The sequence below is a fragment of the Cryptomeria japonica genome, chromosome 9 (assembly GCF_030272615.1).
Source record: "Cryptomeria japonica chromosome 9, Sugi_1.0, whole genome shotgun sequence".
Classification (NCBI taxonomy): Eukaryota; Viridiplantae; Streptophyta; class Pinopsida; order Cupressales; family Cupressaceae; genus Cryptomeria; species Cryptomeria japonica.
Window position 1 is genome coordinate 13,388,285 of NC_081413.1, and position 72,089 is coordinate 13,460,373.

At 35.8% G+C, this 72,089-nt stretch overlaps 1 protein-coding gene across 2 annotated transcripts; it reads left to right on the plus strand.

The window, feature by feature from the left end:
• The first annotated feature begins 12,586 nt into the window (after positions 1-12,586).
• LOC131077157 (serine/threonine-protein phosphatase BSL1) lies at positions 12,587-59,085 on the plus strand. 2 transcript variants are annotated; one of them, XM_058014592.2, is made up of 23 exons: positions 12,587-12,790; positions 12,929-13,229; positions 16,559-16,619; positions 28,882-28,960; positions 29,073-29,152; positions 29,251-29,345; positions 29,498-29,597; positions 29,818-29,887; positions 31,081-31,182; positions 31,482-31,563; positions 31,686-31,856; positions 48,071-48,269; positions 48,442-48,673; positions 48,777-48,947; positions 49,035-49,273; positions 49,967-50,051; positions 50,209-50,307; positions 50,414-50,613; positions 50,752-50,827; positions 57,650-57,785; positions 57,885-58,024; positions 58,129-58,448; positions 58,546-59,085. In XM_058014592.2, the coding sequence occupies exons 2-22, from the start codon at positions 12,956-12,958 to the stop codon at positions 58,210-58,212; spliced, it is 2,775 nt and encodes a 924-aa protein (XP_057870575.2). In that variant the 5' UTR covers positions 12,587-12,790; positions 12,929-12,955; the 3' UTR covers positions 58,213-58,448; positions 58,546-59,085. The 2 variants fall into 2 exon arrangements, with proteins under 2 accessions (XP_057870575.2, XP_057870574.2); XM_058014591.2 differs by having other exon boundaries at positions 58,630-59,085.
• The last annotated feature ends 13,004 nt before the right edge of the window (positions 59,086-72,089 follow it).

Genomic DNA, 72,089 nt, shown 5'->3' on the forward strand with positions numbered 1-72,089 from the left:
TTTGGATGAACGCTCTGCATCATCATAGGCTTTGATTGTTATCTTTTTACGGGGATCCACTTATTCAATTGCATATCCCAATGCTATGACCATTTGTAGTGTACAGATATTCAGGCCTGCTCCATTGTCGATCAAGACTCGCTTGATCCTATGTTGGTTGATAAACCCTTCAATGTGGAGTGAGGCGTTATGAGGTTGCTGGAAGGATGTATTGTCACTTTTAGAGACAGTGAGACAAGGTGACGATCTTAGATTCCCAACCATAGCTTGGAATTGATCTGTATTTAGATTTGCAGGTACTGACGCCTCTTGGAGAGCTTGATCCAAGATTGTTTTATGAGATGGGGATAGGCACAATAGCTCTAAGATAGATATCAGTGCAGACGTTTTATCTAACTATTCCACGAGGTTATACTGCTTTTGAAAGGAAGGTATGCCTTGTGGAGCTGCTTTAATGGTGATCTTGTCGCGACATGTAACAACATTGTAGGTGGAGCTAGGATTTTTGATGGTAATAGTTGCAATTTATTCACTGGCATCATATAGGCGATTCACAGTGTAATTATAGGTGGCTCGTGTATAATCAGTGGTACCTATGTTTCACCTTGAAGTGGAAGGACCCCTTTGATCTTGTGATGGAAGTGGATTTTTAAACATAAGATGATCATTATTTGTTGTTTTTGGGTCATGTCCTTCTATTTCAATCTCACCTCGGTCAATAAGATCCTGAATAAGATCTTTCAATCTATGATAATTGCTTGTTTTATGCCCTTTCCCTTGATGGAAATCACAATGTTCAGTATCCCTCCACCATGAAGGTTTGACCTGAGGTTTGTAATTTGATGTCTTTGGTAAGGTCACCAGATTTTGAGAAACCAATTGACGTAACACTGTTTCAATAGGTTCCCCTAAGGGAGTGTATGTTCGTTTTGGTTTAAAATTTTGCTGGCGCTGTCTGGGTTCCTCTTGAGGTACATTGCATCCTTGATTTGAGGGAGCAACTGTGTTATTCTTGAGTGGGGGATTTTGTCTCGTAAAGCGAACCACAGGTTGTGCACTTTTAATAGTCCTTGCATCCACAATCCCGTCATTGACGACGTTTTTGTTTTTGTTTTTGTTCCAGAAATTAGGCTTATCACTATTGAAGTGCGGGCGAGGGCCATCCTTTGGCTCATTGTATATCTTGATAAGCCCTTTTTTGATGAGAGACCGCTCACGTTTTAAACCTTTTGTGATCATGTCATTGAAGGATTTTGTGCCCTTCATGTCTAGGTGAAATTCCATTTCTTCGTTTAAGTTGGAAATAAATATTTCCACGAGTTTTTGTTTAGGTAACTGAAGAGAATGTCTGCTAGACATTTGACGCCATCGTTGCAGGAAAACTAAAAATAGCTCTCCTGGTTTTTGCTTAGTGTTACATAGATCAGCCATGGTGATATCACGTTCAATGTTGTGTGAGTAATGTGCTAGAAATTTTTGGACTAGTTCTTCGAATGTCTTAATGCCACCTGGTAGTCAGGAAAACCATGATGTGGTTGTTCCTCCCAAACTTTGGGGAAAGAGTCACATTAGGTATGTGTCCTCGTATGTTACTTCTAGGCAAGCTAAATGGAATTCTCTAACATGATCACGAGGGTCTCCTTTTCCTCGATACTTTTCAAACTTAGGTGTTTCAAACCCTCGTGGAAAAGGTGGCATATGTAGATTCCTATCAAAGGGATAGGGACAAATATCATTAAGTGAAAACTGGTTAGTTTTCACACCACTATGAAGTTGTTGGGCGAGATTCTCAACTTGTTGTTGCAACATGTCAATGTCATTTGGAGGAGGAGGAGGTGGGGGATTTCCTTGATGAAGGTTGTATCTGATGTGATCTCGACCTCCTTCATCCTCATTATGACTTTGGCATTCTGATGCTTGCCTTAGTTGTGCAATGTCAAAATCAGAGGGTAGTTTGGCTCCCTCTTGAGCAAGTCTTAAAAAGTGAGCATCAACATTGCTCCTGAGTATTTTGTCAAAAAGTCGATTAAAGAGAGGGTTGTGTTGTGCCCTTTCTATTGCTGCAGGAGTAGGAGTACTTGGATTTTCATCATTTGGGTTTCCTTTAAGGGCTTCTTGGAATTCATTGATATTTTCCTCCTTTTCCTCCTCTTCTTCCTCAATTTCCATTTGTCTAGATCTTGATCTGGTTTGAGACATTTTCTTTACAAGTTGTTGTTGAAGTTTGGTGAAAATGATGATGAGTTGTTGATGCAATGAGAGATTAATGTTTGGTGGAGTGTTTTGCATTTGGATCTTTAGCACTAAAGGTAGATGTGACCAAAGCCCTTTCTTGAATTGCTTAATGTGTTTGATTGACAATGTTTGATGTGATAAGGTTTAGAGAGATCTAAGATGTATTACAGACCCAACTACCTAGTAATGAGAGGATTCACTCATAAACTAGTTTTAACCTATGTAGAAATGCCTCTTAGGATGAGTTTATCCTAGATGTAGAGACACTCTAAAAAGTGATGTGATGTGTTTGATTCAAGCAATATCTAAAGATAACTTAGGACAAAAACCTCTTGATGTTTTGAGAATGGATTGATGATATGTGAATGTGAGAATGGATGAAATGTTAACTTCAATAGAAACTTTGTGTTACAAAAGGAACAAACTCTACCTCTTCTTGTTTAGGGGTTGGTGGTTCTTCCCTAGCTGAGTTATATGTGATGCAAATGTCTGGAAAGAAGGCAGGATTGATTTTGCCTCCCTTGTTCTTATGATAACTCAAAGCTCTATATTGAGTAAAAGCTCTGCGGTTTAATGACTCTTGATCAAACTCGTTTGTTTTTCCTTGAAGATATAGATGCATGTAACATAAGAAGGTTCTATGAGAGACAAAGATTTGTCTATTAAGATAGAAGAATTTCCTCCTTTTGATAAAAGTCTTTGAGCTCAATGGTCTTTTCTTCAAGTTGATATGTTGATGAAGATTCTTCTTTCTCAAGATGTGAAGAATGGTCATATAGTTTGATACTTTTTGATGTTTTGTTGGTATTTTGGAAATGTTTTGAAAATTTTGTGTTGGATGAATACTTGTTTTGGAATTTTATTTTTTATTTTTCTTTGACAAGAAAACAAAGCAAGCACACAAACACAAGAATGTTGCCTCAAAAGGCACAAATAGGCGTGGGTCTAGATCAACCCAATCATTGGACTTTTTATGACCCTTTCTTTCCAAATGTTTTTGAGTTTGTTTTTCCAAAAATCCTGAAGTCGGCTCAGTTTATCATTGGTCTTGACACAAAATGAAGATACTTCAAACACTTTTTATCCCTAAGGTCAAATGGCCAGTTGCGATAATTTCAGCCCACATCTTAATATTTCTTCAACTTTGGTACTACATACCTTATGAATCCCACTGTGGCAGGTAAGGATGTGATATACTAAGTCTTGCAGGAGCATAACAAATAGATGATCCCTATGATGGGGGAGTCACCACTTTTATCAGGCTACAAGTAACCTTCCAAAAAGCTATGTTTCTACTCAAGGAAATATGTATGGTGAGTATCTTGGGAGAAAAACCTTCTATGCTCTTGCACTGAACTTCTCACAAATATCCTCAATCAATAGAACAAGTGGGCTTCTACATAAAGGTGTTTAGTAATTTTCAATGTTTTTGGACATAAGTTCATTTTGCAGTGATTCACTTAAGAGCCTTGTAACTTGTGGTGGGGCTCATTTGTCCTTTTGGCAAGTTACAGTGTAGGAACAATTATACCCAAGGCTATAGTTTTCGCTCACACCTGATTTCTATAGCGGCTTGAAGGATTTACCGTGCGAGGTTGTTCCCAAGAGTGATGTGTCTCTTGGCAAGCCTCTCTTAAACATATAAACTTTGAGTGTTACTAACACTTTTCTCTTGCACCTAGGACCACGAAAGCCAAGAGAGAGGATAGTGTATGTTAGAAGTAGGACCACTCTACAGATTTTGCACAAGCGTGCCAAACACAAAAGACACTTGTTCTTTTTAACTCATCATTTGCAATGTGATCTAACTATTTGGAGATGTTGCTCCAACAGTCATGGTGTTATTTTTATCCTTCAATGACAAAATGTGTTGTAATCGAGGAATTGGAAATCTTGGTCAACTGAATTAAGAGCACGTTTTGCTTGAAGTAAATCGATTTGAGAACAACTTTGACAAATTGGGTATTCTTTTTAACTTGCACAAAATGAAGTGTTGATTGTGAATTTTAGTTTGATGCAAGAAATAAAATTTGCCTTGTCGATTTTAAGCACCAAAAGAATTTGTTCCTAACTTTGCAAAAAATAATTTTGTGTGTTTATTTTTGTGATTCTTTTTAACTTTGAACAAGTGTGATTCTTTTTTAGAGCTCAAAACGAAAGATGTGGTTCTTTTTAAAACTCCAAATGAAAGTGTAGTTGATTTTAACCCAAAAGGAAAATGAATTTATTTTATCCTAACTTGAAAGACAAAGTTAGCAATATGAACAAATTTATTTCCTAAGCTAAAATTGCTAAAAAAATCCTATTGTAGGGGTTAGTTAAAACCTGCACAAAAGATAATTAGTTAGAAAATCCGCATGTTTTGGTGGGCTTCTACAAGCCTAAAATTTTTGGTTTTCGGTTACAAGGAATTTTCTTACAACTCTTTGTTACAATAGCTCTACTCTATGTGAAAACAAAAGCGCTATTTAACACGAAAGAACAACAATATAGACAATAGCGCTAAAGTATCAATTTGCGAAGGCGCTAAACTGAGAACAAAAGCGCAAGAGCATGACCTGTGTGTCAATTAAAACATTCAAAAATTAGTAGTCTTCAAAATGGTTGCTCTTTGATTCACGTCGGGTTCACCAAATGATGCTCTGCATAAAGGATTCAAAAATTTGTTTGATGACAACACACACAAGAGCGCAAGAAACAAACGTTAGTGTTAGCAACAAAAGATTATCCTAAACATGCATATCAAGAGAGATATTAAACACAAAATATAAAGCATACAAACATAGAATAGATAAACTATACTCCTCCAAATGCTAATCAAGATGTTCATAGTTGCTCCTCCCTTGTTCCTCTCCTCTCCAAGTTCCACATGAGTGTAGCTCTTAGCTTTTAGCACTAGCCATGGATGTTATATGGAGATTCAAGATGGTTGAATATGATAAACAAATGCTATGCAAGTGTAGATAGTGATGCTATGAAAAAGCTCTATGCTAATACCAGTATAACAACAATACTCTAATGCTTCCTTCTTTGTTTGAGGAGAAGGGTTCCATTTATAGAAGAAATGGGGAAATGAAGGGTTAAGATTGAGAAATCTTAACAAGAGTTAGGATTGAAAGATATTCAATCCATGTGAGAATTTCAACCCAATCTCATGTTGACAAGTGTCACCATGAGGAGGCTTGAGAGGAGAGATAAGGAACATTAAATGCTTGAGGGGATATGATGGTTACCCTAGGGGGTTGGGTTAGGGTCAGGTTAATGGATATTCCTTTTATCCAAGGGATAAATGAATGTGCAAGGGTTAAATGGTTACCTTAGTCAAATAAATAAATGCTTTGAAGAGAATCACGAGTCAAAAAGATGGTTAAGTTAGAGGAAAGTCTCTAACCAAAGGTAAAAGGTGAGTTAACCATAAATGGTTATGTAAGAGCCTTTAATGGTTTGGAAGACTTTAGAGGTTAACCATTTGAAGACATAAAGCCTTTAATGGTTATTGAAGACTTTGGAGGTTTTTGAGAAGTGACTTCCTTTTATTTAGAAATGTGACAATGATTAGGATATGATTAGGCTAATTAGAAGTTAGAAGAATCTAGAAGGGATTTAGGCATGCAAGTGGATTTTGTAGGAAAATGCAAGTGGAAGGAATTTTGGGATTTTCAATTAAAATAAAATCATTTATTTCAATTAAATGGTGTAATTTGCATTTGGATAGATATTTAAATAAATATTAATTTATTTAAATGTGAATGTCAATTTTGGATTTTATTTAAATAAATCTTAATTTATTTACATGAGAAAAAGGAAGATAGAGCATTTAAATGCTTGAAGACTTTGAGAGAAACCATTAAAGGCTTAAAAAGACTCTAGAAAGAAGCCATTAAGTTTGAAGACTTTAAGGGAAACCATTAAAGGCTTAAGAAGACTCTAGAAGGAAGCCATTGAGTTTGAAGACTTTGAGGGAAACCATTAAAGGGTTGAGAAGACTCTAGAAGGAAGCCATTAAGTTTGAAGACTTTAAGGGAAGCCATTAAAGGTTTCAAGTGGGTGAGGATAAATAGAATTTTAAATAAATAATTAATTAATTTAAAATAGTTGTGCAACTTGCATTTGTAGGAAAATGCAAGTGGGTGGAGGATAAAGGTGATTTAAATAAATTTTAATTTATTTAAATGTGAGAGATGAGATTTTGGGAGATTTAAATAAATATTAATTTATTTAAATGTGAGAGAAGATTAAATTAAACAAATATGATTTATTTATTTAATTAATGGTCTGAATTTGGTTAAGTGAATTAAATCAAATAAATTGAATAATTTATTTAATTAATAAGAGAAGAGGGTTAAGATGAATTAAATAAATATTAATTTAATTAATTATTGATTGATGGTTAAATAATCAAATAAATACTAAATATCCATTTAATTAAGTGGACAGATTTATGTGACTACAATAATTTAACTATGTAATTTCAAAACTTGCGTGATATTTGATTTTATTTTTATCGATAATTTTTGTATTGTATTACTTGGAAATAAAATATTACAAATATGCAAGTATAGGTGGTATAGTAAAACTACCAAAGTTCTGCCATCGCAAAAAACACCCCCAAGGGCCAAAACCACCATTCCCAACAAAAAATAAAACCCTACTACATGCAAAAACCCCATAATTTCAATTCGGCGTACCAAAATTTGTAGCAGACATCCCCTCATACATACAAAGTCGGGGAGAAAATGGACGTGGAACAAAAAGATACAAATAGACAATACCAAACACCACCGACCATAGCAGGATTAACCCAGAAACGACCTGTACTCTGGGTCATCATAGAATTTTGAGAGCCACTTCATTGCTTGGGTAGTCTTAAGTCTCGACCGCAACTCTTGACCCACCTCTGCACATGCCACTTCATGAAAGACTATTAAAACCTCATCACACTACATCAACCTTGCAAACATTTTGAAGGCCTTCCACCTGCACCAAGAAAGAACTCTACATCTTGCCTTCAAATCATCATCAACCCATCGAATGAGTGGTAGCGGCACCACCGGACCAGCCACCCCTGCCTCAGAAACAATGCCCACCTTTGGTACCACACGAGCACACACACTATCCAGATTTAACAGGTAATGCCCATCAATTACAACTCTTAGTGCATTTTTTACCTTGTCCACCTCGTCCTCAAATTGGAAACCCCAAGCGACAATCAATGAATATGCCTCCATGTTTGTCCCGTAGTGATGACCTGCATGGACAATTTCCTCTCCCAACAACATTTTCACACTCTCTCACAACCGCTCATCCTTAAACAAGAACAAACCTTTCAGCCTCCTGTCCGTAAATCGTTCGACAAATGGGACTAATTTCTTATCACTATGGAAGGAGAAATTGGCTTCCATGTTGCTTAAGAAACCCAAGACAATGTTGCAAGTGCAAACAGTATGATACCAAGACTTCCAATCCACCCAAGATTTAAACACCTCTCACTCAATTCTAATTTTTGACATCCAAGGACGGCGACCGTCGGTATTAATCACAAACTTTGCAATCATTCCTCTGCATGCAATAGTTCAACCGCATAATTTGTCTGCATAAGTCGACATTAAAGCTACATAAAGGCTAAATGTTAACCATTCACTTCTAGTGATGTGCGTACCATAGGTCCATAAGGAAATATCATTGCATATCCATTGTCAGTTCTTGTGGGTCCCATTATACATAGGATTTATGGTACCCAAATGCCACGTCACCTGATGCTTCATCGTCCCATGGGCCATAGCCTTTATTTCGTGTTGGTGTTCAATTACACGTATTTTCAGTGTTCAATGTACATGTATCTAGTTAGTTGGACTTTTTTTATATATTGAAATTATGCAGAAAAAATGACAAGTAAGTTGGACTTTTAATTCACTTGTTTGTCACGAGATAAACATCTTTTTTATTATTATTTATAATCAACGATAATCAGTGTACAAATAATTAATGGAACGAATTGGATTTTTTTTTATATATTAAATATAGAAGAAGAAACATTACATAAAAAAGATCACAGTATTAAAATTATTTTCATTGTTTAACTAAATATTGAAATAATGTAGCTCATAAACAAAAAAACCCGTAGCTCATAGACATTGCGATCCTTATTGGATGCTATCACTTGCAGCCAATCCATGACATTATGTTTTTTCAAATACTTCTTTGTCAATCACTACAAATATCTTTTAGAAAAGGTCGTCTCAGAAGTGACACTGAGTTTGTTCTTTAACTTTAGAGAAGAAATTAGAATAGACCTGCTATTTTTTTATGGTGAAAATTAAATCTTATATCCACACAAATTAATAACTATTTAAACTATTCCAAAACATAATGATTATGCTAAGTATTCTATCATGGCATGATGGTGACAACAAATGATAAAATGAAATAGAAAGCATTTTTATATCCATAAGAGGCAAACTGAAACGAACTCAAATTTGCAAAATTATCATTAATATATATGTTTCACAAATTCACAACTTTTACATATCGGAGTCCCTCAAAAAATTTAAAGCTAAAATAAGTGAGGTTACGAGGAAATAGCCAAAAAATAAAAACTACTAGGGGGTTGGGGCTAGGGCATAGGTAGTGGACACAGTCATGGTTTACCCTAAGAATCTTTCCCTCCCTCCATGTAGAATTCTTCAGACATTATAAGCTGTGAGAATTCTTCAAGCTAATTGTAGTCTAGAAACTCATCCAAGAGGAACTATTTCCAGAGAAAGTCCCTACCAATCCGCGCCCATTTTCTATGATGCGTTAACTGCTCCGCTTTCAGGTTCAAAAGAAACGGTTGCCTGACCACTGTTTGGTCAGGGAGGAGAAGCTTGGTTAATTCATTTGCCCAAGGTTTCCCCAACCCTACTTCTGCAAATATGACAACAATAACATCATCTCCAAGGAAGTCCTTTTTAAACACCTTCCTTAACATCATCAACATATCTACCTTTTCTCCTTCGAGGTCCAAAAGAGACACCAAGAACCGAGACGTAATGTCTGTGTTAACATGGTATCTATTTTCATTATGCATAAACTCTCTGCCCAACACCATCCTTACAACCTCGTTAGTGAACATCCCAATCTCCTTACAGACTGATTGGAGGGTTGGGTCTCTAACGGAGCCCAAAAAGGCCCTATGGTCCTTCGAAAAAATGCTTCTCAAGTGGATAGGAGTGTCCATCTTGAGAAATCAAGATACCAAATTATACAGCCTAAGCCTATAGACCTAAACCAGAGGCATAATTTAAATACCGTGAGGTCCAACAATTTATCTACCAAACGCTAATTGAAGATGAAAGAAGCAGATATCGTCTATAAATAACTGAACCTCTTGATTGTAATAATTCCTTCTCTAACCGTATTAATTCCTTTATTTTTTTTAAATCTTTCGTATATCTCTGCAAATCTTTCCCATAATTGCACTAGTGTGCCAAATTGGAAACAACTATAAACCAATACCAAATACCATATTGGAAGCCGCAGGGACAGAGTGGATTGCAATTAGTGACTAGACATATATTAAATGACGAACATTATCGACCGTGACATTTGATACATGTCTATTGAATCCAATTCCATTCCGGGCACTTTCTGGAGAAGTACGTTCTCTTCAAAAATTTGGGCCAAAATAAAACTTCAGCCATTGATCTACGATCATCAAATGGTTTAAAATCATTGATGGATTTTAGGTACGTGTCACGTGTCAAAGAGGCCACGCTTATCGATACATCATGCAGAGTCCAGACTCAATGTGATGTGATGTGCCTTGTCTATTAATGGCAATGAATTCATGAAATCGCCAATAACATATATATTTTTCCATAAATAACGAAATATTAGCCAAACAAATTAAATAATTTTCAAGTGGTGGATAAAAATCGCCAATACACTTAAATAATTTTTCCTTCGGAGTAAAAAAATTCGCCCATACACTTATATATTTGTTCCTTTAAATGAAAAATATTTGCCTCCTACAATATATATTTTCCCCACTAGACACATGGTATTATTCGCCAGAATTTTATGGAATTTTCGTACCCTAGAAAAAAATTGCCAATACAAATTAATTTTTTTTCCTACTTTGAAAAAAATTTCACCATCAATATGAAAATTCCCCCCCAAAATAATGCTTGATTCGCCAGGGTTTTCCAGTTTTGCCCAGGGGGTGCTTTCTTAAAGTTATCCCTGCACGCTACACTACCAGGAAAACCACATAACACGAAAATCATCACTGGTTCATAAAAACCACCAAAAAATTGCACAATGATCAATGCGGATCATCAAAGCATATAGGACACAAATAGGAAACACCATAAATCACGTTAGAATCATCAGGAACAACTACACCAACATCACTTATCAAATCTTCATCAGTCAACGTCTGAAAGCTCAAGAACACAACCAATCGGCAACCGTCATGAAGAAAGATAACTTGCAAAGCACCAAATCATGATCCATATGAAATGAAGATACACAAGACCATCCCAAGCAATATCCCAAAAGCTCAGCACAAGATCTGATCACACCAAAATATACCAGAGGATATACCGAGCTTTGCAAAACAATGATCATCAAAACAAAACAACAAACCAGATCATAAGATCTTCCCAATATGCAATCACCAGAGCAATACACAAGAATATGTCGACATCAATGACAACAACATATCCTAGCAACAACAATGACCAACAATATCCAACATCACATTGATGTTTAATATCATCTTGTTAGAGACATGGTTGAGGATAACAAGAGTGAAACTGGTTAAGATAGAGACTTTGATGAATGTTGAAGATTCTTTAACTAAGGCTGTAAGCACAACGAAGTTCAGATGGTGTTTGGAGTCTATGAGCCTCTTGACCCCTAGCAATTAAAACATGATATTATTACCCCCTTTCATTGCTCTTGCAAGGTACTTGACAAGTTGGAGAATGTTAGGAAAATGGCATCTCAACCTTGCGATTATAAAAGGTTACTGTTGATAAATGAGTGTTGGGGGTTGCAAGGGGGTAGTCTCTTTGCAAGGTTCGGGTGGGATGACCCCCTAGTGAGGGGTCTAGGGGACGTGCTCCTCGACAAGGGGTTTGGGGGTAGTGCCCCTGAAAGTCACATTTATGTATAATTTATCATTGTAAATTTTGACTGTTTATCATTAGGTCACATATCTAACAATAGATATTATGCGGGCTTTGCTTCCCCTAGAAGACAACATATTTATGAGGGCATTATATTACGATTGTGTATTGTGAGAGTTTGATAGCTACTAAGTTGTCTCTAGATCTCTGGTTGGTAATACTCCTATAAGAAGCTTATCTTGTAAGTATATTGTAATTTGTTGTTGACTTCTGAATAATATATTGAATAACTTTTGGAGTGTGGAGTTTTTTGTTATCCCGAAAGGGTTTTCCCCATGTAAATCATTGTGTTGTGGTTAGTATAGGAAGTTGTTCTGATACCTTAACTTCCTTTCATAAAAATGTTATCATCATATTAATAAGGACCCGCTATTATTTGAGATAATGTGAAAAACATATTTTTATTCATTAAAAATAAAAATAAAAATAAAAATAACATTTAAACGAACATGTACGTGACACACATATTCAAACAAAATTATAAATAAAATTTAAACATATATGAAAATTTATAACAAACTTATATATTCAATTATTTAATTAACCTTTAATTAATCATTAAAATAAAATAAACATAAAATTCAACTTAATATTTTCTTTCACATTGAAAATGTTGTACTTTAAATATATCATATATACTGCTTCCAAATTAGATTGTGTGTAGAAGCGTTGATTACTATCACATAGATTGTAGAAACTTGATGTCTATTATATTATTTTATTTAATATAAAGATAACACAAAACTTTAAACATGTCAATTATTTTCAATTAAAAGCCATTAGATTGAAAATTTTGCCATTTAAATTTGCCAAAATTTGCCAAAATATTTTATTAAAAGCTTAAGAAATTTTGATGGAATCTCCAAAAACTTTTAGTCATTGACATTCATTTCCAAATTGAATCATTTATAAATTGGATTATTTTGTCTATTAAAAATGACTCCAACCAACTAATCTCCTTAATCAATATATTTAACTCAAATAATATAAGTCCCTGATAAAAGTCAATAAATAACTACTAAAAAATTCCACCCAAATCCTGGTCTTTTTAAAACTATGTGCCAGTTGAGCTAAGAAAGCTTCCCATAGGACTTCAAGCTAGCCGCCTTCCACGTAATAATATGGCCGTTGACCCCTCTCTTGCGTGGAGTTTTAACGTGTCATGTGACCGTGGGGCTTGGCCGAAAACTATCAGGAAAACATTAATCGAGGGAGAACTAAGATTCCGTAGCAAATTCAATCTGCTGCGGGGTCTTGATAAAATCTATCATGGCCATTTTCCATTTTCTGGTGAGGGCTTGATTTGACGTGGGCCAAATAATCCAGCGTGGATCAAGGAAAAGAGGGAATCATGCAGTCCGCCGAGGGTCCGCACGTCCAGGGTTCGAATCTCATAAACACTCAAGCTCTAGATTTCGATTAGAGAAACGAGAGCGGAGTAATTTTGCAAGACTTTAATTTGAGCTGAGGATTTGTTTTTGGTTTTATCTTTTGATTTTTGTTTGATGTTGTTGTGACAGCATCAGCAGAAACGGAAATAAATTGCAATGGTTTCTAAGCGGGAGGGCATGTCGGGGAGTTTTAACAATAATAATAAGGCATTGCCTGTTGTGGTGCCGGTTTTGCCCATGCCTTATGGACCTGTGGAAGCGAGCTGGGACACAGAGGAGGATGCGCCAGGGCCCCGTTGCGGACATAGTCTCACTGCCGTTGCAGCCATTGGCAAGCCGGATGCTGCGGATTACATAGGGCCGCGGCTTATCTTGTTCGGCGGCGCCACTGCCATTGATGATGGCAACTCTGCCTTCGGTGGCGGAATAAGTAAGTTCTTTGCTCTGTGATCCTTTGAAATTCGAATTGAGAAAGTGAAAATGATAGTAGATGTGGTTCGAAACATCGTTTTTGTAAATTGATCGCAGAGTAAGTTCGTTCTTTGAACTGCGATTCAGTGAAATTCGAGTTGAGAGAAAAGAAAACGATGGTACGTGTCGTCCGAAACATTAATTTTCTAAATCGGCACGGCTCCTCTGTTATAGGTTGGGGAGCATGTAAGATGTGAATGCAAATTTGAATTGAGAATTAGGAAAATAACATTAGGTTTGCTCCAAAATCGCTCCTTTCTTCTAGACGGTGCGACAAGTGTTCTTTGCACCGTGATTTCAAGAAATTTGATAGAGAAAAATAAAAATGATTGTAAGTTGTCTGAAAAATTGATTTTACAAATTGCTTATGGTTCTTCTACTCTAGGCAAGGGATTAACATCATTCTCTGCGCTATGATTCTATGAAATCTTGAATTGAGAAGAAGAAGAATGATGGTAAATAAGGTTAGCAATAACAATTTCGTAAATCACTATGGCTCCCCTGCTCTAAGCGAGCGAATAGATTTGTTGTCTCGAATAGCATTCTATGAACTTTGAATTGAAAAGAAGAAAAAGTAAGGATCAGCGTGGATAACATCAGTTTTGTAAGTCAATGCTTACCTTCTGTTCTTGTCAGGGGAATAAGAAAGTTTGGAGTTTTCCTTATGCAAGGATATTTATACATATACACTTACATGTACAGATTAATTAGTTGGCGAATTCTATTGGGAGCTTGCCCTTGAATTGAAATTTAGACAATACATAAATCTAGATAAGAGCTGTCACAGCAAGCCTATCTTACTATCAGATTTAAGAATTTAAGAAGTAATATTTTTTGATTTACCAAGTTTCTGGTTGGAAACTAAAGTTGAATCCCCCCTCCTGGAAATTTCAAATCCTGCACCTCCATTGACAAGGGTTTCTCATCCCCACAATGTATACTTTTCATGTTCAAAGAAATGCGAGGCTCTGTGGGAGCTGAGGGAGGCTTACTTGCATTCTTCACCGTGAGCAAAGGGGATGAAGGACAAACTTCATGTACTATTGTAGCTTTCAGATTAACCTCTCAGAAGGTAAAAAGAGGATTGAGAGGGTTTCTGCTGCATGAGCTGAAGGGGGTTAAACATCATCCACTGAAGGACCCTTCTTAATAGACCTCTCAAAAGGCCAAGCAGGAAATAAAGGAGTCCCTTTGGGGGGCTCTAAACCAGCAGAATATACCTGAGTGGGCTTTTAGGACACATGGGATTCTTTCAAACCACCTAGGATGGTAAAGTGGTAGGGAAAAGCTTCTCTCCACTATGAAGCTTGGATGACCAAAAGTAGGTAAATGGGACTCAAGAGTACAGCAGTTTACGATAGAAAGTTCAAGGAAGAGAAACCTAGACAGGCCCCACAAAGTTGTCAACAAACTAGTACAAATAGCCAAGAAGGGGGGAACAAGAACTTCCGAGAGCAAAAGTTGAGGAATACTAGAGCGATAGGAAAGTCTCATCAATTACCGTTATCTGGGCCATTAATGGTGAAGTCACTATCATCATTGTTGATCACCATGAAGGGACCGATACAAGATCTGATAATGCTAATTAGTTTGTGTAGAAGCTCAGGAGAGTTGAACAAGCTACTTCCCGTAGGATAACACCTATCATCCAAGGCCAAAGTAACTCCTATAATAGTTAAAAAGCTTATAATATGTGTATGCCCTTGTGGCTTGGAGGGTGGTTGGGGAGGAGTAGATCTATGTCGTCAAGAGGGAGCTGAACCTCACCATTGGGAAGAAGTAGGACCATGATGCTGAGGAGGAATGTGTTGGAGAAAAAGTTGTTGGAGATTCCCTCTCACAGGTCTTCATGCATCCATGTGAGAAGTGGCAGTATCCAAAGGCCATTTAGAGCTGTTGGAAGGATGTGAACAACCTGGGGGCTCTAGAATCCCCAAGAAATCCAATGTAAGGATCTGCGTCAAAAGGTTACAGCCTCCTAAAGATAAAGGGTTAAACACTGCTGGTCTGGATATCTAAAGAAAATAGAGAAAGAGAGATATTTCTTTCACAAACAACTTAAGGATATAAAGTACACAAAACACAAGAAGACATAAAACAAACTATTACATTCTGTTTTCTGACTAACATATTAACACAAGTTTTAGAAAAACATCAGATCAGTTAGTGGAGAAAACTAGAAATTAAATGAGATCAGTCAGGAGAAAAACGGTAGATGCATACCGTGCATGGATAAAGGATTTTGCTGATGGCCAGATGTTTATGCTTGGTAAATTTTATGTATGTCTCAACAGAGAGTATATTAATTTTGTTGAAGAATTGCGTAAAATCTGCTACAATTTGTGTAGATTTTGTAAATCCTCCTTAGTGAAGTGTTAATGAGATATTTGCCTTTTCTGAAAGCGAATTTATTTATTCTCTGGAAATTTCACAAAGATGTAAATAATAAAATATCTAAAAGTTTGATCTTCTCTTTAAATTTTGTTGTATGTTTTGGAGTCTGTTTGCTGAAATGTTTGCTTGAGCTTAGCAATGACAATGAAAGCTTTTGACAATATTCAAAAGTGTACATTTTGTTAAATTATTGTAAACATCAATTGAGTAAATGCACTTTTTTATGGTAAATTAATGTAGATCTTTGTTAAGTTCGTTCAAATATAGGGAATTTGGCCCTGCAATTTGAAAATTTGTAATGAAATATTTTCCTTTCCTTTAAATTGTATGTTTTATCCCAATTTTGGTAGATGCTGAAAACTGTTTTATGTTTAACCAAAATTATATTTTGAGACTTTCCAAAGCACTTTTCTCAAGCTTGTATCCTTTATTCCAAATTTATTGGTGCTGAAAAGTACTTTTCCTTAAGTTGTACTTGTGTTTTGGAATTTTGATGACGAAATTTATATTATTCTCGAACATAAATATATAAAATTTTGCATCTTTTGTGTAATTTTTGTATTCTGTTATGGAAGGTAGTCACTTACTGTTGTAGGAAAGGCTATAACTCATGTTCAAATGTGGAATTTTTTTTTAACTGTTGCATGTTGTAACCCAGTTTATGGAGGTTTTGTGGTAAGTTTAAGGAAATTTGTTGAGTTAGAATAAATGTAGAAAATCTGGCCTGGAGGATATAACGAAACATTTACTTTGCCCTAAGCACTGTTTGGAAGGGTACTTTAAGCTTTATATGTTTTATCCTAGCTGTGGTAATTGGAGCCTCAAACTGTTTTGCCTTAAATATTAATTGCATTTTGGAATGTGTTACTAACTTTTTTGTATTGCATGGTGCAGGATTGGCAGGTGTTACAAATGCGGTGCATGCTTATGACTTGCTTTCTAGGAAATGGAAAAGGTTTGTTGGGATTCTATCCAGAATTATATAAAGATTTGTTTTTGTCAAGGGTTGATTGACGCTGGTAGCTCAACAATGGTTAATTACTTAACGTTTGACATTGAGTACTGAGTTCTGTTAGTCATAACATTGTAGATCTTTTAAAACACACTTCTTAAAAGTTCTCTTACATTCTTTTCCTTAATTAGAAGATGCTTAATTGTATTATGCTCTAAACAACTACATGTGAATCAAATCCTTGCACTCAAATAGTCCAACTTAGCTCAAATTTTCTTATTGCAAATATATCCAACCTTCTAATCTCCAAACTTTTGGAAGCTACATAAAGAGAAATTGGTGCGACAAATATCAAAACATATGTTTCTGTCAAAGTTAATCTACATGGCAATGACAGCCTTGACAAAGTATCTGCTATCGAACTCTGCTTCCTGTAAAAATGCTGAATGTTAAATTCACTGAAGTAAGAGATCAACTAACTAGCTTCTGCAACCTGATTATTAATGGAAGCATGCTCAATGTAGGATTGTCTTATCCTTAAATTTAAATACTTATAAATGAAATGCTTCTCACACACCTTATTTAGTGACCTTTAAGCATTGAACAGAGCATGTGGCAGACAATTGTATATTTGAATTCCAACCCATCTGCTAGGTAGTAGAAAAAGCCATCAGCTCCAATCTCCCCTAGATAAGTGTATCTCTTTTGTTATGCAATCTACTTTCCTGAAAATGTAGGTTATGAGCCTTGCTGTTCTCCTTTTGTGCTCAATACTGTCTTAGATTGTTTAGTATTGCTTTACAATGGATGTCGGTATGGCTAAGACATCAATCTTTTTGGTCCTATCAACTGCTCATTTTCATGGAGTTCTTGAACCTTCTCTTTGAGATTCTTGTATTTGTGGAGGATTTATGTTCACAATTACATGTTTCTTAATCTCAACTGTTGTCCCTTTTGTTTAGTCTTCTGTAAGAGGACTTTCCTTGTCTGGTAGATCATTTCACGACTTTCTTTTGCATGCTAAAGTTGCAAGTTTCCAGTGTTTGTTGCTTTTGAAATTCAGTAACGATATGTAAGATATGCACAAGTATAGCATGTAAGCCAGAATGCAAGCCCTTTCCATCATAAGTTTCAACTCCGTACATTTGAGTTTTCAACTTTTCTCACCATATATCTGAAGTGTACTTGATGTTCTTTGCTTGGACCTGAAAACACTAATCCATAATTTAGAATTATAATGTAAACTTTTTGTATATAGCACAAATCATTCATTCTCCTTCTTGCCATCTATCTGAGCATATTCTGAATCACTGCTGGACATTCATTCTTTTCTTCATTTTCTTTTCTTTCTTCTGAAGTTTTTTAGGAGCAGATTTCTTTTCGTCACTGTTAATGTTGTAGCTAGGTTGGATCCCTTCTAGGGCCAACCTAGCACATTTGGATGACTAATTGGCCATTGGCCTTAGTCATCTCCTATCTTGCAATAATCATAATGTAACCTATGAAGGCTGTAACGTGTTGAAGCTGACCCATATTGGGGTCTTGTGCAGCATGTGGAATCAATTCAGTCTTGGCGCCAAAGTTAAAGAATCAAATTGTAAATTATATGTTCCTTATGTAAGCCGACTTGATGAATAAAAAAAAATGTCACCTATATATACAAGTCAGCATTCGTTGTTTAATTAACACAGCGAATTGTCTTCAATCAGCGAATTATCTCCTTCTTTCAGCAAATTTTTTTTCTGAGTCAGCGAACTATAATTTAAGGATAGCGAACTGTAATGTCCCCTCATGGTTCCAGGCATGCTTTAACCATAACTAATCAATTTCAATAGACTTATGACTCAAACTGAATATATTAGGAGACAATTCCACCTTAACATGCATCAAATCAGTGATAGTCCGCAGTTCAATCAATTAAATATTAATAAATAAATTGTTCATCTCTCAAACATCCATAGTTCTTAATGTAAGTATCAAACCAAATGTAATGTCCCCTATTAGGAACATCCCCTTTCCCAACTTCTTAAACACAGGCAGTTGTAACAGAAAAACATATTCTTCTTCCTAGTATTAACTTAAGAATTCTTCTGATTTATATTCTAATATTTATTTGTCTGACCAAACATTATTTTATATATTTATATATTATTACCATTATTATATTCCTCTGCTGAACATTTCTCAGTCAATATTATAATAATAAAAACTATTATACTATTATCAGTATTTATTTATTTATCATAATTATTATATTATTATCAGTATTTATTTATTTGTTTATTATAAATTATTAATATTTTATTTCATTGGGCTTCTTATATTAAACATACCAATTAAGTGCATCCCAGACATTGCTGAAGTGATACCCACACATATTACGGTGAGCAGGGATGTTACTGTCTGTAACTTTCTGACAGTTTCTGATTCTGTCAGCACTTTATCCTTGCTGTCCTCCCTTGTCTTATTCCCCAATTTCTGCTCCAAACTCAGAAAAATAACCCCAAGAATAAAGGTGTTATTGATTGTCCTCCTTTTATGAGCACAGACTATAATCATTTCCCATCTATTCGATGATTGCAGATGATATCTTCCTCCGATCTGGACAATCTTGTTGACTATTAATATCTTCTATCTTCCTGTCCTCTTTTCCCCCTAATGCAAATGGAGTTGAGACGTATTTTATACATCTGTGTGCCCCTTTGGAGAGACGTGGGAACCCCTCACCTAATTGTGCCTCTTCTCTTTGAAGAATTGTGTAATACAATTTGTTGGTAATAATATCGCTTATTGATTAATACAATCTTTACCAAGATCGCATCCCTCCACACACACAATTCTTGCCCTTAATAATGATTTATGTTCTAGAATCTAAATAAATGGTTCATTGAGTAACGTGAAAGTCCAATAACTTATTCATGAAGTGGACTGCCCATTAAGGAAGTCTCCAATTAAAGAAGTCGCTGCTTCCTGTCTCTTCACAAATCAAGGGAGTATAACATCAGTTATATAAATTATATATATTTGTTATTTTAAATATATATAAATTGTGTTACAATTAAAATTATGTAAATTATGTTTATAATTTATAATATATATAAATTATGTTTGTAATATAATATTAATTTACTCTCATTTGAATATTTCAAGAATATTATTAGTATTAAATATTATTAAAAACTAATATCTAATAAATAAATAAATTTCAAATAATTATTTGTTGGTAATTATATAAATTAATAATAATAATTGTTTCATTTATGCTATATATAACGATCAAGGAGGGGACATGACACGAACCATCTTGCAGTGACAGTGAACAAGGTTCTAGAGACAGCGAACTGTCCTCAAGGGCAGTGAACTTCATCTTGTGGACAGCGAACTTCATTTGAAGGCTCTGAACTATCATTCATGACAGTGATCTTCATCCTAGAGCAGCGAACACTATCTCTAGGGCAGCGAACCTCCTTAACAGCAGATATCCCATTCTTAGAGATAGGTTTATCATTTGTATATCCTAGGTTGAAGGCGTTATCCTATTGTGCATAGTTTGCTGGTTCTGATTGCTTCAAGTGTTGAAGCCATATTGTAAGATACTTCTGATTATTGCATAATAAGATTTGAGATCTATAGCTGGGTTTTTCACCTCCAAGAGGCAGGTTTTCTCAGGGTATTCTTGGTGTTCCTTGTGCACATTGATTTGCTTTCTGTTATTGCTATCTATTTGCTACAGTTTGATCCTAAAATTAACATGGTATCAGAGCTAAGGTTGATTCAGTTGTGATCAGACTTTGTGATAGCAGCGCTCCTACTTCTTCATGCCATTTCCAGCATTAAAGATGGTGACCTGTCTAAAGGTTGAAGATAGACTTGATGGAGCCTTGAACTTCACCTCGTGGAAGGTTAGAGTCCTTATTGCACTTGAAGAGAATGATCTACTTCAGTTTGTAGAAGGAAAAGATCAACCTGGACCTGAAAATCAAGAAGAGAAACTCCAATTCAAGAAGAATGCAATCAAAGCCAAAAAGATCCTGATTGACTCCATGAAGGATCACCTTGTGCCTATCATTTACAAGATGCCTTCAGCTAGAGATATGTTCAAGACATTAGAAGGGATGTATGCGATCAACAACATAAGTAGAGCACTTGCATTGAGACAACAACTTCACCAAGTCAAGATGGCAAAGGGAGAATCAGTCATATCCTTCTTCATGAAGATTGCAGAATTGAGAGATCGACTTAGAGCCATTGGAGATGAAGTTGTGGACAAGGATCTTGTCATGCTAGCGTTGAATGGCCTTCCTCACCCTTGGGAGCCATTTATCCAAGGCAGAAGTGGGAGATCCAAATTTCCCAAATTTGATCGCCTTCGTTTTGATTGTATTCAAGAAGAGTCTGTAATTTTAAACCCTAGGTATGTTAATCAGATTTATATAATTGATTATGCCCTAGGTTGTAATCAGATTTGTAGTATTTAATAAGCCAACATAAATAAAAAATAAAACAGTAGACAAACAAGCATACCCTGGGAAAACCTCCAAGGAGGAAAAACCCAGCATGAAAGACCCACAGGTCAGATTATATATTCTCCTCTAAATCATAAGTACAATACTTAGCTTGAATCTGATCTTCACATATCAGATCCGTCCCTTTGCATGCTTCAAAACTTGCATCAAAATCCACTATGTCCTCTTGGACAATTTCACACCAATCTGGATAGGTTCGCACTCTTCCTTGAAGTTAAGTTTGCACCCTTCTTGAAGAATTCGCACAGCAGAGCTAATTCGCATTTGTACGAGATTCGAACTTGATGATTATAGACTTGCAAATGTCTCTTATTTATACACATTGAAATCCTTGATTGCAAGTCTTTGGTTTTTGGCGCTAATTTAATTAGGTGGCATGTGTTTACGATTGGGCTGGGCATATATTAGAGTCATGTTACCCTAGGTTAGGGCCCGGACCTAAAGGGGGTTCGGATGTTGCCTTAAGGCAATCCGAACCCATACATAACCCTAGTTACAAACAACACTCCCTCTTAACTAGGGAGGAGGAGAATACATAATCTGAACCTTTAAGTTCCATCTAGCACACAAGCATAGAATGGATCTAGCACACAAGCATAGAATTACATCTTCCACCTAGCACACAAGCATAGGATGGTTCTAGCACACAAGCATAGAAAGTGTAATACACTAGTGGGTCTTTTCATTATTACAATTATCCATCTAGCACACAAGCATAGATTGGATGTATTTCATTCTTGCACACAAGCAAGGAATGATTCAAAGTGCTACAAATAGTCATTGAGATTGAAGCTCCCTCTCAATCAGGGTTCCGTTTTCCACAATACCAAGTCTGTCTCTGAAGTATTCGAACTTCACTCTGGATAAGGGTTCGGTAAGGATATCTACAACTTGTTCATCTGTGCTAATATACTTTAGTTGAATGGTGCCTCTTTGCTCCTCTTTGCACAATATCCCATAGTATCCATCTTGTAATGCCGGTGGAGGATGACTTCAAACTTTAACATGCACACTTGCAAGTCATGAATACATACATAATTTATTCATGCACATAATGGAGTCTTTCCATGTCATCGATCACTCATATCCATCATTCATTGTCTTTACCTCAGTCTTCTCTCAAAGAAGAATGTAACATCATAATCTTCCATCTTGCACACAAGCAAGAAATGGAATAGACATAATCAGAATATTGTAGTCTTCCATCTTGCACACAAGCATAGAAGGGAACTACATAACATAGTCTTCTAGCTCGCACACAAGCATAGACTGGATCCACCTTACATTGCCTGCAGAGGGTGGAGAGGATTTTTTCTACCATTTTACATTGCCCGCAGAGGTTGATACAACACAATGTATCACAGAGATTGAGACTCCCTCTCAACCAAGGCGGTGTTCTCCACAGCTCCAAGTCTATCTCAAGCTTCAAGAGTCTTGGTGAGGACATCTGCAACATAGGATTGTCCTGCCATAAAACACTGAATTGTCAGGCATCAATATACAACCCTGATAATAAATCAAAATAGCACAACAAGAATTTTAAGAAATCACACTGCTTCTCTTGATGCAACCTTTGCAACAATGTATTTATCTAAAGTAATACTTAATGCCACTGAGGACTGTCCCTGTAGGTCCAAGAGATCGCAGTGGGTGAATGCTTGAAGAGTTTTCCTTGTTCGTAACACTTCTTGACCAATCTGAACTTAAGCAGCTTCAGCCCATAATCAACTGTGCCTCGCAAGTATCTTATGATGTGCTTGGCTACAAAATGATAAACATGTTTGGACAAGCTCGCGAGCTAACTGAGAGCATTTACTGCAAGGCATATGTCTGGTCTAGTGTTAACTAGATACATCAGTGATACAATCGACTGCCTGTACTCTGATGGATCTGCAAAATCAGAGTTAGCTACAGAAACACTTAACTTCTTTAAGTTAGATTCCACAGGAGTAGACATGGGTTTACAATCCATCATTCTAAATCTTTTCAAAAATAACAATAGTATACTTTCCCTGACTTAGAAAAATTTCATTAGACCTTTGCCATACTTCTAGACCTAGAAAATAATGCATTAAACCTAAGTCCTTCATTTCAAATTCTGAAGCTAGTTCTTTCTTACATCTAATGATAAGTTCATCTTTACCAGTAAGAAATGAATCATCCACATATCGAACTATAATTAGCATTTCATCATTGGATGACTTAAAGTAGGTGTTAGAGTCAGCATCATTTTACAAAATTCTAAACTTAACAAGTATTCTTTCATACCAAGCATGAGAGTCCTGTTTGAGGGCATACAGAGCTTTCTTCAATCTGCACACCTGAATCTCATAACCCCTTAAGATATACCAAAATAGCTGGAACTCCTTCTCAGCAGCAACTGTGTCCAATCATAGCTTCCAAGGTACTTGAACTTCCTTTGAGTGTATGCCCATCCCAATAATTTCCCTTGAAGATTTAGTATGCCCCGTTTCAGAAGCATTCCAAGCCACTGAAAGATCCAATCAATTTCCTGTACTCCGGGATAGGAAATCATACTCTATGATGAAATTGAAAAAGGAACAAAATGCTTGACTCAAGAAAAGAATTACATGCTAATACTCACAATAAAAGGTAATCAACCGACATAGGTTAGAGTATACCAACTCAGAAGGAGACCCTCCTCCTTAACTTTTGTACAATCAATCTTTTATGTTAATCTCAAGGATCCTATCCATCTATCTTTCAATAAGGTGGACCCATAGCACAATTGTTGAGATAAGATGGGGATAACTTCCATCAAGAGATTATATAGCAAGATTGCCAATAAATGTTATTGATAGAAAAGTCCTAAGAAATCAACAATACATTCTAACTTCTACTATGTAGGAAGGAGCATTATCATAACCAATTAACTGAAAGCAATTTGTCATGCAGTTATTTTAACAGATAACTGACACATAATAAAACTGCATTTGCCACAACATTTAATGACATGAGCTCAAATGCAATAAGTATGTTAACTTGGGATAACACAAGCACAAACTTGCTTGCAGACCTACAAGAATAAACACCTGTCACAGGGAACCTCACAACATGATTGGCCCAACATGGGTTAAATCAAGGAGAATATCTTTTTCCTTTCACACAACCCAACAAGGGTTTTACAAAACTAAGTAAACACAAAAGCAAATGAAACCCTATGTAAACAAATTGACAAAGTTATTCAACTGGAATACTTAATCTTCAATTATCATAAAGTCTCTCATCACAAAGTTAATAAAGAATAAAGGAAAATACACTTGTTGATGTTTAGATAACACTGGCACTGGAACCGAAAGCTTCCCCAAAAGAAACTATCTTTGCAGTCTATCTTCAAAAGCCATAATTCACAATCTCCTCTTGATGTGCCTTAGCATAGTCAGCTAGGGTTTGAAGATTGGTGGGTATACAACTGATTTTGTTAGCAATACAAAATAGCAGTTGCATGACTAGTAGCAAATAAATCTACCATACCATCTGAGGTGGAGAACCCAGTGAGATATCCTATCACCATTTTCCCTAATCATGCCATCCTTGCCCTATGCCTCATGATTTACACATCAATTCATTATGATGAAGAGTAGGAGGGTTGTCACAGTAGGGTGCCCTGGAAGTCCATCCTTCATAGGCCCAAAGGCAGCACCCTTCGTACCCCTTTGGTCTCATGGGACTCCCCAGTCTTATACCATGAGGTGGCATGCCTAGAAGGTGACCCCATCACCGTTTTCCTCTAACTGTCACTTCTCTTCCTCTATCATAAAATTAATACTCAGAATACCAATAGTAATATCTCATAATTCAGATTTATTTTAGCAGGTATGAACATAATATACTGTTTAACAAGGATATCCAGAACGACAGTATTCAATTAAAATATACAGAATACAATATAATGAATATGCAGAAATATACAGATACCCTTATGCAGAAATGGTCTTCAATTAGATGTATGTGTATAGGAAACGATATCACTGGAGTTCAACCCAATTCTGCTGAGAGAGATGTAGAAATCTGAATCTTATTATGTCTCCTTGGGCGCTAGAATGGTGTCTTATATCCTACCTCAAATGATGAGAGGTTGTTCTTCTTCTCAAGAGTTCGTGTCATTTGTGAGAAGACACCTCTTTTTTTTTTGTTTATCACTCGAATCTCCACAATGAATTAAAGATTGACTCCTTGATGAGGACCCGATGATGCCCGCTAACTTCACCCCTGTCATTATCTTAATAAAAGACGAACAGCAACCTGAAGGTAAGAGCTTACTGAAATCTGAGGGTTAGAATAACCTTGGCTCTGATACCATGTAATTTTAAACCCTAGGTATGTTAATCAGATTTATATAATTGATTATGCCCTAGGTTGTAATCAGATTTGCAGTATTTAATAAGCCAACATAAATCAGAAATAAAACAGTAGACAAACAAGCATACCCTGGGAAAACCTCCAAGGAGGAAAAACCCAACATGAAAGACCCACAGGTCAGATTATATATTCTCCTCTAAATCATAAGTACAATACTTAGCTTGAATTTGATCTTCACATATCAGATCTGTCCCTTTGCATGCTTCAAAACTTGCATCAAAATCCACTATGTCCTCTTGGACAATTTCGCACCAATCTGGATAGGTTCGCACTCTTCCTTGAAGTTAAGTTCTCACCCTTCTTGAAGAATTCGCACAGCAGAGCTAATTCGCATTTGTATGAGATTCGAACTTGATGATTATAGACTTGCAAATGTCTCTTATTTATACACATTGAAATCCTTGATTGCAAGTCTTTGGTTTTTGGCGCTAATTTAATTAGGTGGCGTGTGTTTAGGATTGGGCTGGGCATATATTAGAGTCATGTTACCCTAGGTTAGGGCCCGGACCTAAAGGGGGTTCGGATGTTGCCTTAAGGCAATCCGAACCCATACATAACCCTAGTTACAAACAACAGAGTCAAGGTTGATATCAAGAGGAATTGAGCATAATCATTATGATGTGGAAAATCAAGTCCTTGCTACACACACTTCTATGGAAAGAAGCAAAAGAAGAAAAAGGGATAGAGACAGAGGTCCAGATCTTGTTTCGAAAAAGGACTTATCTCACATTCAATGTTTTAGGTTGTGAGAAGTATGGTTACATTGCTCGAGAGTGCAAATTTAGGTCTACTCCTCTAGCTTCTTCTGTGGAAGTTGACATAGGGACACCTCAGGAGGAGCCAAGGTCAAATGTCAACTCAGAAGGGTTGTTCCAAAAGGAGGAAATGTCATTTTTTCAGCTTCAGAGGGAGCCTGACATTTTCAGCTTCAGAGGGAGCCATGTCATCATGAAGATTTGGTTAAGGCAATTTTTCTCTATGATGGAGAAATTTGAGGTGAAAGCCCTTGTTAATGAGTTCTTCTCTGTGAGGGAGAAGTTCGAGGTGCAATCCCTTATTAATGAGTTCTTCTATGTGAGGGAGAAGTTCAAGGTGCAATCCCTTGTTAATGAGTTCTTCTCTGTGAGGGAGAAATTCGAGGTGCAATCCCTTGTTAATACATTCTTCTTTGTGAGAGAAGTTTGAGGTGAAAGCCCTTATTCCGCCCTCTGCGAGTAGGCATGGTGGAACCACCCTTTGCGAGTAGGCATGGTGGTAATGAACTCTTCTCTGAGAGAAGTTTGAGGTGAACCGTTCTCTGCGAGTAGGCATGGTGGTAATGCACTCTTCTCTGAGAGAAGTTTGAGGTGAAAGCCCTCTTCCACCCTCTGCGAGTAGGCATGGTGGATCCACCCTTTGTGAGTAGGTATGGTGGATGTTATGGAAGAAATTTCATGACTTAGCACTTGTGTTTATTCACCCTCTAGGAGTAGCTATGGTGAACGTCATGTTGAGATGACGACATCATGATTGCATGATGGGCACTTGTGTTTATTTGTTTTTGCATCCATGGGTGTAGTCATAATGGACCCACCCTTTGGGAGTAGCCATGGTGGTTGTCACTATGTGACTCAAATCTTGAGAAGGTCTCTTCCCTAGCTAAGAGGGAGTGTTAATGTTGTAGCTAGGTCGGATCCCTTCTAGGGCCGATTTAGCACGTTTGGATGACTAACTGGCCATTGGCCTCAGTCATGTCCTATCTTGCAATAATCATAATATAACCTATGAAGGCTGTAACGTGTTGAAGCTGACCCATATTGGGCTCTTGTGCAGCATGTGGAGTCAATTCAGTCTTGGCGCCAAAGTTAAAGAATTAAATTGTAAATTATATGTTCCTTATGTAAGCCGACTTGATGAATCAAAAAAAAAATATGTCGCCTATATATACAAGTCAGCATTCATTGTTCAATTAACACAGCGAATTGTCTTCAATCAGTGAATTATCTCCTTCATTCAGCAAATTGTTTCTTTGAGTCAGCGAACTATAATTTAAGGATAGCGAGCCATCTTGCAGTGACAGTGAACAAGGTTCTAGAGACAGCAAACTGTCCTCAAGGGCAGCGAACTTCATTTGAAGGCTCCGAACTATCATTGATGACAGCAATCTTCATCCGAGAGCAGCGAACACTATCTCTGGGGCAGCGAACCTCCTTAACAGCAGATACCCTATTCTTAGAGATAAGTTTATCATTTGTATATCCTAGGTTGAAGGCGTTATCCTATTGTACATAGTTTGCTGGTTCTGATTGCTTCACGTGTTGAAGCCATATTGTAAGATACTTCTGATTATTGCATAATAAGATCTGAGATCTATAGCTGGGTTTTTCACCTCCAAGAGGGAGGTTTTCCTAGGGTATTCTTGGTGTTCCTTGTGCACATTGATTTGCTTTCTGTTATTGCTATCCATTTGCTACAGTCTGATCCTAAAATTAACAGTCACTACATTCCTCATGTTCATTGCCACATGGTCATGTGATCAGTTTCATTCAAAGTGAATTTATCTTAATGAATTGCACTGGTATTTTAAAGTTTTGATGGAGTTCCTTGGAAGAGTATTACCTAGGGGTCAAAATAAACCCTTTGAGATGGACCTAAGATGCCTGGGGAACAATGAGTCTGTAAGCTGGTCAATTTAAATGAAGTAGAAGATGAAACAAGTTTCCTTTGGATCTTCCTGCTATACAATAATATTAAGCAAAATTACGCAGATGTTTGCAATCAAGCAAGACATGGGGGATTTATTCTAAAACTACTCAATCATGTAAACTAATAAACTTGCTTTGATTGCTTATGCAGACCTTTTTTTTCCTGAAGGACAATAAAAATGCCATCTCATCTTTTGGATCACAGGTAGAGAATACCTAAAATAGATATAAAATATCTTTTAGAAAGTTAAAAATATGTTTCTTTTGCCTATTGAACATGATCTTGTAAAGCTGTTAGAGATGGCATTTGCATTCTCTCATTTGAACTGTAGGCTTGTGTGGGCAAACAAAGCCAAGCTATTCTTTTTGGTTAGTTTTAGACATCGAGGTAACTTCTATATCTCTTTGTTAGGAGTGATGAAGCTTTGCGTAAGTTTAATCTTATACTTGTCAGTCATGCTGTTTATGTTTGGCTTTAGATTTTATTTCTTGTCGGGGGGATCCTAGTTTTTTGTCATTTTACCATTTGTTTGACTTTTTAATTGTAAGCAGAACAATTAGTAGTTTGTTGATAGTGTGGGCCATTTCTGCATGTGGAGTTGTTAGATTCATGTATTCACGGTTTTGGTACAGATAGTACTACATGATAACAATATGAACTGGAACCCACAGGTACCATCCAGGAGGGGAGCCTCCATCTCCAAGGGCTGCACATACAGCAACTGCAGTGGGAACCATGGTTGTAATTCAGGTAGTCTTTTTCAAATGAAGAAAAGTTCATTACAATATATAGAACTTTAAATTTCATATATATATATATAGTTATTGTTTTTAAGGCTGACCGGGTAAATCTCAACTTCTAGGGTGGTATTGGTCCTGCTGGACATTCTACTGATGACTTATATGTGCTTGACTTAACCCATTCAAAGTTCAAATGGCACAGGTACGTACTGCTGAAAGTAACTAGTTCTACCATACTAAACTTCTCCAACTATGAATTATTTTTGAGTAATGTATTTCTGCAACTTCTTTGATATTTAGGGTGGTTGTGCAAGGACCTGGACCAGGACCACGTTATGGCCATGTGATGGACTTGGTTGCTCAAAGATATATTGTAACTGTTAGTGGAAATGATGGTAGGCCACACATTACTTTGAAGCTGTTTCAGTGATCTTCTTGAATCATTTTGTAGTTTGACAATCCCATGTGGAACAAACCTTGTTGGTTGTTACTGTGTGATTTACAGTCCAGTTGATGTTAAATTTTTGTTTCATAAAATCAAATGTAGGTAAACGAGCATTATCTGATGCATGGGCACTGGACACTTCACAAAAGCCATATCAATGGCAGAGGCTTGAGCCAGAAGGAGATAGACCGTGTGCTCGGATGTAAGAGAGCTCCCATGTTTGATTTTGTGACTTATTTTATAGACAATATTTTTAGAAATTAGTTGAATCAGGGCTCCAATTCTTTATCAGCTAACTTGTGTCCCAAATTTTAAAAGTGTAGATTGTTGCAGTTGACAGTCAAAAGATGTTTGATTTGATGCAGCTTTTTTGTTCTACTTTCATCGTAGTGGCCTTGAGTTTTAATTCTATGATTTTATAGGTATGCAACAGCTAGTGCACGTGCAGATGGTATGCTTCTGCTTTGTGGGGGAAGAGATATTGCTGGCATGGTGAGATAGTTTTAAAAATGAAAACTATTTTGCTGTAAACAATATGGATGGAAGTCTCTGTTTTGTTAAGAATTGAATCTATTATATGCTATAGCCTTGGAAGTAAAAGTGATTTTTATTGAAGTCACTTTGTTTAGTTTATTGAGGGAGTAGCCTTTCTAGGCTAATGCACAAAATTAATTCTGTGTGGAAGCTGCTAAAAGAGCAATGGAAATAAATACATTACCAAAGATCTCAATTGTATTTTTGTGTAGTATCTGGATGTGATTTCTGAGTTTGGCACATATCAATGAAGTTACCTACTAGGCATATTCTGAAAAGGTGTTCTATTTAGTATTATTGATGTCTGATGATTGTACATAGCATAATTAGTATTTTTCTTGCTTTCCTAGTAAAGTTGCATTCCCTTGATCTATTTGGCCTTTTGTTGACATAGCATAATTAGTATTTTTCTTGCTTTTTTGCATAATTGATGGAGGGTTATTACATATAAAGGCATATAAGCCTTTGCACAGCCTTTTATGCAGTCCACACTTGGAAAGGAAAATCTCCATCTGTCCATTTATGTTGAGCAGAGTTGCAACTTTATTGGACTTCCAAAATTATCTCTCACAATGTAAAAATATAGTTTTTTTATTTGTAGTTTAGTTATACATGGCTGTTTGCAAATGCTTGTTAAGGCATGTCCTTGCTCTTCTAAGTGTTGGAGAATTCTCAATGCTTGCACTGAATTGAACCTTTGGAGGTGTGTAAAAACTTTAAAAGCTTATACAGATCTATGTATGAAATTGTTACCATGCAGTACTCATGGTTCTGTCGGTATGTGGTGGAGTTGTATCTATGCATGTTTCTATGAAAATTAACTAGTGAGTGAGTGAAATGACAGAATGCAGCTGATGATTATAATGTTCAAGGGTTTTAAGTTTTAACATTCGTGGCTAAGAAAAAATATTAGAGGGATTCAGAGATGCAATTCACTTGGAAGGATCTTTTCTGCACATATGGGCATATGATAGTTAGATAGAAAGATCTGTATTTGAATATTGTAAAGAATAAGAAGGCCTGCCTGTTGACAAGGGTTTTGTTTGTAAAGCCAGTATCTTCACATTGAGGAAGCATGCTTGTTGACATGAACTGAGTTTTGAAGGTGTACGTTAATATATACTAACTGCAAATTACTTATATGTTGGCAGCCCCTTTCTGATGCATATGGCTTGTTGAAACATAGAGATGGACGATGGGAGTGGACTCTTGCTCCTGGAGTATCACCATCACCCCGATATCAGCATGCAGGGGTAAGACTGGGATTTTCTACTTAGAAACTGTAGTGATGACCCAACAGTGAGTTATATTGAAAATAACAAATCTGAATTACTACACCAATTAGGTAATATAATTGACTTTGATTAGTATGATAGGGCAAGGCTAACACACCTAGATGGTTTTCATTTGAACTCTAGCCCAGTTGTCTAGGCTTGGTTACTGTCATGTTGTCAACCTTTTCTATGAAGATACAATGGATCAAAATAATGAAAACAAATATGTGTCAAGTATTTACCGGTCTTGGTGCCTTGCTCACATGGAATTTAAACAGGTTTTTGTAGATGCAAGGTTGCATGTTTCAGGGGGAGCTCTTAGAGGTGGTCGGATGGTGGAAGGGTTCCCCACCATTTCAGGTTACCCTTTTTGTTGAAGTACTTCTTTTGTATTCTCTACAATTTGTTTACTTTTATAATTTTATTCTTTGTACAAACCTTTTTTGTATTAACAGTCTTCATTATGTTTTACTTGTTTACAGTGCTAGATACTACTGCTGGATTGTGGCTTGATCGAAATGGAGTTGTCACATCTTCTCGAACAAATAAGTCTCATGTAGAATCTGATTCACCTTTGGAGCTTCTAAAGCGTTGTCGGCATGCAGCAGCTTCTTTTGGGAGTCAAATATACATTTATGGTGGATTAAGAGGAGGTATACGTTTCTAGTAATTTCAGATAAATTTTTTTTTATGATAGATAATGCTAAAGCTACTGTCTGTAACGGGTCTATTTATTTTTATTAGCACTGGTCTGTTATCCCCTAATTTGCTGCCTACCTGCAATAAGTTGGTCCCTCACCTCCTTCAATTTTGTTAGGTGATCTTTTGCTGCTCCTTTGTCATTGTTTTCAAACTATATACGGTTTCAGTACAGATGCATGCTTTTGCACATCCACATGCAGACATGCATAGGTATATGTGTACATACAAAGATTGAAGATATATATTTGAAACTTTGAGTGAAATCAAATGTCAAAATGAACAATGTTAAAGAAATAAATGGCAGAATTTTATATGCCTTTAAGTTGCATGGATGGGGTTGTCACTTGTTGATGTGTTTTTATGCACGATCGAACACAGAATAAAATACTAGTGTATCTTATCCTCTCTTGAACAAAGTCTCTCAAATGCTATGCTTCACGATCAAATGAGACAACTCCAAGGTTACAAAATGTCAGGTCTTGACTCGTGGATAAGCTCAGTGGCTTGATGTGATAATGCTGGATCACAAGGGGACTTACATTATACATGAATGCTTGAATACTTGGATGTTGCTGGAACTCGGGACTAACTCATTTAACAAAGAAAGATCAAAAGGAAAGGGTTTAGAGAGTCTAATCTAATCCTAGGAATGTAGGATGTAGTGAATGACTTGGTGAGACTCTACTAGACTTTGCTTCGACATCAATGAACAACTACACAAAGCTAGTGCAATCTTCTAAGGTAAAGTTATAGATGTTCAAATTACTACCATCAACACAATACCATCAAGGCAATGCATACCAATGGACGAGCAATAATTGAAGTTAAGTTTACATAAAATTCCAGTTGACCACGCAAGGCGAACTTATAATCAGCAAGAAGCTAGTGGTATGGACTAAATGAATTTCGCCACTAATCACCCACAAAATCTTCCATTCATGAAATCAACATAAAAGCAAATGAGAATTGGAAACCATGCAACTTGTTGAACAACACATTTAACCATATCTTCAATGAAAAGAGTATACTCATTTGCAAGCCTTATGAACAATTTCTTCTTCTCCAACTCTACTCTACTCTAACTTCTAATTCCTAATTGCCTTAGCAACTACTCTTCTACTCTTTTACCGCTAACTATTCTTATATTAACCTTTACAAATGAGAGCATTGAGCCTTATATAGATAGCTCATTACAATGAATGGCTTAGATCGATTCAAGATCAATGGCTAAGATTACAAGATAAAACCCTAATTAGGGTTTGTTACAACCACCCTTACATTGACCAATGAGAGATGAGGGTAGGTAAGATAAATGATATTTGATGTAGCGTCATGTGTCACCTATTCCCTCTAATGAACATTGACCTGGTACCCTTTGATTTACCCTTTGATTGAACGAATGGTGACTAGGATGCCACCTCGGCTTGCCTTGTAGACTTGATCAACTTATCCTTGAACATTCCTCATGATATTTGGAATTCTTTCTGATACTTTCCAGTCCATCTTTATGTTAAGGAATTCCTTGGACTATTTCCTCCTCAACGTTCTAGAACTTCGAAATTTCTTGATGTGGTTTTGATTTCTTGATGTGAGATCCTTTGTGCTCATGTCTTGAACTTGCTTTCCTTCATTTGTTCATCATCAAGGTGAAGTCTTCTTCATGTTTGATTTAGTCCGCATCTTTGCCTTAGGAAATCCTTGTCCCAAAATCATCTTCCAATCTTTGAAGTGTTGATCTTCCTTATCCGCATTTGTTAATAGACCTGCAAAACAAACAAACATTTAATCAAACACCTAATATGATAAACTTGATTTCAACCTTGGTGGGAAATCCATCCACATATGGACGGTTCAGTCCTCAAAACTTTCACATTATCCTTGTCCGTTTCTTCACTTGGTGGAAATTTGATGCCTATCTGGACAACTTTGTTATTGATCTTCATTTGAATTGATTTGTCCCTTCATTTGTAATTTTGCCACTAAGTGGAAATTTGACCCTCATCGGGACTCATTGTCCTTGAAAATCTTGTGTTGATTTGATCACTATTCGATGGAGTAGAAATCCAAACCTCATAGGGACTTTGTTCCCAACATTTGTCCCAACTTGTGATAGGTAATCAATCAATTTAACCTATTTTCCGATTAGAAAATTGTAACACTAATTCTGGAAAATGTGAAGGTCTCGATTGAAATTTAGAAAATTCTCCTCAAGAAAACCTGATTTTCAGACAAAGATAAGTTTGATTGCAATAAATAAGTCTAAAGACACCCCTGTAAACTCAGAAAACTGCATGTTTTATGCAATCTCAGGTCTGATTTCTAAGTATAAAGTCTGAGGACACCCCTGGAAATGGTTGATTTAGGTGCTGGAAAGTTGTCTCAGATTTGATTTTCTGAGTACCAAGTCTGAAGACACCTGGTATACTCAGAAAATGATTGATTTGAAGCTCAAAAAAGTATACCCGGGTCTGAAAATGCCACTTGGAAGTCTGAATACACTAAAAAAGTGACTGATTTTTTATATGAAAGTTGTAATAAAGTCTGATTTTCTGAGGACTGAGTCTGAATATGCCCTCCAATGTCTGAAAATACTCAGAAAATGGTGTATTGAACTCTGATTTTCTGATGTTAAAGTCTGAATACACCCCTCTAAGGTCTGAAAATGGATGATCATGGCTGCCCCAACACATCTCAGGTCTGAATTCTGAGTTTGGAGGTCTGAATACACTAAGAAAATGACAAATTTCGGATGTCAAAGTTGTAACAAAATCTGGTTTAATGAGGACAAAGTCTGAATACGCCCTCCAAATGTCTGAAAACACATCTCCAAAAATCTGAAGACACACCTCCAAAAGTCTGAAAATGTCCTCCAAAAGTTTGAAGACACACTGTAAATGATGAATATCAATGGCTAGAAGTGATCACAGCCCTGTCACATGCTTGCATTTGACTTGTTTCACCTTTCTTAGTTCAAAAATGGCCATGCCTGGGCACCTTCAAGTGGCTGGAAATGATACCTCAGTCTGAGAATAGTTCTGAAGATGATGCTTCAGACTTGCACCAACGATGGTCTCCACATTTGAGCCCAAAAATGGTGTCCACATAGAATCGCCCAAGTGTAGGGATGGCTGGAAGTGAAGTATAAGTCTGAAAATGGGATTTTCCAGCAATGATCAGCAAAATGGTGTCGAAGAAATGATGCCTAAATCTTCAATCAATGGTGGCCAGCAAAATCACAGTCACTCCCAGCCATGGCGCCAAAGGAAATGTGCACAAATCTCCCCCAATATGTGAGGCAATCAGCCACACAAAGAAAATCGTGACCCTAGCAATGGTGGCGCGAAGCATCAAAATTCGCCCAAGTCTCCAATGGTGACCAGCAACCTCGAACAATTCTGGAAATTCCACTCCAATGGTGGCGCTGGGAATAGTTGGGCAAAATCGCCCCTTTCTATCTGCAATTTATCCTCAACAATGGTGTCAAAATGACACTTGGGCTAAAATCGCCCAGCTGTAGCCTCCAATTTGCCTTCAATCAGCCACCCAACTGTCACATCAGCAACATATAATATTATTTTAGTGATGGCTGGGCATACTTAGTCACATTTTCACCTTGATATTTCACCACACAAGCAATGTGGGATAAAAATTTGCCTTTTATACAGCCTGGGAGAAAATTGATTTGCCTTGGGATAAAAAATTTATCATTAAATAATTATTGTTGGGCATTAAATAATTGGTACAAGGTAAAAATAATTAAATTTAAGCACACTCGTCATTTAAAATCTTTTACTTTTATTAAATTTGAGCCAGCTGGGGAAAATTAATCCATGTTTGGATAAAAATCCTCATTAAATTTCTACTTAACTCATCACAAATGCCATTTGGGGAAAAACGACCCTCATCTATAATCTAGATGCATGAATTCATTTCATTTCATCAACTTTGTCCCAAAACTCCACCTTGGGGAAAAACGTGGGCCATCTGGATGCCCAATCCACGGATTTAGATAAAATTTGGGCCCTTTGGTGGAAAAACGTGGTCCATCAGGACAAATGTCTGGATAGTTGGGGGAAAATCGCTCTCCATCAGGATTTTGAGTGGGGGAAAATCATGGGTCATCTGAAATTTGTTCAAAATTGGGGGAAAAATGCTGCTCATCAGGATTTTTGACCCTAGACTTCAATTTAGTGGATTTCCACACTCAAAAACACTTGGACATGTTAAATTTCATCATTACACATCAAGACAGCCAAATTTATCAAAATTTGAGTGAGAAAATAGAGATTTCATTGGGATAAAGTGCAATTTTGACTTGAATCACTTCATAGGAGCAAGAAAATAACCCCTAAAGGACCTCTTGATGCTTAGGCACAAAAATATCACCGACTTATACTCTTAGATTTTGACACTTAGGACCATTTAACAATTTTAACATCCTTTCAACATTCTGACCGACATCCTCTCATAAGCAAAGGCTAAAACTAGGAAACTGCTGCTAAACTAAGACACCTTAAGCGAAACACCTACCCTAAAGCGAAAAAGTGGGGGTCCCCATTTGCAATGGGGCGATGTGTGAAAATGTCACAACATGACCCCACAAATCAATTATAGATAGATTTTACAGTTGATTAGGCTCATATCTAGGCCTTCATTTAGAAAAAAATGCTTTGTTCCCAAAGCATGTGATGAAAGGAATGAGGATTTGTAGATGTAACATGACAATAATAGTAATGCAAATAGTTAGATATTGGCTTGTTGATTCATGATGAATTCATACCATACTTTAAGATCTCCATCTCTGCAAAAACTCAGCAGTACAAATTTTGAATCTGCAAACTTGGCAAATAAAAAATGTATAAATTTATAAATTAAAATTAATAAATGTAAATAACATAGAAAATACTTTTAAAAAGCATGGGGAAGGACAATAGAGAATTCTTAGCAAGGAAATTTGTTGAAAAGTCTTTCATATCAATTGCGAGGGAAGAATTTGAAGTATGGAAAAAAAATTGAAAAACGAGTTTGCAAAAGAAAACTCTGCTGGGTGGTGAGTTTCTTGTACAAAGTTATGAGTACTTGGGAATTTTGTGTGCAAAGCTTGGTGAGTAAGTGTCAACCCAGATGAACTTGTAAGTACTTATTAGTCTAGTGCGTTCTTTGCAGTTTTTAAAACTATTACCTGTACTAAATCAAAGAGATAGAATATGGATACTATTTTTAAAAATTTGCTTAGATCCTGAGTTAAAAGCTTCTGGTAAACTTTTTGTGTTTATTTTCATCAATTTTTCAGGTCACACTCTGTGATCTATCATTAGGATAAGATGATGTGAAGAATTGCAAGACTGGCACATTTTCTGGTATAAGATGCCCAGTGGTAGACATGGTAACCAAAGAATGAGAAATATAGTTAGATTTGAACTCGAGTTCATGCATGATAGTTAGACAGTCTTTAATTAATTTGTTGAAAAAATAAGAACTTTGTTTTTTTCCATGGTGACATGGTTTAAATTTATTGTTGAAGACAAGGATGGCTTGAATGATTAGAAATCAAAGATGATGACATGCTGCAACTTAATGATGAACAGTTTGTGAACTAGGAATAATTAGAAAATGATAATCCATTTCTCAATGGCAAAGCATCCACCCAGCTCTTCTTTCTCAATTCCCGTGTGGGGATGGGTGGGGGGTTCCCCAATTCGAGATATCTCCTTTTTACCCTACCATTCTATGGGCGAGAGCAGCCCTCTTTATTAATCTAGCAGGGCCCTCCCCCATAGAGTAGGGCCCCCATAGAATTGTAGGAACTAGGAATAATTAGAAAATGATAATCCATTTTTCTAGATATATTATCAAAGTTAATAAAACAAATAACAATTTCTTCATTTGTCACAAAATTCTTCTGTGGATACTTAATAGCTTTGGCAGATATTTCTTTGAGTGATTATCATTTTTCAACACTTGGTTATACACAAAATAATCAATTCTCGTCTTCTTGGATATGATTTGATAAAAAAATTGCAATTTCTTATTTGCCTGCTTTGTTAACCTTGATTTTCATTCACTATTCTCAGAATTTCTTGTAGTATCTGCCTAAGAAGTGTCCTTCAAGTTTGTCTCAATTTAAATCTTTAGAAGTTTAGAATTTAGGCTAAACTACCATTTGATTTTCTTCTAAATAAAAGCATACTCGGAAATATAATGTTTTTCTTGCAGGCACTTGGCCAAACTTTCACATCATTTCTTGTGAAAAATTGGTACAAAATTACTATTTTGAGAAGTGATTATTTCTCTGTTCTTGGCATAATTAATATTCTGTAATTTATTGCCTAAACACAATAAGCTGGCAGTTGAACTCCTTCAATTTTGTTGGTTGGTGGATGTTTTGTTGAAGAAGCATCATCAATTGTACTAGAAGGATCTTGTCCTCATGTGGGAAGCAGCACATCATACAATGGCCATGCTGGCTTTAGAAGGGGAATGATAAATCAGGAGAATGTGGCTGGTGGGGACATGGAGACAAGGGAGATAATGGGGCAACCTTCTATGGATAGGATTGTGGCCTTGAGAGAAGAATCTTAAAGCATTTAAATACATAACAGGGGGATGTCTGCTGAATTTTTGACCAAAGAAATTTTTTCTTGAATCTACCAGAATCTGCTGAAAAATCTGTGACATAGGTCACTGTGAAAACCCAAAAATGAATTGCACATATGTAAAATATTTTTTCCAATATCTTACAGAAGGCAAAAAATCACAACAAATTAAATCATCTTTGAAGAAAATATAATTTCTACCCTTGAAATTGACATGGAGGCATATGTCTTTTGATAGGCATTGTATTTTTTTTAAAATTTCAGGGTTGGTATGTGAGCAAAAAGGCATTATGACTAAATATGGGGTTAAAGTTATTTCAAAGGTGCAAAGTTATTCTTTTAAAGTTCTGATGCTTCTAAGATTTTCCAAAAGTGCTAACCTCTCCAAATACAATTCCAATGATAATTCTAATTCAAATTTCATGGTTTGTGGTCCTAGAATACTCGTCCGAGGCTCACCATATATCTAAGATCATCAATCTGGCTGTTCAACACACTTTTGAAGTTACAGAACACAATCTGGATAGATGGACAGAGTGTAATCCAAGTGTTCACCAAACTTGTAGTGTCTTCATCATCATCTTTGTTAGCATTCTTGACCCTTGTAGACCAACTTTAAAGATTCTTCACATTACACAATACCACCTAGTGCCAAAAATGTTGTAGCCTTGATTCCAGAAAGGGTGGATCCCTTTGTGGGCTAGATTCAGCTGTTACATTTCAATGCCATTCAACTTGATTGTAAAAATGTGAAGAATCATGTCTAAGAGATACTGTTTCAACTTCCATAACATTTCTTTAACCTTCCCAGCTTTGTAGCATTATGTATACATCTGTATCTGTAGATCTCACAAATAAGAATGGCAGAACTTAGAACTTAAAGGCATGGTCATAGTCTAGACCAAAGAAACGGGACTCAGACTTGGCTCGGACTCGGCAAGGCCGACTCGGACTCGGACTTGGGACTCGGCGTCAGACTTGGCTCTAGACTCGGCTGGACTCGGGAAAGCAAAAAACTCAAGAAATTTAGAGATTTTTAAAGATTTAAAACTTGTTTCAGGCACCCTTTATTGAATACACCTTAAAGACACAATAACATCATCAAACTCGGCTCATTTGATTACATACACAAGTATACATCAATCACATAAGCATAAACGCAAATTGTAGCTGAAGGAAATGACAAACATGGATATATAAATATTGTCAAATGTATACAATATCACAAAACTCATGGAATAAAAAATCCATGTCATCATATGATCATCATCAAATGTTTCATACAAATACCAAAGGTAAATACAACTACAAACCTATGGCTCAGAGGAGCCTACACCCTTCGGACCCGGCCCCCTACGAAGGCATCTAAGGTAGGTCCTGGATGATTCGACAGCCATAGCCGCTCCCCGTGACACCATGCCATGCTCACCAACATCAGGAACATCCGTGTCACTATCTGCCTCTGAATCTCCTGTTTGTGCTCGTGCTCTCCGCTCCTTCTCTGCCATGGCTACAGTCTCAACCTCTATATCTACCTAGTCGATCCAATCAGTGTTAGACTCGGAGCTTAAATTTTCCCTACTTCTATCAATGCAGTTTCCCCCCATATTTTTCGACGGGGGTTTGGGGGCAGCACACCCAAGGTGGGGTCAAGGGGCAGCAAGGCCAAAAAAAACTTATTATTTAATAAAGGTGTCGGGTGTTATTTTTCTATTGGCTGACATGTTGTAAGCCTAATTTTTCTCATTCTCAGGCGAAGGTTGTAGTGAACAAAGACGATACCATTCATTTAAAAAAAACTTTTTAAAATGTATTTTTTTTGTCATTTTACTAACCCAGCCAGTAGCTGAGTTTGGGGCTCGGGACTCGCTGAGTTTGGCGAGTTTGATCCAAACTCGCCAACTCGGTGAGTCTGGCGAGTTTGCTTGCCAGACTCGGACGAGTCCGAGTCCGAGTCCCAGAGACTCGGCGAGCATGACTCGGACTCGGACTCGGACTTGCTGAGTTTAGGCGAGTCCGGGCGAGTCCCGTTTCTATGGTTTAGACACAGCTAGTGGAAAATAAATGACCATACATCTCCCTCAAGATTGTGCCATACAAAGAATATGCAAACTCATATGCAAACTCATAAGCTTTTATGGTTTAATTTTAATATCTCTCCTATTCATCTTTCTTTGATTAATGCTAATCTCTGATTTTATTATTAATGTTGCCTCTACACATATAACACATCTTGATTATCATTAAACAGTTCGAGTGTTGTCCCCATAAGTCTTCCTGGGACCTAAATCATATTTCGAAGGTTCCATGAACATTTTTTGTTCACAAGGAGGGGGGGTGCTGACATTAAAATAATTCATGTAATTCAAAGGAAAACGTATTCTTCTCTTAAAAGTTGGTGGCAAAAAACATAATTTTTAAAGTTCACATAAGGTTCCAGTTGGTTGGTTTTATGGGTGTAATGTTACATAATTGCAAAAAAATTAAATGCAAGAGATGATTAACGAGGCATTTGGTACAAGAATTGTTGTTACAAGGTTTCTAAGAATCTGTGATTTTTGGTCCTTCCAGAAATATTGCAAATCCTTCCCCAAAAATGTAATTTTTTTCTAACCTTGAACTCTCTTCTTCTCAATTTTTACTCAGGAAAGAACAAATTTTTTACAGTTTGGTTTTAATATTTTGTTTCATTTGAGAGTTTGTTGGTGGACCCTAAAGTTTAAATTTTAAGGGTTTTGAGAAGATAAAAGCTAGGCATCTTTTTAGCTTTTCTTTTATAATTTTTGTGTAACCTTACCTCCTAGTAGACGTCAGGAATACTATGACATCGCAGAGACACCTTGGGCATCTTCAGTCATTCCCAACTTGCCTTGCTTTAAAAATGTTTCTACAACCCAACGCCATATCTCATGGGTCAACAGACTTGCCCAAGATCACTAGAAGGCTGGGATATTAGGGTATCTTCTTTCTTAGGGATTTCATGACCTTAAATTCTTTACAAGAATATAGCAGATTTATATTAGAATGTTCAATTTTGTTGACTATACAAATTAAAGGGCAAATGCCAAAAAACATGCAAGATGCAAACCCAAAATAAATGTTAGAAGTTATGAGTTGGTGGAATCATAAGATAATATAGTCTAGATGATTTTCTACACACATACAAGACCATAGTTCTAAGCTTGGCAAGAATTAGCAGGTTTGTTTGTTAGACAAGTTACTTGTGAGAGTAATTTGACACGTTTTAGCCAAAAATTATTCAGTCATGGTGATTTTTTGAATACTGTCATTTTCTTTGTCAGTGATTAGAATCTCAATGACATGAATCATTGCCAATTGACAGAAAGGGTTTATTGATGGTTGGTCAAAAGTGATAAAATTATGAAAATGGCATGTGCTTCTGAAGGCCATTGTGGCCTTGAAGTCCTTAATTTAGGCATTGTGGCAGGGGCTCTCTGCCCCTTGACCCTGCCCATATATATGCAGCAAGTTTGTTGCTCCTCAATCCTACAGGGGTTTTCCGCCCCTAGAACCCTGCTTTAGTTTTAAACAGCAAAATACAAAATATTTATGGGCTACAGTGGGTGGAAAAGCTATTCTTTTCTATTTATTTGGCTTGATATAATAAAAAAGTGCTTTTAATTTATTTCTTATTGTATGTATTTTTCAGCAGTTTTTAGTTTCTTGATTAGATCCTGAGGAATTGGATTTCATTTATACTTTTGGTTTGCTGAGTCAATTTTGATTGCGAGTAATGCTATATTTATCAAAATAGACTTTAGTGTTATCTAAATTCATACTTTGTGCATCTTATGTATTATTTAACTTCATTTTTGTGTATTTATAGATATTTTTATATATTGAGTTCCAAGTCTCAGCCAAAATTTTGGGCTGCTAAGTTTTTGCTGAGTCCCAAGTTCGAGACAATACATTGAGCTGCCAAGTTTTTTGCTGAGCCTGAGTTTTCAAATTATGTACAAGATACAAAGAGTGCTCACACAACTCAACTTGGGAGATGCTAAAATCACTGTTGGAGACAATGCTACTTTGAAAAGAGGAGAGGCTAGATCTTTAACACAAAGATCCTTATCTATGATTTTGCCCATAAGATTGAAATCAATGTTGTTTGCTACAAAGGAGTTCCTCCTCGTTCCTTTTACCAGGGGTCCATTAAACCCTTCCAGGAGATCCATCACCAAATCTATGTTCAGTTTCTCCACAATGGAGAATATCTGCATAGTCAGTTTGTGAACAGTAGTCCACCAAAAGGAGTCCCAACTTTTGTTACTCTTTATTTGTTTGAAGTCACCATTAGTTGACATCTATGTCACTAGGTTCTTCGAATTTTATTGAAAAAATTCAAAATCTAGTGAATTTAAAAAAGACCTTAAGAATCATCATAAAAAATGAATCAATAAATTTTGCCATATTTGTTTCTTCCATGTGACCCCGCTGGGCTTGAGCTAGCCAATTTCAGCACTGGGTATTTAAACTCATGTTGCATTGTGAAACCAGAAATATATGGCTAAGTTAGCAGTAATTTACAGGCTGGATGAAAACCTGTGTGTATATATATATCACGGAGGCCTGAGTGGGCATGGGTATATATATATTGTGTATGAAGATGACGAGGGCTCACTGGGCAACATTCACTAGATGCTAAGTCACCAGAATGTACGTGCTGTTTGTATCTTGTTTGTGAATGACACCAGGCATTTGGTTTAGTGGAGTACAAGAATGAATTGGTAGAAGTCTATCCGGAGATTTGATAATTGAAATCACAAGTTAAAACATACAGCATACAAGCTTTTATTGGTTTTTTTTGAGATAAAGCATATGGCTGACAAGATAGTGATACATGGACAGGCATTGCAATGTGCACATCTATTTATAATACTAAAACTAAATTTTGCTTAAACCTTTTAATTACAAATTATCCTACTATTAGGTTATTTCACTTTTATGGGTTATTTGCTTTGTAAAATAAATGAAGTAATGATATTTTTGAGGTTTTATATGTGTGATTATATAATTTTTCTGGGTAGGTTTTATATGTAATTTTCTTTGTAAAATAATTTAGTAATGGTACAGATTTTGAAGCTTGAGAGTCTTGGGACTCTTGAAATAAAAATTTAACAGAATAAAAATAAAATCAAAATTAAAAAATTAAAGAATAAAATTAAAGTAATTTAAATTTAGTTATGTTTAATGAATGGTCAAAAGGCATGAAATGAAAAGTTGTGACTCCCTCAAACATGAGATATAAAAGGGAGAAGAGAACTTCCTTTGAATGGGGAGATATGGAGAAAGGAAGAAAGAATGGAGCATGTAAATCGAGGAAGGATTAAGGGAAGAAGAAAGGAATTGGAAGTAAATAGGGAAGTGACTCTTTCAAAAGGGTAGAAGGGTTGTACTCTTTCAAAAGGTAGACATGATGAAGAGGTGTGACCTCTCCCTCACATTGGAAGATATAAAGAGGAAGGAGCAAATGGAATGGGGGGGAATATAGTGGAATTAGAGGAGATCTAGAACAGATTCAGAGCAGAATTATATAGGGGGATTTGAAATAAGATTTGAGAAGGGAAGAATAAAATAGGATATGCAGATCTAGAAGAAGAATATATGCAGATGTTAAATGGGATATATGCAGATTTGAAAGGCAGTATAGATAGATTTGATAAGTGAGATATAGGTGAAGATTAAATACAGTGTTCCACGGTCGTTGGGGACGGAGAGACGGGGGGACGCGGGGACGGGCTTTGGGGACGGGGGGACTTGGGCCTGGGAGGGGGAAACGCGTTTCCGTGGAACACTGATTAAATAAGAAGTTAAAGGGCAGCAGTTGTTGCGAAACAGATGTATCTTTTCATAACCAAAGGATGTGACCCTTTTTCTCCATGAAGGGTATAAAGTGAAGGAGACTTCATTTGAAGAAGGATGGAACCAAGAAGAAGATAAATAGATCCATTCAAGGGAGCATCGAACCTCATAACTGATTTCAGAATAATAAAGAGAGGAAGCCAGCAGACTTGATAATAGTAAGGGCAAGATTTAAGGCAATCCCAAAAGGGGACATTACAATATGTTTTTTATAGGTCACAACCCCACGACCAAAGATAAATAAAAATCTTTACAGTTGTGATTTGATTTGTTTCTTATAGGTCAACTTTGATAAGCTTATCATGGTTTACAAATGTGTCCATTTTTTATATAGTAATGGTTATGTATTTTAAGTTTTAACAATTTTATTTATTTGTTTCTTATATTAAATTATTAATATTAAAAATTATAGATATATAGTATTCAAATTTAATCACTAATTTTATTCAAACGTTCTTCCATGAAGTAGGGGCGTTACACTATGTTTTTTATAGGTCACAACCCCATGACCAAAGATAAATAAAAATCTTTATAGCTGTGATTTGATTTGTTTCTTATAGGTCAACTTTGATAAGCTTATCATGGTTTACAAATGTGTCCATTTTTTATATAGTAATGGTTATGTATTTTAACAATTTTATTTGTTTGTTTCTTATATTAAATTATTAATATTAAAAATTATAGATATATAGTATTCAAATTTAATCACCAATTTTTTTTCATACTTTGTTAGTTGATGAACCTGTTCCCAATTTTATCTTTGCTGAACTTGAACACAAACACAAACTTGGTCACTCCTCACTCCTTTGCTGTGAACAGCATGTGCTTTCCCTGCACATGGAGACCCACAACAAAACACAAGCCCTAGATTTATGGTGTAAGGGGAAGGTACTTTCAATCTTTTGTATAGGTGAGGGATTCAATCAAAATTTTTATTTTGAGTTTCTTGACTGAGGTTTTTGAGATATTTGCAAAAATCATCAAATCTACTCCTGAGTTAGCTAGTGGGTCTGAAGGTTGCTTTGTTTTCTGAAAGTTGTGTAGGAGACAGAATTGAAAGAAGTGATCAGCCCTCATGCCTCCTCAAGGTTTGAGGGAGTCGCAACTTTTCATTTCATGCCTTTTGACCATTCATTAAACATAACTAAATTTAAATTACTTTAATTTTATTCTTTAATTTTTTAATTTTGATTTTATTTTTATTCTGTTAAATTTTTATTTAGTTTCCATATGAAGGTTTCGCCTTTGATTATTGCCTTGATGATTTCAAGAGTCACTTTCAACAATGATTTGAGACATTGTGAAATCATGATAGTTAAGGCCTTCAATAAGTGCTAATTGCTAAAGCTTCTATTTTGTTGTTGGAGTACAAGCCTACATGTGTGACATGGCAAATACAAAGCTATCCTCTTTGTCACAGATTAGACATCTGATCTGTTGGAACCTATGTCCATCAATGCTAAGAGATTTCCACAATCCATCATATAACGAGAATGCCGTTTCTGGATTCAATTGTGTTCAAGATTTTTGCATCAACGTTTCAGATCACACTCCGTGATCCATCATCAGGATGAAGAGAGCCAAAGGAATACTGTTTCTGGATTCAATTGTGTTCAAGATTTTTGCATCAATGTTTTGTATCACACTCCGTGATCCATCATTTCTTTGGTTCTCTTCATCCTAATGATGGATCATGGAGCGTGATCCAAAACTTTGATGCAAAAATCTTGAACACAATTGAATCCAAAAACAGCATTCTTGACCATGTCCATTTTCCTATTTTATGACCATGGTTAAAAATTTGTTCCATCCCCATTTGAGTCCCCTTTGGTGTCTAAAAGTTTACTTGAGTCATGTTGAGATCAAAAATTGTTTGTCTAAAAATAGTGAATTGCTATTTTTAGTAAGTTTCCATTTTTAGCATGTGTGATCCTGAAAATTAACTTAAATTCTCAGGACTGACCTCTCCTAAATAAGGGAGATAATCATTGCTTAGTGTAAGATTGATCTCAACTTGTCAAATCCGACCAGACTACATGGGAATAACTAGTATTGTCTGAGATCATATATGCCAGTCCCCAAGCACTCCAATTTTTTGCAAAGTGTTTGCCCTTGGTCTCGTTGTGCTGTGCAGCGCACCGCTTGGGTTTGTGACATGGCTTAACCGCTTCCTGTGGATTCTATAAGTCCAGTGGTTGTATCAAGCATTAACAGGTCGATATTTTGGTGCAACGGCAACTGTACTTTTAACAAGTGGTATCAAAGCCAGGGTCACAGGTTCAAACCCCTTCGCTTGCACTGGGGTGGGGGGGAATTGTTGAAAGGTGTGTGCCCTGGATTCTATAAGTCTAGTGGTTGTATCGGGCATTAATAGGTCAATCTTTTGGTGCAACGGTAACCATACTTCTAACACAATTGACATTCAAAACAAGCCTGATCCAGTATGAAGCAGTAATACCCTTGGGAGCAATTACACAGGTTCCCTTAATGCTTATAAGTTTAAAATCTAAAGTATTCTCTGTTTAGTTATTGTGTTCATTTGTATGCGATTCAATACTGTCCTTATTTGAGAAAACATTGTAATCTGAATATTTTTCTATTGGACATGTGGAATGGCCTACAGCTGAGGTGCTGTAATGAATTTGCAATTTGAGTTGGTATCTTTCAATGTTCAAATGGAGTAACATTGAAAGGTCAAAAAGGAATGTGCATTACAAATTATATAATTGAGTTGTTCGTTTTTAGTCAAATGGACATTCAAGACTATGAATAAAATCTGTATTGGGTTGCATGCTATTTGAATTGTTCCTGATGTTGGGTTACTATCTTTGGAACAGATGTGCCAAGTAGTTTGACACAAATGCATCACAAACAGACTGGTGCCTTGATAGACCCAAGCTGTGCACCATATATAATCCCAACAGGTCTCTTTTGGGTTGTGTGCATCATCACACCATCATTTGGTGCTATAAACCAAATAGCAATTCATTTTAAAAGAACCTGTGGATTTTTCTATTCAGACCATGGTCATTTTTTTCTCTCTGAAATTAAAATATGCCTAAAATGATAAAATTAAATTACTAGATGAAGGTTCCCTATTGTGGAATCTTATTTCAGACATTATTCCTTGTAATTTGTATGTAAAATTGTAGATTGAAAAATGATTAGTTTATGGTTAGACAGTGAAGATTTCAATGCAGATCTTCTGAGCTTCTCCCTTAAGGAAATTGTCTAGATTTCAGAAGATCTGTTAGAGATTGAGAGGAAGGGAATGAACTATGCATTTTGCAAATCAAAAGTTGATAGAATATGGTTTCAGGTACATTTGATGGAGAAGAAACTTCATAGCAAAAGTCATTGAAGGTGCTTACATCTAACCTAATTCAGTTATGCTGATGTCTCTGTAACTAAAGGAACCATTCAACCATAACAAAAAAGGGTTCATAATAGCAAGTATTCTCTCTTGATATGCTAGGCATAAATAAAATGTGGTAGCAGTAAGTTATTTCTTACAAGTGATATGTTTTGCCAACTAAGCACAACTAATCGAATAAACTATGCATAGGTGCTCTAATAATTCGTAACATCAGGTTTACTCTTTAGAGATATCAACTTGTTGAGCCCATTTCAAGCTCTAATTGCTTAAAGATGTTGCATCTCATAAATTATAATGATTTTGTATTTTGCAGAGATGTTGCTTGATGATTTTCTAGTGTCAGAGGACCTTTGTCCACAAGAAAGTAGATTATCTCCAATGCGTGCAGGAACTGCTCTATCCAGTGGTACTTCCAGAAAGGACAATGATGCTAATTATTACATGGTTGATCAAAATTATAGGATTCCCACAGCCTCTGCAAACAGAGATGTAATGGTGGATGGGGTTCCCAGGTATTGTCTTGGTTTAACAGTCTGGCCCTTTTCTTAAGATAGTTTTGTGTTGTGGAATTAAACTATGGTGTAGCATGGAAGATTATAATAGTTGGCAGTGTGTTATAGTTTCTCAATTCAATTTTTATTGCCAACAAATGTTAGTTAATTTGAAATTTGAATGTAACATCAGCATGAGTGAAAAAGGGCTTGAGGCACTGGAGAAGGCTTCTGCTGCTGAGGCTGAAGCAGTGAGTGCACATTGGGCAGCTGCAATGGCAGCTGCTGCGGACAGGATGGAAAATGAGGAACCAATAGAAAACAATAACTCTTCTGATCAAGCCAGTGAAAATGTTGTTACCTCAGTTTCTACCTTGATGTCTCATGAATCTCTTGAATCAGATGTGCGCCTTCACCACAGAGCAGTATGGACTTTTCTCCTCAGCTTCCTCTGTTATCCTTTTAATAGCTAACATATCGATTAGTTTTTAACATGATCAGGATTGACTGAATCCCATGTGGATCTAGGTTGTGGTTGCTAAAGAACCGGTAGGAAACCTTGGTAATCTTGTGCGGCAACTATCTTTGGATCAGTTTGAGAACGAAGGGCGGAGAATGAGCCCCTGGAATATGGACAATGGACAGGGTGCTAAAAGACTGCTTAACAGACAAAAATCTCCTGTTGGCCTGCATAAAAAGGTAGTTATAGTCTATAAATCATGTCGATGCCTGCTTAACAGGAGACTGTCATAGAATGTTCTAATTGGGGATTCTCATATGGTTCAGGTGATTGCTTCATTGCTTAAGCCTCGTAACTGGAAGCCTCCTGCAAATAGGCGATTCTTCTTGGATTCCTACGAAGTGGGTGAGCTTTGTTATACTGCAGAACAAATCTTTATGCAGGAGCGGACAGTTTTACAGTTGAAGGCTCCGGTCAAAATATTTGGGGATCTGCATGGGCAGTTTGGTGATTTAATGCGCTTGTTTGATGAATATGGATTTCCTTCAACAGCTGGAGACATCACGTGAGTCCAAAATTCCCACATGATGTATGTATGGTAAATTATGTTATCAAGTGGAAGTCCAATTTTTTTTTTTTTAACAAGTGATGGTTTGTGTTCCGTTACATTATACTTGTATATGTTGAATTGGTGACATTAAAGTTTACCTCAAATTGTCAATCTGGGAAGATGGGTTCTACATGTAATTTACACTTTAAAGTTGATTCCTTTAGGTTTCTTTGAAAAGATTATTCTTTGGCCGATTCTCTTTTGTTTTCTGTGCTGATGGAATGATATACTGGACGTGCTGGTCTTCTTATACTATGAATTATAAATATATTTCTTATCTATCGTATGCACTGTAGTTTTCATGGATGCTCTCATTTGCATTTTCTAAATGTGATGTCCCACCTTGGACAGAGGCACTCTTCTCTCTTGATTGGAATGTTCCTTTTATTGCTTCTTTTAGCAAGCATCCTAATGTTGTCACATCTGTTTCCTCAAGATGGTTTCTTTATTATTATTTTTGTAGCCAGTGTCAGACTATTTTGGCTTTCTCTTGGTTTTGTTTCTGATAGAGGAAGCTCCTTATTAATTTTGTTCTTGTATTCTTTTACCTTATTCTTACTGCCTCTTTTCACATACAAGTGATCAAGTATTTGATCTCATATTCCAATATTTTATTTTTATCTATTGATTAGGTCATCCATTTGTTAGGTACATTGACTATCTCTTTTTGGGAGATTATGTTGATCGAGGACAGCACAGTTTGGAAACCATTACTTTGCTCCTTGCTCTAAAGGTATGCCATTATTCGTTGTAGAGTATAAAATTCTATGTTTAGGCATTATCATAAATGTTTGTGTTAATATACATGCGGCTTCAGGATAAATGAGCATATTTTGACATCTCAATTTATCCATGACTAGCATTTACTTTAAAATTTCTCCCATTCCCAGATTGAGTACCCTGAAAATGTACATTTAATTCGCGGAAATCATGAAGCTGCCGACATCAATGCACTTTTTGGATTTCGACTGGAATGTATTGAACGGATGGTACAATATCTCAATCCTAGATACTCCATAGCTATTTTTAATAAAGCCTGCTTTTTTAGAAATTTTAATTACTGGACTGCTGCTTATAAAATAATTTCTATTGTAGGGGGAGAAAGATGGCATATGGGCCTGGACACGCTTCAATCAACTTTTTAATTGGATTCCTTTAGCAGCACTCATAGAAAAAAAAATTATCTGTATGCATGGTGGGATTGGAAGGTCTATAAATTATTTGGAACAGATAGAGAGCCTGCAACGGCCCATAAGTATGGATGCTGGATCTATTGTTCTTATGGATCTTTTGTGGTATAATTTTTTCCTGTGGTTGAGTTGTTTTATTTATTTTGTTTGGTGAATTGTTTCCTTATGCTGAAATATATTTTTGGATATCAGATTTATTATTACAGCTGGTTAGCACACTTAAATTTTGTGGTGCACATACAGGTCTGATCCAACAGAGAATGATAGTGTGGAAGGCTTGCGACCAAATGCCAGAGGTCCAGGGCTGGTCACATTTGGGGTATGACATGTATTTAGAATTGAGTTTGTTCAGTTTAGCTATGGGTGTTCGATTGGTGCTTTCCTTGGTCACACAATTATTATGGAATCATTTCCTCTACTGTGATTGTATTTGAATTTTCAATATAAATCTATTGCATGGCACAATCTATCATTAGGAATGGGGTGGGAAAAATAGCCACTTGTGCCAATGGGGTTCTTTCACTAATGTGCAGGAATTCTGCACATTTAAAACTAAAGGTGCCAATAACATCATATGTATGCATAGTTGTATTTCATTGCTGATCATATTCACTTTAAACGAATCAAGGCATTTGCACATTATTTGACAGCTAGTAGACTGCCCTATGAGCTGCTTCCTACCTTTCATATATCAATTAGCTGTGGTCTATTATGGGCAAAATTGGTATATGCATGATGAGTCACATACCTTCAGGGCAAGGAGTCGTGGATATTCGGAGGACAACACTCAAAGTTGACAGAACTTAAATGCTTTATGAAACAATGATCCAAATCAAAGGGAACAAATACAATAAACACATACAATACTGCAATATAATGAAGCTTTATTGAAGCCATTAGTAATTTACATGAAGCTAGCAATCTCTGAGAAGATACAAAAAGTTACTAACATACCTTCTTTTGGGTCAAGTAGCTTACCATATACAACTATGTACATCAACAAATGAATAGAATTAAAGAGCTAGATGAATCATGTTGGTGGATATGGATCAAAGCTCCCAAACTCGGACTCGGCTCGAACTCGGCAAGGCCGACTCGACTCGTGACTCGGCTATGACTCGGCAACGACTTGAGAATGACTCGGCAAAATAAAAAAACCCATTATTGAGAGATTTTTAACGATTTAAAACTTGTTTCATGTACCCATTATTGAATAAAGCTTAAAGACACTATAACATCATCAAATAGAAGCTCTAGCTCATCCTCAGCCTCAGCCTTAGAGTAGTCTGTCTGCCTCCGACAAAGGTGTCTAAGGTAGGTCCTGGATGACTGAGTAGCCATAGTCTCTGCCTGTGAGGTGCCACAATGATCAACATCAGTTGTGCCTGTATCGGATCGTGCTCTATCCTCCTCCTCTGCCATAGCCACAGCCTTAGCCTCTTTGTCTGCCATGTTTGACATGCCGCGATGCGAGTCCTGGAGCTCAGACTCGGCGAGTTTTACCATAACTCGCCGAGTCCGAGTCACGAGTTGTCAAAACTTGCAGAGCTTGGCTCGACTCGCCAACTCGGCAAACTCGCCTGACTCGCGGCGAGTTTGGGAACTCTGATATGGATAAACAAGGTTGGCAGTTATACCCACATTTGAGTCAGAAGTTTGTTTTTCCATTTATAGGCTTTTTGGAGTTGATTTGGGGCAGTCAAATTTTTCCAAAAGGAGTCCAGCAGTCTTTGCACCATGATGTTCAGTTTACAATCTCCATGAAGGAATGGTTGTTAAATTATCAAGGTGACCTGGTTTTTTGGCATTTTTGATTTTTCCATTGTTTTGCCCCAAATTGTCACCAAGATCTGTTCTTTGTTGTTGGGAAACAATGGGCTTCATTGCTTCTAGTTTTGATTCTGATAATTGTAATGAGTTCTGAGTGCATAAGTTATTCTCTTTTGCTTTCACTGTTTAACCCATACAAATTCATTTTTGCCATTTGTGAAGATATATGGGTAGGGATTTCAACATGTGCCTCTAGTGGGTTGAGAAGATTCTTTAGTGTACTCAAGACCAAAATTATCAGGCCTCTTTTCTGTATCAAGTGGTTTCCATATTCCTTACCATCTTTGCCAAGATATAGCCTATTGTCTGCTTGAAACCAATTCATTTGGTATGTTTTCAGAATTCCAATTGAAACTGGTGGATAACCAAATTACTTAAAATAAAGTGCTGCTATGTTCTCATCTATTTCTTGTAATGTCCCCTACTAGGAGGCTGCCAAATCCTGTAACTTAATAATAGTTCTGATCTGATCTGATCCATGATCCTCTCACTGGATGCTTTTGACTTCTTTCCTTTATATCTCTCAATGTGAGGGAGAGGTCACACCTCTTCATTATGGACGCCCTTTGGCAAGAGACACACCCTTTCACCATTAGCACCCTTTGAAAGTGTGCAACTCTTCATTACTTCTGCCCTTTCACCATTAGCACCCTTTGAAAGTGTGCAACTCTTCATTACTTCTGCCCTTTGAAAGGGACACAACCTTTCACAATCAGATCTGCACTTCTTATTTAAATCAGATTTGCACTTCTGATTCCCAAATTATCCCCCTCTCAAAATGAGGTTCTCTTCTCCCTTTTATATCCCATGACTGAGGGAGTTGTTGGTGTTGGAAATAAGCCACACCCGGACCGATGATGGACTGGTCCAAGAGGAGCCAGTAGCTCAGTGGTAGAGCACTCCAGCAGCGTATGGAAGGTCCTAGGTTCGAGTCCTAGCTGGTCCATGTCTCAACATGGTATCAGAGTCAGCTCCAGGCTAGGAGCCCCAGGCACACGAGAGGTGTGGCTTAAGGGGGGGTGTTGGTGTTGGAAATAAGCCACACCCGGACCGATGATGGACTGGTCTAAGAGGGGCCAGTAGCTCAGTGGTAGAGCACTCCAGCAGTGTTTGGAAGGTCCTAGGTTCGAGTCCTAGCTGGTCCATGTCTCAATAGGAGTCACAACTTTTCCTTCCATGTCTTTTGACCATTCATTAACTTAATTAAATTTTAATTATATTATTTTATATTTTAATTTTATTCTTTTCTATTTTAATATTATTATTATCATTATTTATTATTAAATTCTATTCCAAAGTGGGGACATTACATTTCTACCCGGACACCTGTTGAATTTCTCAAATGGGTTTTTGAGTCGGCAAAGATTTTTCTGCATTACTATAATTTCTCCACAATAAGACAGGTTGTTTTACAACCCTTTGTTATCATTCCTTAGTTGTTGATTTTGTTCAAGGGAAATAACTTATTTTAGGTCACAGGCATTTCTGCATATTGTTATTGATAAAAAAGTACAAACTTCTTCACATTGGTCAAATATACTTTCCTAGGAGGAGCCACCTTTGGGATTTTGGATAGGCCCCCGAGGGTGAGAATGACCACGACGTGGGCTCTGGATTTATAAACACCATTTATTTTTCTACCTAATAGGTCGACTAAATTCAAGATCACACACTTCTAGGGTGACACGTGGAAGATCACTCCACCTTGAAAGGGCTTGATTGCATGTGGTAGATAGCATTACTGCCTGACACATATAACTCTAGTCTAGTTCATCCAACTGATTGTATATGGTTGAGGGTGAGATGTTGGCAGATCTAATCTACTGATATCTTTACAACTTAGGTTCTTCTGATGGCCACAGTCTGCAATGAAGTGTAGGGATGTTTCCTTCACCTATTGCAGTGAGTGGAAGAGATGCTTTGCTTCCTTTGTATTTGAAGGAGAAATTCATGTTATGGCAACAATCAAGTAGGAATTGGCTTCTATGGTTTATTTCCCCTTGTCCAACATGAGCAGTAGTGTTGTTTCAGATGCAGGGGCTGACTTCTGAACTGGTGTTGGACTCTATGCATCACACAAGAGTGCTTGTTTAGAGCAATGTTCTTTACTTGAGTGCTGTTTACTCTCCTGAACATCACACCACTTTCCTTTAACTTTCTATGGAGTCTGGAGTCTTATAGGAGAAAGCCTTATTTGATAGAGACTTGGAGTCTTAATAGGAGAAAGCCTTATTTGATAGAGACTTGTTCAAATGTGTTGGCCTTGCTACTTACTATTAGACTTGGTGCTATTAATGTTTGGTAGTTTCTTTTCTGCTTTTCTGCTTAAACTTTATTTGGTTTTGACTGCATGGTGATAGTTGCAAATTCGATTTATTCTTGTATGTAAAGCTACAAAACGGTTACAACGTTAGAGAATGTAATGTCCCCTACTAGGAGGCTGCCAATTTCCCAATAATCAACACCCATTACTTAATATTATCATGCCTTAAATTAATTTATTAAACTAGATAACCATATTTATTCACAGTACAATTGATAGTGGCTATATTCAAGCCCCAATTCTTACTTCCTTTCTAATCCTCAACCCTGGATGGGGATTTACTTATCTAGGGCGCGATGACACCACCTCCATAATTGGCCCCAGGTTTCATAAACATCCGTCCAGACCACCCTTGAAGCTCACCTAATTTGGGATGGATTTACTCCACCTCTCTCTAACACCACGCCTCCTTATGGCGGGGTGGGGGCAATAAAAATGATTAAGGAATGGGCTATGAGTACACTAACTTCTAATGTGTCATGAACAAATATGTAAACAATTGAAATTAAGTATGACTGTCATACATATTGCAGTCTATATTAATATTACTATTAAATTCTGCATAAGAACATTATCAGGCTTCATATATTAAGCATACATATTAAGCATCCTTTGAAAGAGTGCAACTCTTCATTATTTCTGCCCTTTGAAAGGGACACAACCTTTCACAATCAGATCTGCACTTCTTATTTAAATCAGATCTGTACTTCTGATTCCCAAATTATCCCCTCTTCAAATGAGTTCTCTTCTCTTTTTATATCTCATATTTGGGGGAGTCACAACTTATCATTTCATGCTTTTTATTAACTTTAATAAAATTTTAATTATATTCTTTTATATTTTAATTTAATTTTTTATTTTTATTCTTTTGTATTTTAAATTATATTATTATTATTTATTATTAAATTATATTTCAAAGTGGTGACATTACAGAGAATTTGACTTACCAAAATTTTCCTACAAGCATGAAATCATTGTTATAATCTTGGAGTATCTATTGACCTTAGTGCAATTGATGCAACTTTTTAACTAACCACCATAATTCCTTGTGAATTAGTACTACTCTCTAGTGGTGTCTACAAATATTGCCTTGGTTTTGACTTAGGCATTCTGTGTCAAGTGACAATATGATTCTCACTACAATTTGACATGGGAAGTGTGATGTCCCGAACTTTTTTTTATCTGAATTTTGCAGTTTCACAATGGGCAATGCATAAACTTTAACACCTTTTGATCACCATGTTCCCTATGTGGGCAAGGTGAGAGGATACGGTGAGAGGGGTTCAGAATGATTATTACAAAAAATGCTTGTTGGCAGTAAGCTGCACAATACAATATAACAATTAATACAAAAATCTTGAAATAACGAAATACTTTACTGGTGGCAAGCCTTCCAGATTAAATATAACTGGAAACTAGAAATAATTGAAGCTCTTTCTAGGGACAAGCCTTCCAAAACAGATTACAAAATCCCAATCTGGCAATGAAGCACATAGATTAATATTAGAAATATAGAGTGGAAAAGTAAACGATTGCCTATTGTGGTGGCGGAATAGCTATCTAGACTTACAATATCAAAATCATTAAAAATTCTTCTACCATTTCTAGCGATAAACTGCATAGAAAATTACAATTAAAAATATTATTTCAATGATTTGAAATACTGAATTACAACTGCAGAAGTATCATTGAAACAGTTACCAGAAATTAGCAATATTTTGTAGATTTGGTCTTAGAGACCAGAATTAAATATTTGCAACATCTTCCAACATGTATGGCTGCAATTAGAAATGATTAGCAGCTGGAAAAATAGTAGTTTAGCAGCCTTTTAAGGCTACGATTCTCCACAACGGAAGTGTAGATGCACTGATCAGTACAAAGATAATTCTTGGATGTAATTGTTCAAACTTCAAATGAATAGGAGAGTTTTTGTTCTCGGGTAGAAAAGATGAACAATGTTCAATCTCAAGAGCATTTGATAAAGCATACTCTTTTTATTCCTCAACTACTCCTTATATTGGCTTTTCGAGGAAAAATAATATTATTTTCATTTTTTCCTTCAAATTTGATTTTTGGAAAGTGACTAGAAGAATATTTATAAAATACACTACTTTTGGACCCCATTTCTAGTGTTATTTTTGGACCCTTTTGTAAAACAACCTTATTAATAGTTAAACATAATTTTGCTTTATTATGAGTAAAAATTTAAGGTTACTTTTTCAACTACTTAGATTAAATTATTAAATTATTTCCCTTGCAAGATCCCATTAGCTTTCGAGAAAAGAAATAATTGGCCGAGGGTCTTCTAATTACCTTTTCTTTAAAAAAGGGACATGACAGGTCTACTTTTAAGAGTGCAAAAGATATCTCTTCATTGTCATAAAAAATTATATTAAAATTTAAAATGAGTCTTGATTGCGAAAGATAAGGGTCTTCATTGCTTCATCTTTGCCTTCAAAAAGAATAATATTAAAATTCACTTGTACCTTAAAGGGCATCAGACCCATGAAGGGTCTACCTGATGAAGAAGTGTATGCTATACGCATGATTTATGAGATAATATTGGAGAAGAGTTGAATCATCTCCTGCCTTTGCTTCTCGAGGGCAATTACTTCTGAGATGGAACCTTGGGTAGCCGTATAACAACCCTGTCAATTTGTTAGTGAAACATGGACTGTTTGTTTCTCTAGAACTTTATATTGGCTCCTATTTTCTCACTGACAAGTTAAAATGAAAAAAGTCAGAAAAAATGTTTTGCCATACCATTGCTTATTAACTCTATGATATAGATGTCTGGCCATGGTTTGACATCACTGCATCTTTGCCATTAGCGTTGAGATAGGAAGCTCCCTCTCAGCTAGCTTTCAGAGGATACAAGGCAACTTGGCAACTCATTTTTAACTTATCATGGAATTGATTGATTTTGATTATTCTATTTGATTTCATTAAGTTGAACGCTGATCTTGAATTATATTATTTGTTTTGCAGCCTGATCGTGTATTGGACTTCTGCAAAAAAAACAATTTGCAGCTAATTATTCGGGCACATGAGTGTGTAATGGATGGTTTCGAACGTTTTGCTCAAGGCCATTTGATTACCCTATTTTCTGCAACAAACTACTGTGGTGAGTTCTAAAAAATGAGATTAGATATGAAACATTACTTCATAAAGAATGAAAGTTTGATGCTCATGGGTAAATATTATGTGGGTATTATTTATTCAGGCACAGCAAATAATGCTGGTGCATTGCTGGTTTTGGGAAGACACTTAGTTGTTGTACCTAAGTTGATTCATCCACTTCCACCTCCAATCGGATCACCAGAGTCATCTCCAGAACACCATTTGGATGAGACATGGATGCAGGTAACTTTTTGTTTCCTGGTCAAAATTTTACAGCGACTCAATGCTTTCTAAAGTTTAACTTGATTTCTCACTGTCATTTTAATATCATATTTTTCATTGTTCAGGAACTCAATATTCAGAGGCCACCTACCCCCACTCGTGGCCGACCTCAGCCTGCTCATGATCGCAGTTCTTTGGCTTTTATTTAAGTTCTGATTGTGTCAATTGATGCACTATAGCAATTAGTGAAAGTCATCCGTCTTATTGAGCTCTGTAAAGTAATGTACAATTGGAATTGTATTTGAGCACTTACATCAATGTAAACAAAATTTTCTTGCCCCAAGAAGGAATTTTCCTTCCTGTGCTATTGTAGTTACTACCTGTTTCTGTTCATCAGTGTTTCCCCTCACAACTGGTTATTCTTTGCAAAGGTTTGCAAGCTAAGGTATGGTAATTTATTTACTTCTTGGTAGCACAAACTTTTTTTAGCTTTTCAGTAATGAGGATCACTACAATAAAATGCTCTTTTTGCCATTTTGCAGTTATTGGATTTCTAATGTTGTGGTTATTTGTCCAATATTGCATGGCTTTTCCTGTGTCACGGTGCTGATCCTTAAACTTTGAAGTCTTATGTGTACCGGTTTCCTCATGAGAAACACTGCACAGCTCAGGACACAGCATTTAGACATTATGGTAACCTCCTTCAGGCCGCGTAGGGTTCCCGGCATGAATTTGTAGGCTCCATAAGCTATGGAATTTGTACCTTTAGCTAATATTTTTTATATTATGTGCCAATAAAAATGGAATGCTTCGGCTAAAATGTTGAGTTGTTTAGGCTGAATTCTTCTGGATTCAACCATGTAGAACTATTTGTGCCTTGACATTTTGGATCCATCTTCGGTGAGAAAAAGGTAGAAGCCTATGCTTGTGTAGAGTTGTTTATTTTGGGATTTCTATTTATTGTGTTAGTCCTTTTAAGGAATCTAAAGGCTGTAACTATTCTTATTTAATGTACATGCATTCCATAGTGTTTAACAGATTTTGTTAAGCTGGGTATAACAGGCAATCAACTTTGTAATCTATTACATTCTTGGATCTCTCTTATGGTGGAATGTTTAGCTTTATGCTTGGCAGCTGGGGTCCTTCTATTTTTATTGGTTCATTGCCGTTCCTACAGTGAACTTGAGTAACTTGAATCTGAGAGTCTGATGTATAAGTGGAATGGAATGTCTCAAGTATTGGGATACAGCAGTGATAGGAAAATAGAAAACATACAACCTTTTTATTTATAGAGGAAATATAGTAGTTAATTGTTCTCCATCATTCTAACCTTGTCTTCCTCTAATAGATGATATCAATATAACTTGTTTTCAAATTTAAGTCAAAAGGATGTAATTTGTATTTGGCAGTAATTTATTTTATTGGATGGTTACATTGCCATAATAAAGAAATCATTTTTATGTCTTAAAGATAATATGGTTGTCTTGATAGAGAAGACGGCATGCAGAATGGAATCTTTAGGAACACAGTTCAGAGCATATGTTTAGTACTAAATCTCTGCAACTGTGTTTAAGATGGAAGTTGCATGTATGTTAAATGTTAATCCTTAAAAGAGTCGCATCTGTTTTCCAGTTTCCCTATGCATTTTGAAATGCTAATTATGGGATGTTGATTAATATGAATATGCCTAAGGCTTTTGATGAGGCAATTTGGGTATTTGTTTTTCTCAAATTGTGTTCAATTGCTGCTTTAGCATGACTCTGGCCACGTGGGTAAGAAACTCACAAGCTCTTGCGAGTTTTTCTATAATGGTAAATGCCTCATACGGCATATTGGCAGGGAGTTTGTCACTTTATTGCTGCAATTTTTTTTATTAAATGCTTTGAGCTCCCCAACTTCCAAGGGGGCATAAAAGAATAACCTCACTCGTTGCGAATACAAAACCTTACTGCATCACATTGACCTCACTCAATGCACTCTAATCCCTCTGTGACCAAACGATCATCAGACATCTAGACAAATGATTAGAGTTGAAGTGAAATTATTGTTTGCCATATCACCACTCTGCCCACTAGTATTTTAGTTATGCCCCTTATGTATCCCTTCTGTGTTTGCAGACATACCCATCTCAAAGACATAAGGATGACAAAGGACATTTTTGTCCATTTTTCAATTTATTTTTGCCCTAAACATATTGGGATGTTTGGGACAAATGGGGAATGGTTAGGGGACAATTGAATGTCATTGCAATGGCTTAGGGATGTCTTAAACGTTCCTTGATTGACCCAAGGATGACCAACTGCCCCTTTTCTTGTAGCAATGAATTTTATAAATAAAAATTGGTCCGAAATTAAAAAGAATAATAATTTTATTATTATGTCTTGTGGGTCCACTCACCATTCTTAGCCCTAAAATAACCCAAAAAGGAGTCTCCCTATCTCATTCAATCTTTTTTTTACATGCCAAATACTTTTCTAACCAAGTTAGAGCCAATGATAATAATAATTGGAAAAATCAGCATTACAAATAATGAGTAGGTAGTAAGAGAAGTGAAAAAGGTAGAGTTATTCTTATATTTGTTTAAAGAAAGAAATATAGCTTTTTTTTATAAAAAAAATGGTACTTCAATTTGTTTTAAAAATCAAAGTAATAGTTAGTATAGAACAGATGAGTATAAAAGAAACAAAAATCAAAATGTGAGAGTTCCAAATTTAGTTGGGGGTTCAACAACGTGGAGTGCTATGGGTTGAGGGACAGCTACAAAATCCTTTTGAATGTTAAATCAATGTTTTAAAATCTTAAACAAAGGGTCCTTGTAATCCCAGAAAACTCTCTCTAGTGATAACTTAGTGTAAAAACTGTCCCTTGGCCACTGCTAGGTTTTTTTTTCCATTAAACTAGTTCTAACTTTAATATGACAACTCCAAACTTTTCCAACCATAGTTGTGATGATAACTTTACACTATCCTCAAATGCTTGCACTAGAAAGTGGTAAGCTACCGATGTTAAGGTCATCACTAGACCTTGACTTAAATCTCAAGGGTTCATTTGTGATGACTTTGCCTACATATCCCTTTTGGAATTAGGAGTTTCATATTTTGTAAAAGAATGATGGAGAGAAATCATCCTATTCGTTAGCTCATGACTATTCATCAAGCGTAAGCATTTAAGTTAGTATATTTACAATAAAATGAAAACAAATTGCTATCAAGTGTTGGTTACATACCAAATATCAATCATTAATGTTCAAAACATACAAATTAACATAGAGGTCATCAATCCATAATCTTAACTTCACGTAGTGATTTGACTCAAGCATACATCACTTATACACTAGTGACTAGTTCATACACATCACAAGTACATTAGTGAATAATTCATACACACATCACAAGTACAATAGTGACTAATTCATACACACATCACAAGTATTAGGCATACTTCACATATATATATATAGTGTGAACCATCCACACATACACCACATGTTTACATAAAGAACAATTGGTATCATGAAAGTGAATATAACTTACTATATGCATCATACCACTACATATTTCACAAACACATAATCTTGTAAGTAGATCCTCTTTGAAAAATGAATGTTAATGCAATTTATATTATATCGTGGGTCTCATCCTTTCCCAATTCGTTTCCACCTTTGATGACAATCAAACATCCCATATTATTTGATATCATATCATTGTTAAGGATATCAATATAACAACATGCATAATATTTGAGGCCATTTACACAAATGCACAATGAGTGACTGATACCTACCTTTTTAGTACATCTCTATGAAAAGTAACGTCAGTGTGTCCCATAGTGTGTCCCATACTATATCTTGGGTTCCATATTTTTTCTTGATTCTTGTACCAATTGTGATGATGGAAAACATCCCATACTACTTGTGATCATCACTAGATTCACACATGATCATTAATAAAATTCTCACATAACATCAAACCATCAAGTCATTGGATTAAGATGTTTATCATCTCTAGGTCATCAATGATAAGTTTGTCCAACTTGAAAGGAGTAGCATATGACATATACCATCTCATGGTCTTTACATATAGCATCCAATACCCAAAATGAGGACCAATTTAAAGCATGAAAATAGCATTAGCTTGATAGTTACAATGTATTTCTAGAAAGAGGTCATCCAAAATCTTGCTTAGGTGTTATTCACTATTCTTGTTGCCAATGGGGTAGCTCCCATTTCATTAAAATCAAGGAAAGAAAAAAAAGAAAGAAAAAAAAGAAAGGATCTTCTCACCATCCCAAGGTTGAAGTAGGGATTCATAAATCCACATAGATGACCTGCAGCATGCAATCTGAGTAGGAGAAAACTGCATATTATTGTTTCCAAATTTACACTCCGCATCTGCTTTCCAAAGCTCTTCTAATCACACCAACAGGCATGGCCAGGAAAGGGCAAGCTTAATGCTACTGCGCTCAAAGATAAATATTCCACCATTCGCCACCAGTTTAAAGGCAAACTCTACTCAAAACTTCCTTAAACAATCGCCAAATCTTCCATCACGATTTATCCTTCTCTAAAATCTCGTTCAGACTGAACCATGCCCTTTCCTCTAACCGCATAAAGCTTTCATCATTCTGATTAATCCCCTGATTTCAAAGAAACTCTGCAGCCAAATTCAGCTCTCGATAGGCATGTTTCAAGGTGTACTCGCCAATCCTATCCAGATACCAATGTATCTTGTCAATTTCTTGGAAGCCAATGCGTGAATGATGATCATGGTGTCCCCTTCAATTAAAATCAAACTAGAAAGTGACACTCCTCCTTAGTGGAGTATTATTGGAAGAATGTGGAGGATTATTGGAAGAATGTGCAAGCTTGCATATGCGAAGGGGAGTGACACATGGTAGATGATGAAAATTGTACAATTTTGATTTCAAAAATATGGTTAATGGGATAAAAAGGGCAATTTAATTATTATGTAGGATTGAAGAAAATTTTGGAAAGTAATTAACTAAATATTATGAAAAAAGAAAAATAATTAAGTTAAAAATTTAATTTAATTTAATTAATCATAAATAAATCTGGATGTTTACACCTACCAATCACATTTTCTTGAAAGTTTTTAAAGCCTCTCAACAAATACATTTTGTGAATACCTTGTCGTATTGTAGTAAATGAAACCCGAGTTCTTTAAGGCATAAAGTCCCCTCCTCTCTCTTTGGGGCCATATGTTTGTTGGATTTATTCAAATTTAATGGACATCCATGCTACAAGCTCTCATTATGGTGCACACAAGAAGGACGTGATCAAAGGTTGTGAAGTTTGGATTTATGCTTCCCCAAATTTCTTGCATGCCAATTTTTAAAGCATTTAAGTGATGACAAATACCCATGTTGTCCTCTCATACCCAGTTTTATCAAATTAATGGATTTCCATAACTTCATGTGGTGCCCATGTTGGCACCATCCCTTTTTGTCTTCTTCTATACATTTCTTTTCAAGCACCTATGCTTCATATTTACTTTGTCCTTGGCACCTTTTCTTATGTTATTTATTTATATTATTTGACCACACAATGTCCAACATGTAATGGTCTTCTACAAAGATGCAACACTTAGATATAAATAAAAAGAAAAACTTGAGGGGTAATATAGTGTAGTTGTCACATTTGTAAAACATATTTAAGGTGGAGCCACATGAGTATATTCTCATCTATTGGGCCTTATGGGAAATGGGGTCAAGTTGTGTTCAAATATAAAGGAGGATGAGAAGGTAGAGGTTCATAAATTATATATGGATGTATAAAAAATGTATAGGGTTGTGCCAATGCTAATACAATCCACACAATTAGCTATGCATGTGTTGGTGCCCTCTATGGTTGATAGTGGCAAGAATGGTGATTCTACAAGGAAAAAGAGATCTTGACTATTGAATTTGAGAAGGTAGGGATAACTTCAAGTATGTTCAATATGTAGACATGGGATGTCGTAGAGTTTTTCATTAGCAAATGTTTCTATACCCATGTTGTTCCATTCCATGTAGCACATTCTTCTTACTTAAATGAATGCTCAAACATGTAGCTTTTGTTGGTTCCTCATTCACCCTCTATAGAGAAAATGAAACACACACTACCCTCCTTGATAAAGAATACTATAAGGCGAGTTTGGTGGTAGACGACATGAGATAGAATTGAATTAGGAAGGGTTCCTCTATTTTCATAGATGGGTGGATCAATATTAGACATTGACCATGCATCATCATAATCACATGTTCAATTGAATCTTATTTTCTCAAAGTTGTTGAATGTTTTGGATAGTTCAAGGATGAGGACTTTTAATTTCATATTTTGAGAGATTCTATTAAGGTGGTTGGATCCTTAGATGTTGTAAGGTGTTCATTGATTTGACATCTGTGCAAATTAGTTGACATGAATGGTGGAGAGTGCTTACAAGCACATTTTTTGGACCCCATGTGTTTATACATTAAGCAATACATTGAAAGACAAATAACATAGACTGGGTGCAACAAGTGGTGGTAGAAGCTAAAGATATTTAGATGTTCATTTTCTATCACTAGACCTCATTTTCTCTTTTCAAGGATTTTTCGAAAAAGGAATTCCTCAAACTTATGGAGACAAAGTAAGTTATTTTATTTTGCTAGAGAGAATGCTTGAGGTGCAAGAGGCTCTATAATTGATGATGATTAATTCAAAGTAGAATAGATGACCTATTGCAAACATTGTTGGAGGAGAACATATTTAACAAAAGATCCTTAATGAAGATTGATGGTCCATTATGATAAGAAACTATTGATTTGTTTTTATTTTTTTTAATTTTAATATCCTAACTTGTCGTTTTTTAATTTTTTGTTTATAGATATGTTTTCTCCTTCATCTCGCTTGTAGATGTCAATAGATATGTAAATACAAAGTCTTTTAATCTTAGGGAGATTTATGAGATGGTGGCCAACATGTTTGGGTTGATGAAACAAACAATTTGGAATAAGAATCATAATTTGGGATTATATGGCAATATATTGTCTATTGTGATGCAATGATGAAACACTATGAACACACCACTTATAACAATCTTTGCTCTAAATCCCAAATGGCATGCACAAAATACTAGTGGGTTGTCTCTTTGTCATTGATGTAGAGGTGAAAAAATGGTTAATGAAGGCCCTTCAAAATATGTATTCAAGTGAAGAGTTGAGGATCCTTTGCACACAATGATTTGCTTTTACTAATTTTTGTTGTCCAACATTCAACAAACTAGAGGTGAATATAAATAAGATACATTATTTCAAGTTGATTCTATTGGATGATAGATGTGACATGACAATGATACACTATAGTTGAAGATGCTTACCATTTGCCTCCTTTCACAAGTTGCTAGTTTCTCTACTACAGAGAGAAATTGGTCCACATATAACTTAATCCACTCTATCCAAAGATATAGACTTACCTCTAGACAAACAAAGATTTTGGTCATACGTAGTGCTTTGCAAGTTCAAGACCATTAGACTTCAAAGTATCAAGATAATTCATCTTTATGGTTAGATGTTGATCTTGAAGATGCCACTTAGATCGATGAGGAAACACTAGAGAGATTAATTGAAGTTCCACTAGATAAGGTAGCCTCTGATAGTATTAGTGGCCGAGAAGCAAGATTCTAATTTTGATGTAGTGTTGAAAAATGTTGATTAGGGACAACCTCATACTTTCTATCACTATGTTTTCGTAAATGTCATTTGACATTTTGTAGTTTAAATGTGCAACCTTTGGACATTTTATTTTATTTTTCAATTTTATAAACTATGCACATTAACAATGATTTATAGAATCAATTAAATTTTGAATTTTGACATTTATCAATTTTTTAGTTCTAATGTGAACTTTTAATTTAACTCTAACATGCGTAGTAAGGATTCTATGATGATTGTCAATGTTATCACATGAATATTTGAATTTTCTCTATATTTAAAAAACTAAATTTTATATAGTTGTGCATGATATTTGGTTTTAGCTGTGTAAATTTTTTCTCTCAACGTTTCAGATCAAACTTCATGATCCAATTCTTTTCTCCTATCTTGTTCTTGATGATGGATCATGGAGTTTGATTAGAAACGTCGAAATAAAAAAATTACATGGTCAAAACAAAAAATCATGCACAACAATACTATGAGTTGTGAAAATCATATGTTTACATTTTATATAGTTTTTCCTTGAAGTGGCCTAAAAAATCCTTCTTGAAAACACATTTCCTTGTCCCTTGTCATCCTTGTCTTGAAAATTTAGCTGTGTCACACTTTTATAAAGGAAATGGTCAATGCCGATTCAACTTTTGAAATTAAACCAATAGAAAGTGAAATATATGTTTTGAATTTTGAAATGATGTAAAACAATAAAATTTATATTCTTTTGTCTATTTTATGTTTGTAATTTTAACAAAAAATTAAAAAATCATTTCAATATAGTTTTTAATAAAGTAAACACTATAATTTAGTTGCTGATAAAATACTGAAATCAAAGTTACACAAGCTGCCACACTTTATTTAGTAAATTTTGCCTTTTTTTCTTCAATTTTTTTTTGTGTATATTGATAACTTGAAACTTTAGTGCATGGATATATTTTTTACTATTTTTCATAAATATATATTTTTCAATAAATTTGAAAAAGTTGCGTGTTGAAATATAACTCTTTCCAATTGCCGCCACCTTTTTTCTTAATTATTTATCCATATTAGAAAATAATTATATCATCTTGACATAGATTCTTTTCTCTACTACATCATATTTTTTTCAAAAATTGTAAATAAATTTTAGCATTTTTCCTTGACAAGATAATCAACCGTATATTTTAGTGTTGATGACCTACTTTCAATAATAAATATAAAATATAAAAACTAATAAAAATATTAAAAGATATATATTTTGGAAAATTCACTTATAGATCTATAAAAGGGATTTCAAAAAAAATAAAATTATAAGAGTAGGAGTTGTTGAAACATCAATTTTTTTTTGGTAATTAGACCCAAAGTGGTATAAACTATACAATTAGTAGACACTTCCAATTGGAAAAGTTGTGGCCCATATATAACTTAGCTATAATGAATCTATATAGACCATATGTTTGACTAAAACTAATTTTTAGTTAGAATTACTTAAATTCACTTGTGTTGATAAGTTGGCCTGAAACGTGACACAATTTTGTGCTTTTATCCATAGTTGTTTATACTTCATTCTTCTAGAATCCTATATCTAATTCAATTTGTGATATCTACAAGGAATGTAAACATATTTTTCAAGCGTATGCATAAATTATCATGGTAGCCTTGTTTTGCATCTTCAATATCGAGTTGAGGAATGTTGGAGGTAAAATTGCTACTTAATATTCTCCCCATAGATGATATACAAAGGGAATTTGACCCATTTACAAATTTTGGTAGTTTGTTCACATGACAACACACTCTCATTTCTAGTCTTTCCAAGCTTGACAATTTGTTGAACTCATTTGGGTGTTGTCAAATTTAGTCTTTGAATTAATTATATTTAGTACATGAGAGGGCCCTATAATGGAGCACTCTAACTCTGTGCCTCCCAAAATCTTACGTGGATATTTCAAATCACTCTCAATGTTGTACAACTGCTTACTTGTCAAGTGCCCACTTAAAAAAAAATGGTTTTGAGTCCACATGGTCAAATATGATGCTACATCAATATGGTTTTTTTTCTAAGATGTCCAAAATGTTCCCAAAAACAAGTAAGACCCATAGTTGTGCACCAAGTGATTTTTATCGGTGTGCCAATTTGGCATCACATAATTGGTTGTTTTTTAGATTTGCTAAAATCTTTTTGGAGGTAAATATTGAGATGACATTTTTATGCTCCACTAAAGGGCTAATTGTGCCCAACTACCATCCCCACTATTGGACCCCACTCCATTATCAACTTCTCTGATCCCTAGTCAATGCCAGTTTTGATTTACAAATGTTCACAAGTAATTTTAAACTATTTAAAGAGGTAAATTTAAGGGTTTAACCATTAATAATTAGATGCAAGGAAGTGAATATAATGTGATCACCCAATACTAGATAGATTAAAACTTAAAAGGATTCTATGCCTCAAGTTCTAACAATTGAAAGTACATTTTATTAAGAAAACTTATGAATAATATTGATAAAATACAAAAATACACAACTAGTGTAAGTCATATATCTAGAAAATAAGTTGATCAAGCCATGATGCATTAGTAAGAAGATGAATTGGCTAATATAGTCATATAGGCTAGTAGGATTTCAAAAATTTAAGCCTTGAAACAAATTAAAGAGTAATAACAAGTGCAATTTAAGATGAGGTTTTGTGAAAGAGTTAAATGTGTGTGTGTGTGTAAAAGAGTGATTTTGTTTGACCCATGTATGCATGTCATGGTGTTAATTGTTTTGACAAACAAAATTATATCACGTGGATAGGAAATGAAGAGATCGACTCTAAAATTGTAACAAAGAAATTTGATTGTAAAATTATGGCATGTCAAAGGGCCCTTGTGTTGGTGTTGGAAATAAGCCACACACAGACTGACGATGGACTTGTCCAACAGGGGCCAACAACTTAGTGGAAGAGCACTCTAGCAGCGTATGGAAGGTCCTAGGTTCGAGTCCTAGCTGGTCCATGTCTCAATATGGTATCAGAGCCAGGTCCAGGCTAGGAGCCCCAAGCACACGAGAGGTGTGGCTTAAGGGGGAATGTTGGCGTTGGAAATAAGCCACACCTGAACCGACAATGGATTGGTCCAAGAGGGGCCAGTAGCTTAGTGGTAGAGCACTCCAACATCGTATGGAAGGTCCTAGGTTCGAGTCCTAACTGGTCCATGTCTCAACACCTTGGCCTACTGGTGAAGTTGAAAGGTTCTAAATGAGCCCACCATGGATCAAGTCTTGTTGAGTGAAAGGCTTAGACACCATAAGACATGAGGTCGGGATTGTACCCCAGGTGGATTTTGGTGGAATGGATACTGCCTCTTAGTTGAAGGGGACCCCCTTGGGGGTATCTCCAATAAAATAAAATAAAATTATGGCATGCACATAAATGGGTTTGATCACAGGTCATTCAATCAAAGCACGTTGCTAAATCTATAAGAGCTTTATCACATTATTTTGGCACTTCTAACTGCTTGAATTTCTAATCTTATTACAACCTAGTAACATCATCAATTCAAGTATATTGACACTCAAATGGGTTCAATCAAACTAGGTTGGGACACAATCTTATTTTTAAATTTATGACGTTGTTAAAACATAATAACAATAGTGATTCACTTTAGTAATTAGAATTATTAGGTTTGATAATATTATTGCTAGGATTAAGGTGTCATTTACCTTATAGATCCTATGACATGATCCCAATATCCTTGTAAAGTGTCCTAACACACTTAGATTGTCTTGGAAAAATATTTTATAATATTTATTCTCACTATTGTTTGCAGTACATTCATAAGGGATGTCAGATTCCAATAGCAATAATAAAGGTGGGTTGCAAGCACAATTATTCAACATTATTTTCTCCATATGTGGACACTTAGAATGGAATAATTAAAAACATGAGAAGTGGAAAAATAAGTGACCTTTGGGCTTCTCCAAGTGGGCACTTGCAAGAGGCAACACATGTCTCTTGACATTTCATCATTTATTGCATTTTATGTAATGCTTATCTTTCATGTTTGAGCATCCAAGTTAGAGGAAAATTATTAGAGCCAAAATCGGTTTCCTTCCAACTTCCGTGGGAGCAATCCAAGGGTTGAGAATGTTTGGAATGAAAAACCTTCTTTGGATGCCTTTTCTAGTGGTTTTGGAGCTCTTGTCATTCTATATAAATAATTCTTTATATGTAGAAAGTATGAGGAAAATTTGAATATAGAGTTACTTTGTAGGAACAAGGACAAGTGGAGGCGCAAGGAGGTTGTCCATAGGTACACAACTGTTACCGTATTGGACAAAAATAGGAGAATGGAATTGAATGTATTGTAATCATATTTATTTGTTGATAATGCATACTTGGGCTCTCTTCTTGCTAGAGTTATTTTCTATAAGGGTTTCTCCACATAAATCATGTGTTATGTGATGCTCTTATGTTGTTGATTTGTACCTCATTGTTTCTATCTTATGGAAATGTTATGTTTGTTTATTGTTGTTATAAATTCACATAAGATAGTATTAATAAGCACAATATGAAATGTAATGACACTTTTCTCCTAAAGCTAACTAAGTATTTGCAATGAAATTAATACAATGGTTAATATTAGAATTAACATAATTCGTAATATATAATGTTAACCAAAATAGATATAAATAGTAATGTGTACTATACATGTGATAATTTATAAGAACTATAAAAGAATTATCTAACATGATAAATTGAATAAAACAACCAAATAAATCAATCATATTATCACCAAACTCATATATCATGTTCTCAATATCATTTATCATCAAGGCTTTCCAATACTTATCTAAATCTTAAACACTTGGAATGGTTATCGTCACTCTAAGAAGGTTTCAATGGTCTTAGTCCTCATAACTATGACACATCTAGAAGGAGAGATAAGATTTCCACATTCTATGCTAAATTCATATATGCTTCTGGATTCAACTGTTTAGAAGTTTTTGCATCAATTTTTCGAATCACACTCCATGATTCATCATTAAGATGAGAGAGTTGTAGGAGAAAAAATTATGAATTATGGAGTGTGATTCAAAAACTTCTACACAACTGAATCCAAAAGCATATATGAACATCTAGAAGGAGCCAGTTCTTATTAAGAACTGAATAGATTCTCTAAATTATTACCTCAACATCTACACAAAATGCTCCAAATGTTACTCAACATGCATACAACATAATCTAGGGTAATTTCTCAACATGCACAATAGCCCTATCTAGGATAATCTTGGGGTACGTTGTGTAGAAGTTGATGATACAGCCACATGTGTCAAGAATCATTTGCAAAAAAAACACTCGTCACACAAAAGAGCTCAATAAAATTAGGTACTCATGTATAAGCCAATGCAAAGTAATGCAACTCAACCAATGCAAATCTCACAAATGGAGAAAAGGAGAAAAACCTCGTGGAAAAAACCCCTCTCCAAAAGAGAGAAAATAAATGAAAAATAAAAGTAAACATGACAAGCATGAAAGACTCGATATGTCCCCCCAAGTACTGAATTGATCACATAACTAGAACCAATATGGAAGTAAATGTCTCATGATGTGTGCCATAGAAGATTGCTCAATTGTCCAACTGTCAGAATCAAAAGATGCCAAATCAACTGAAGAAAATCCAAACAACTATGAAGGTACCTGATGAACAACCTCTAAAGGCATTGAAGATGAAATGACAAGAATGCTCAACCTATCATCAATGAGGAATGAAATATCCTCAATCATGTCCCCAATGTCTGGAGTGTGTGATGTTTCAAACAACCCTACAATATCTGGCAAGTACTCATCCCACAAAGAAAAAATTGGAAGGGAACAATCAACCTACTAAACTGAATCAATGGGGCTAATGCATGAGCCAATGACAATCTGATCAAGAACAATAGAAAGTGATGAAGATTGATATGGTGTCTCACTATGAGGGTAGGAACATGAAGATGGGCCTTTGATCCATCAAAACATGTAAGACTTGTGATATACTCATGTTCCTCTAAAGTATTATCATCAAAGGGTATGAAATTTGCATGTGCAAGCGGAAGAAGACAATCTACTGCAAGATCCTCTCGGAATGGATAGAGATGAGGGTCTCCATACATCTCCCAAAGTCTAGTCCAAAGTGCACAGGGACACTCAATGTCCCATATAGCACACATATTGTCATGATCAAAATTAGAACAAATCACACGGCCTACAACATGGTCTATGATATTACCCCAAGCAGATCTACCTCCTGGAGTCACTGGTTTAGGTATGAGTCCATATAAATAAGGAAAAATATCTAGCCCCTTTATATGTGTCAGGATGCCATGTCACCAAGACTCATAATTTCCCTTTGTTAGGTTGATAATAGAAGGGTGAACAAAAAAACACATAATACCTCGTCAA

Excerpts from the sequence above, each read along its gene's own strand:
- LOC131077157 (XM_058014592.2), top strand. The coding sequence starts at position 12,956 with ATGGTTTCTAAGCGGGAGGGCATGTCGGGGAGTTTTAACAATAATAAT. Across the intron at positions 31,857-48,070 it reads TTATGGTGGATTAAGAGGAG|AGATGTTGCTTGATGATTTT; the intron begins GTATACGTTTCT and ends TGTATTTTGCAG. Across the intron at positions 48,948-49,034 it reads CTGTTGGCCTGCATAAAAAG|GTGATTGCTTCATTGCTTAA; the intron begins GTAGTTATAGTC and ends CATATGGTTCAG.